At 44.4% G+C, this 51,318-nt stretch overlaps 1 long non-coding RNA gene across 1 annotated transcript; it reads left to right on the top strand.

The window, feature by feature from the left end:
* Window positions 1-635: 635 nt before the first annotated feature.
* Window positions 636-47,798, top strand: LOC144685816 (uncharacterized). Its single transcript, XR_013577785.1, has 3 exons — window positions 636-708; window positions 42,441-42,585; window positions 43,788-47,798. It is a non-coding gene; the product is annotated as an uncharacterized LOC144685816 (long non-coding RNA).
* Window positions 47,799-51,318: the final 3,520 nt, after the last annotated feature.

Here is a 51,318-nt window from a genome sequence, read left to right as displayed (position 1 = left end):
GTGAAGGTGGGACATAATCTCTACAAGGATTGTGCAATTGTCGCTCCTACCAATACTGTCATGGGCAGATGCATCTGCGACATGTAGATTGGTGAGGATGGAGGTCAAGTAGATTTTTCCCTCTTGTTGGTTCCTTCACCACCTACTGCAGACCCAATCTAGCAGCCACGTCCTTTAGGACTCAGCCAGTCCGGTCAGCAGTGGTGTTACCGAGTCACTCTTTGTGATGGACATTGAAGTCGCCCACCAGGAGTACATTCTGTGCCCTTGCCACTCTCAGTGTTTTTTCCAATTGATGTTCCATATGGAGGAATACAGATTCAACTTGTGGCATTAGGGATTTGCAGAAACAAGTCAGGGCATGGCAGGAACAAATGCAAGTAGGAGGAGAGGGTTCAGACAGAACAATTGCTAACTAATGTAGTGGAAAGCAGTCAGCATATAAATGATAGGTGGAAGACAGCCCAACTTAATAACTTGCAGATATAAAAACAAAAAACTGCGGATGCTGGAAATCCAAAACAAAAACAGAATTACCTGGAAAAACTCAGCAGGTCTGGCAGCATCGGCGGAGAAGAAAAGAGTTGACGTTTCGAGTCCTCATGACCCTTCAACAGAACTGGTTGTTCTGTTGAAGGGTCATGAGGACTCGAAACGTCAACTCTTTTCTTCTCCGCCGATGCTGCCAGACCTGCTGAGTTTTTCCAGGTAATTCTGTTTTTGTTTTCAATAACTTGCATGTTGTTGGAGCAGCAGCCTTAGTGTAAAACTCAAGATCATAAATCATACATACATAGAACAGAATCTTATTGTTTTAGTTTTTACAAGCAGGGCAGGACTTCTATGTCCCGACCCCAATGTTTTCTGAAGTCTTCCCACCTGCAGGATCTGCCCAGGAGCAGCTAATTAACAGGCCACCTCCGGGAGCCCTGTCCAAATAAAGATAGTGCAGGTGGGAGGGACAATGGAGCATCCAAGTTTCTGGGCAGCTTGCAGCTCCAATGGATAAGATTGACACTCCATTGTAGGTGATGGACCGTGACTAATGACTTTCAAATGCTTAAAAATAAACTGTGGGCCATCAAGCCATCAGGCCATCAGTTTGGAGGGGGGACCCCTCCGTAGGATGGCCTGTGGCTGCAACTGTGGCCCTCTGACACCTGCCGTTCTGGGGAGAGGGTTAATTAAAGGACGCCTCATTTGGCACAGCCGTAACCCCCACCCCCACCCACCCACTCCCTGCCGGGAGTCCACCTCCAAATCCCAACCGGGCTTTGGCCTCAGCAGGGGGCCCATCTGCTGCTGGTAACATCATGGGGCATCCCCAATTTACCCCCAAGTGGGCCATTAATTGCTGATAATCAGCTACCTGCTGTAGCCGGGCGGCTAGACAACACGCAGATTTCAAAACTCCCCCACAGTCCAACCTCCAAAGCTCCTTCCACATGGCTGAAAAGATTTCATCTATTTTGACCGTATTGCACATTGATTTTAGTTTTATACATTCTTTAGACAAAATGGAAAAGATTAATGCCTATGTCAAAGGTAGACTGCACTTTACTTTTAGTATCACTCCAATTACTGTAAATTGTATTAATGGAAATATTCAGCCAATAGCATTCATGGTATGCCTTTACATTCCCAGGAGTAGCATGAATAAAAGCCATTGAATTCATTCATCATCAAGAACTGTGGAAATAAGACACTTTTCTTATTCATCCAACACCTGTCAAATCGAGGACTGATGTATTTCTTACTCTCCATTCTATCCCAATAAGGAAACTATCACTAAGAAAGCTGTACTATAATAGCTACTAACCAGCTGTTGCTCCAAGTAGTTACTAATTTTAGTAGAAAAGTTTAAGTGGGGGCTTTCTATTATTAACAGTGGCTAAATGTAAAGCTTCAAACAGAGACTCACAATTAATTGCTGGTGTAACTTTATTCTATGCAAAAGAAAAGGTTATGTATTTTAATTTTGCATTATCACTATTATTTACATAACCAAATAAATAATTAATTGGAATGATAAGTGATTGCTAAAAATATGAGCAGCCACCATCTGAAGGTGAAAAACCCAGGCTATCTTTGGCTTTGTTAAATAGCAGCAGTCAGAGACCTGTACAGAAACAACAATGCAAAACTTTTAAACAAAAACAAAACTACCTGGAAAAACTCAGCAGGTCTGACAGCATCTGCGGAGAGGGACACAGTTAACGTTTCAAGTCTGTATGACTCTTCAACAGAACTAAGGAAAAATAGAAGAGAGGTGAAATATAAGCTGGTTTAAAGGGGGGTGGGCCAGGTAGAGCTGGATAGAGGGCCAGTGATAGGTGGAGATAACCAAAAGACGTCATAGACAAAAGGACAAAGAGGTGTTGACGATGGTGATATTATCTAAGGAATGTGATAATAAAGGTACAGATAGCCCTAGTGGGGGTGGGGTGGGGGGAAGGGATGGAAATAGGCTAAAAGGTAGAGATAAAACAATGGATGGAAATACATTTAAAAATAATGGAAATAGGTGGGAAAAGAAAAATCTATATAAATTATTGGAAAAAAGGGGGATCGGAAAGGGGTGGGGATGGAGGAGAGAGTTCATGATCTAAATTGTTGAACTCAATATTCAGTCCGGAAGGCTGTAAAGTGCCTAGTCGGAAGATGAGGTGCTGTTCCTCCAGTTTGCGTTGAGCTTCACTGGAACAATGCAGCAGGCCAAGGATGGACGTATGGGCATGAGAGCAGGGTGGAGTGTTGAAATGGCAAGCGACAGGGAGGTCTGGGTAATGCTTGCAGACAGACCGAAGGTGTTCTGCAAAGTGGTTACCCAGTCTGTGTTTGGTCTCTCCAATGTAGAGGAAACCGCATTGGGAGCAACGAATGCAGTAGACTAAATTGAGGGAAGTGCAAGTGAAATGCTGCTTCACTTGAAAGGAGTGTTTGGGCCCTTGGACAGTGAGGAGAGGGGAAGGGAAGGGGCAGATGTTACACCTTCTGCGGTTGCATGGGAAGGTGCCGTGGGAGGGGGTTGAGGTGTTGGGGGTGATGGAGGAGTGGACCAGGGTATCCCGGAGGGAACGATCCCTGCGGAATGCCACCAGCGGGGTGAAGGGAAGATGTGTTTGGTGGTGGCATCATGTTGGAGTTGGCGGAAATGGCGGAGGATGATCCTTTGAATGCGGAGGCTGGTGGGGTGATAAGTGAGGACAAGAGGGACCCTATCATGGTTCTGGGAGAGAGAGGAAGGTGTGAGGGCGGATGCTCGGGAGATGGGCTGGACACGGTTGAGGGCCCTGTCAACCACCGTGGGTGGAAAACCTTGGTCAAGGAAGAAGGAAGACATGTCAGAGGAACTGCTTTTGAAAGTGGCAATATCAGAACAGATGCGATGGAGGTGAAGGAACTGAGAGACTGGGATGGACTCCTGGAAGAGGGGTGTGAGGAGCTGTAGTCAATGCAAAACTCTTTCTCCCCAGAAGTAAATAACAATTAAATTACTTCTAATGCCCATAGGAAATCATAGGATGTTCATTTAAGACTTAGATTCAGCAGCTTTTGCATTAAACCAAGATGGCAAGAGGTGAAGCAAACTACTGAAATTGTTACATTAGTGAGAGCCATGCCCTTAGGAAATAGTAAATAGTGCAACTAAACAAATCATATATATACTAACACACCTATGCTTAGTCAACCTGACTTCATGCTTCCCACATCATTCATTATTGTTGAGATTAAATGGCTCTCTGGTGATTAAAGTTAATTCAATGGCTAGTAACGAGTTTCAGCATAAGTTTAGGAATATTGTGCGGTATACATTGTAAAGGCGTGTCCAAGTAAGGGCCACAGATCAGACATATGCGCAGTACTTCTAGTAGCCAGTGAGAAGCTCATAGACATGAAAAATAATAAATGAATATCAATCAGTTTTTTTATTATTTACACAAGGAGAGAAAGTGCATAAAATTCCATATAAAACTTCTCGGTATCATTAAGACCTGTTGATTTGTGAATCACAATTCCTCCAATATAACAAGCTTATTTTCATCCACTTAGGAGGAGCTAAGGTGCTGTACACATTTAATCTGCTTATTCAAATTTTGTTGCATAAATAAAACATGAACAAGCCTGCTCCACTTGCTCCTCCCCACTTTTTCAACAGCATAAAACCCATCACATCCCTACCTCTTTCCAGTTCTGAGGAAGAATTTTATTGGACTCAAAACGTTAACTCTGTTTCTCTCTCCACAGATGCTGCCAGACCTGATGATTTTTTTCTCGCCTACTGTTTTTATTTCAGAGCATCAGCATCCGCAGTATTTTGCTTTTATGAACAAATTTAAGGTTCGCTCATAGCAGCCCCTGTTCAAATGTGCTTTCAGCAGTTAGTGTAGCAATGTGTTGACATCAGAAAGAAAACAGGAACTGGCATGCTGTGCTTCTGTTTGCTAAGACAATTATTAAAGCGGCTATAATTTGCATTCATTAATTGCCTAACATATAGGCAAGAATTTTCCCGTTGGCGAGTGGGGGCGGGGCCCGCTCATCAACGTGTAAAATGACGTGGAATGACGTTGGGCAGAACTCCCGACGTCATCCCGCGTCATTTGCATTTTCAGGTCGGCGAGGGCGCAGCCGAGTCAGATGTGCACCAGCTGACCTGTCAACAGCCTATTGAGGTCATTCAAAAAGCAATTATTGCAATTAGTGGACCTGCCCGTCCAACCTTAAGGTTGGCGAGCAGGGCGGGAGTGCTGGCAGCCACCTGAAAAAGCATAAAACCTCATCCACGGGCGGGATGAGGTTTCATGACGGAATTTAAGAATTAAGATTAACTTTTACTTAAAGTTATGTTCATGTCCCAACTCATGTGACATTGTCACATGAGGGGACATGGATGGTAAATGAAATTTTTGAAAAATAACTTTTTCACTTTGGGAACCAATCTCCCTGAGGCAGCCTTAGTCTCAGGGAGATTGGAGCGCGCTTCCGCATTTGCCATTCCCCCCACCCACACAGGGAGCGCATAGCGCTTCCGTGCGGACATCATACTGGGTGGGCCAATGAAAAATATTGGCGCGCCCCCAGTTGGGGACACTGATCGGAGGGCCACTCGCCCACACCCGCTCCCGCACTTTCCACCCCGATGAGGGGAAAATTTTGCCCATAAACTGTGTTTGATAGGGATTTATGATTCCTTTTGCCATCGCTGCCAAATAATCAATAAACTGGTGATCACACATATTAACTTATTGCTTATGACACTGTTCAGTGAGGGGGATTGGCTGAGCAATCATTCTAATAATTAAAAAATGTTAGGTTACAAGGGTAGGGACATGGCCCAAGTGTGTGGGCAGATTTCATGATATAACAATTCTCTGCTTCCGATGCTATATTACCTACCTTCTTACAATATAGAATCCTATGTTTTGTAAGGCAACTGCATCCCTTAAAATTAAATCTTGAATAAAGATTTCCTTGTGAAATACAGTAACTTTTAAAATGCTATCTTTATCTAAATCTGTAGTTCGTCTAATGTTATTGCGGTTATTCTATGAATCATCATTTTGTTGATGCCATTTCAACCTTTGCTTATACCTGAATATATGGTTGGCTGTGTCTCACACAGATACTAGATCAAATAAGGTTGATTTGGATTTGCACAACTAATTTCTATTGTGAAAATAAAATGGATATCAAAATTGTAAAATTATAATGAGGACTAATTTAAACCTAACTCACCAGATAGTAAACTGACAAGATTGGATCAAGCACCCATTTTATACACCACCTAATATTAATTTCCAATGAAATTGGAACATAGGAAGAGTAGGCCATTTAGCCTCTGGAGCCTAGTCCACCATTCAGTTAGATCATGATTGGATCTGCATCTGAACTTCATTACCCCTCCTTGGCTCCATATTCCTTAGAACCCCTACCTAAATAAAAAACAATTCTGCAATCTGCAATTTTCAATTGACCTAACCTCAACAATGTTTTGGGGGAAGAGTGTTTCAGATTTCTGTTTCCCTTTATGTGAAGAAGTATTTCCTAACACCAACCCCTAAAAGGCCTAACTCTAATTTTAAGGTTATGCCTTCATGTTCCGGATTCCCCCACGGCAGAAAATAGTTTCTCTCTATCTACCCTATTAAATCCTTTAATCGTTTTGAACACATCAATTAGATCACCACTTAAGCTGGATTGCACTGAGCCACTTCCTCTTCCTGGATCTTCTAACTGAGCAAGTGAGACAGGAAGCACCATGGTCAATGATGCTTGCAGATGACACTGAGCTATGTAGTGGGATGATGTGAACGTGACTGAATGTCTGAAGCACTGGAGAAAAGCACTGGCAGATAAGGATATGAAGATCAGTGGACCAAAAACTCAACACATGGCCTGTCAGTTGAGCCTAGGGAAGAGGTTCGGAGTAAAGATTGTGGGTGAAAGACCTGGAGAAAGTGAATAGCTTCAAGTACCTGGGGGTCAGTGATGGCAGAAGATGGAAGCATGGTACTGGAAAGTAAGAAACGGATCAGCTCTAGTTGGAGTAATTGTAAGAAGTGCAGTGGAGTGTTTTGTGATAGAAAAGTATCGCTGATACTGAAAGGAAGAATCTACAAGACAGTTGTGAGACCAGTCTTGTTATATAGTGCAGAAACTTGGGCAACACCAAGAAGAAAGGAACAATGACCAGATGCTGAGATGGAGTGATGAGAAAGGACAAGATCAGGAACCAGTTCATCAGGGGATCAATGAAGATTGGTGAAGCATTGAAGAAAGTAGCTGAGAAGAGATTGAAGTGGCATGGTCATCTGTTGTGGAGAGAGGATATGTGAGTGATGGAGACTGCCAGGAAGAAGGAGAACATGAAGGCCAAAGACCAGATGGAAAGATGTGATGGTGAGAGATTTAAACACAGCGGGATTGGAAGAAGAATGAATGACTGACAGGACGATATGGAGAAGGGTGATCACCAAGCATTATGGCGACCCCAAGGAAAATGGAAGAAGTTGAAAGAGGAAGCGAATTAGATTACCACTTAATCTTCTACACTCAAGTGAATACAAATCTAGTCGATACAACCTGTCCTCATAATTTAACCCTTTGAGCTCCTGTATTGTTGTTATTGTAAAATGAGCAGTTGGTATGATCTTGTCAGTTTCTGCCTGACCTGAGTTGGTTAAAATTACCCCTTTCTGGTATGCAATGAAAAAAAATAGCTGGGAACTTTCATTACTTAAAAAAATGCTTCCTGTGAAGGATTCAAGTGCATACAGAATGCTGACTTTTAGCTCACCTAACACTACATAAGAAATTAAAGTGGATTTTTTTTCCCCCTAACAATGGCCTCAATTTTAACTGCCAGCAGGTTAATGATGGGAAACCATGCCAGCGAGTTAGCTTTCTGCCCACCCATCACAATGTGAAACACGGCCAATTTTAACAGCTGGGTCTTATTTAAATCTTGTAAGCTAATTCCTCACTCATTCCAAGCAGGAAGAGGAAAAACAAAACACAGTTTGGAGACAGCTCACTGACACCAAGTGAGTGATAGTACGTTACCAGGGACATCTTACAATCGGGAAGGTATAGGAAGGAAAAGAAGCCGTGTCTTGGGAGGCCTAAGCTTTCTTTGTGGGGCCTGAAGATGTTCCATTTGGAACTTATTTGGTCTTGGCTGTCTTTATCTTATGGTGTTCAGACTGTGCAGTTAAAACTATAATTGGATGTCAATGACGCCATTAGGATCTGACATGCATGTGTGAAGAAAGTATCCTGCTTTGGTGAAGCATCATTGCCATCTGCTTAGTAGAGCAGTTAGTATCCACTGGCTCTAGAACAGATGAGTAACTTGGGCAATTTGAAATGAGCTGCCTGTCATCTCTGCGGGCTCCTCTCAGGGCGCTTTGGATGAAGGCAGCAGCTCCTCCGCCCCTCTGCCAGTGACCGTGGCATCTGATGAGGCTGCGGCAACTGGGGAGGTGCCAGCCATGCCACTGGCCACTCCCTTCCAGTCAGGGCCAGCACAGGCTCCACTGGCCCGCCAAAGTCATCAAGGCCAACAGGACAGTAGAGTGAGCAGGCTGTCTCCAATGCCGGTGCCAGCAAAGAGGGAGCACCTAGACCTGACACCCGCAAGCGTAAACGTAAAGCACCTTAAGCACAACACAGGCTTATCACTGGTGGTTTTCTTTTGCCTCACTTTTACGTTACTTTTAAGTTGGTGTGCTGTTCAACGCTTTTAATGTACTTTGATTTCTGTATGCAAGTTGGCAGGAGGTTGCGTGTCTTGGGCTACAGGAAGATATAGACAGGATAGTCAAACGGCAGATAAGTGGCAGATGGAATTTAACCCTGAAAAGTGTGAGGTGATACACTTTGGAAGGAGTAATTTGACAAGGAAGTATTCAATGAACGGCATGACACTAGGAAGTTCTGAGGAACAAAGGGGCCTCGGCATGTGTGTCCATAGATCTCTGAAGGCGGAGGGGCATGTTAGTGGGGTGGTGAAAAAGGCATATGGGACACCTTTATCAATCGAGGCATAGATTACAAAAGTAGGGAGGTCATGTTGGAGTTGTATAGAAGCTTAGTGAGGCCACAGCTGGAGTACTGCGTGCAGTTCTAGTCACCACATTATAGGAAGGATGTGATTGCACTGGAGAGGATGCAGAGGAGATTCACCAGGATGTTACCTGGGATGAAACATTTAAGTTATGAAGAGAGATTGGATAGACTTGGGTTGTTTTCGTTGGAGCAGAGAAGACTGAGAGGCGACCTGATCGAGGTGTACAAGATTGAGGGGCATGGACAGGGTGGATAGGGAGCAGCTGTTCCCCTTAGTTGAAGGGTCAGTCACAAGGGGGCATAAGTTCAAGATGAGGGGCAGGAGATTTAGGGGGGATGTGAGGAAAAACTTTTTTACCCAGAGGATGGTGAAGGTCTGGAATGTACTGCCTGGGAGGGTGGTGGAGGCGGGTTGCCTCACATCCTTTAAAAAGTACTTGGCACGTCATAACATTCAAGGCTATGGGCCAAGTGCTGGTAAATGGGGTTAGGTAGGTAGGTCAGGTGTTTCTCACGTGTCGGTGCAGACTCGATGGGCTGAAGGGCCTCTTCTGCACTGTGATTCTGTGAAATGTTTTGGTTCTCAACAAGCCTCTGGGTGCTTCATTAGTTCTGCAGGTGAAGGGGAACCCATGATGTTCTGAGTGACTTGTTTGCCTTTGAGCTTTATTGACAAGGCACATAGTTTATGTTGCTGACCAAGCAAATGTTGCTCTCAGGTATCGAGTATGGAACCTGCAGCCCTGGCGTGTGTTGGTGGTTCATCTTTGGTAGGCCAGCTGAAGGAGCTTTGGATCAAAGCCTCCCAGGTGTCCCTGCCTCCCTGGAGGTTGCCCAGGTCAGCGTCTATCCCCTCAGCGTTCTCCTAACCGTGCTCATCCTCGGACTCACTACTGGACTCATCGTCTGCTGCCAGAGCAGCTGACTCCACTGTGTTCCCCCCTTTCCAGCGCCAGATTGTGGAGAGCGCAGCATGCAACCAGTATCAGTGACACACAATCTGGGGGGTATTGCAGTGCACCCCCGAACGGCTCAGGCATCAGAAGCACATCTTGAGAAGACCGATGGCTCTCTCCACCACATCCCTTGTGGTGCCATAGCTCCTGTTGTACCGCTGCTCGGCCTCTGTTCTTGGATGGCAGAGAGGCGTCATGAGCCACCTTTTGAGGGCTAGCCCTTCTCACCCAGCAGCCATCCATCCAGCCAGGCTGGAGCACTGAAGAGCCCCGGCACTTGGGAGTGTCTCAGGAAGTATGTGTCATGGGAGCTGCGTGGGTACCTTGCACAGACTTGCAGAATCTGCATCCTGTGATCACATACTATCTGCACGTTCATGGAGTGGAAGCCTTTCATGTTGATGAAGGCTCCCAGCTGACCTGCTGGTGCCTTGATGGCCACATGTGTGCAGTCTATTGCACCCTGGATGCGGGGAAAGCCAGCAATCGCTACAAAGCCTCTGGCTCGTTCCGCCTGGCTGGCCTCCATCCAAGCAGTAGTGAATGAAAATCAATGCACTCCTGAACAGAGCGTCTGTCACCAGCTTGACACAACTGTGGACAGCTGATTGGGAGACTCCACAAAGATCACCCACTGACCACTGGAAAGAGCCGGAAACATAGAAGTTGAGGGCAACTGTGACCTTCGGCACCTCAGGTTGGGGTGTCCACCCACACAGTTGGAACTGATCTCAGTGCCAAACATCTGACAGATGGAGGGCACTATATCCCATGAGAGACGGAGCCTCCTTCGGCACTGCATCTTAGACATTTTGAGGTAGCTGTATCGCCACCTGTAAACCCTGGCAGCAGGATAGTGGCATCTTCTGCAGCCCCTTCCATCTTGGACTTCCTGTTGGCCCTGTGCACCTTGTGCCTGCTTCTCTCCTCTCAGAGGTGGCTTCCCTGGAGGCTGAATGTGGACTCCTGGCCTCCTTCCCCTTCTGGCCCTCTCTTCCTCCTCAGAGAGGTGCCTCCAGCAGAGACCAAAGACCCCATTCCCAGGGTAAGAGAAGGCTGTCTGATACCTGGAAGGCCCCAAGTGTTATGATTCCTCCAGAGTCCTGAACTGAAGCCTGTTATTTCTGTCAAAGCAGCTCTGAAGCGAAATGAAGTTGTCCTGTTCACACACGTAAGTAGCAATAATAAACCAAAGTTCCAACAACTCACATTAGTGAGCCCACTCACCCCTCTTATCCCGCACGTGGATGAGGTTTTTGAAAATGTGGCCTACCCGCCTGCCCATTGCGCCTGCGCGACGCCCTGAAAATCCCACGGGCTGCGAAAAATCATCTTCAATTGCTGCCTCAAGGGCTTTAACTAGCCCGTTAATTAATGGCAGGCACGCCTCGGAACTCATAGCGCACCCGCCTACCGAAATATCGCGATGGCGCGCGGTAACGTCAGGACGCACGCCCATGACTTTACACGTCGCGTGTTGGGCTCGCCCCCGTATGCTGACTGGAAAATTCTCCCCTATGCTTTTAAACTTAAATAAGGGCAATTATAAGGGCATGAAAGCAGAGCTGGCTAAAGTGATTTGGCAAATTCGGTTAAGGGATAGGTCAACAGAGATGCTGTGACAAACATTTAAAGGAATATTTCAGAATACACAGAGGAGATACCTTCCAACAAGTGAGAAAAAGTCTAAGAGACGGACACAGTATCCGTGGTTAACTAGAAAGGTTAAAGATAGCATCAAACTTAAAGAAAAGGTATATAATTATGCAAAGATAGGTGGAAGGCCAGAAGATTGGACGGAATATAAGGAACAGCAACGGATGAATATAAGACTAATAAGGAGAGAAAAATTAGAGTATGAGAGAAAGCTAGCCAGTAATATAAAAACAGAAAGTAAGAGTTTCTATAAATGTGTAAAAAAGAAACGGGATAACAAAGTGAGCGTTGGTCCAAGAGAAAGTGAGTCTGGAAAATTGATAATGGAAGACAAGGAAATGGCAGATGAATTGAACAAGTAATTTGCATCAGTCTTCACTGTAGAGGATACAAGTAGCATCCCAGAAACAGCTATAAATCAGGAAATGGAAGAGAGGGAGGAACTCGGGAAAATTACAATCACCAGAGAAGTGGCACTGAGTAAATTGTTGGAGCTGCGGGCTGACAAGTGGCCAGGTCCTGATGGACTTCATCCTAGGGTCTTAAAAGAAGTGGCAATTGAGATAGTTGATGCATTGGTTTTAATTTTCTGGAACTCCCTATATTTGGAGAAAGTCCCATTAGATTGGAAGATGACAAATGTAACTTCATTATTCGAAAAGGGAGATAGAAAACGGAAAACTACAGGCCAGTTAGCTTAACACCTGTCATAGGAAAAAATGTTAGAAGCTATTATTAAAGAAGCAGAGCACTTGGAAAAGTTCAAGGTAATCAAGCAGAGTCAACATGGTTTTGTGAAAGGGAAATCATGCTTAACCAATTTTTTGGAGTAAAGTGCATAATCATGTTTACTTTTAACAATCCCAAAAGATGCTTTATCTCTCTCAAAGGTGTCCTGGGACCATATCCAAAGGGGTACCTTATCTCACCTTCACTATACAAACGAGTCCACTAAGTTCAGATCTCCTCTTGCTTGTTCTAATCTGCACACTCTGGGTTTCACACTGCTGGCCTACCAAAATCACATTCCATGGAGGCAGCTGATGATTTAAATGACCATTGTGCATGCACAAACCCCGGCCCAACTCTACTCCTGCCCCCACAAAAACGGAACATGTTGTGATCGAGGGCGGGACTTAGAATCTTTGGCCAATTCTGTGTTTTTTGCAATGACCAAGAGCCTCTCCATTGTGGTGAAAATCTGGGCCATAGGGTTAGTAATAGACCAATCGGTATGAGTACAAGTGCTATTATCAATAATGGACAGTTCAGTGACCATGTTAATATAGATTTATTGATATCTTACTTTCACTGGCTCTCTGGTACTCTGTAAATGCACACTCATTTTATGTTAGATGTCTTCACTCTAGAATACAACACAGAAATTGTGGTTGCATAAAGAGGCATTATGTTTTGTTGAACACTTGGAGGGAGAGACAAAGAATAGGTACAGGCTGCAGCAATGTGGACCCTGCCACTATTATTATATGGATAAACGGTAATACTGAGGGATACCAGAGAGAATGCACACCAGAGCAAATGAAATCAGTAGGAGTAAATTGGCTAATGCCCCGTGTTCCACTCATGGTATCCAAAGATGTCCAAATATAACTCCTGAAAATATTCATGTGTTGTATCCAGTAATTTCCAGTTCTTTATATAAAGTGGTCTTGAAAATCATAATAGAAAGGAATAATAACACGTTTGAAGCAGAAATTGGTCAAACGCAGTCTGGATTTAGACCTGGGATAGGATTTTTCAGAAGGTGGCATTCCCACCACTTGAAGAGTCAGCGGAGAGCTCATCCCTACCAATACTGGCAGCTCTACAGCCATTTAATGCTTCAAGGAGCATTAATTGGCTGTAGACAGGACTTCTGCACCTCACTCAGGAGCATGTCCCGCCTCTGACAGCTGCCAGTTAATCTTATTAGTCGACAGCTCTGTAGTCGCAGCAGTGCCAGTAGCAACAGTGACCAGGATTGGGACTACAAGCAGTGCCCAGGTTCTAAGTCCTTAAACCTGTGGGTGGAGCTAGAGATTTAAGTAACTGACACCTTACAGGGGGTTCTGGAAAGATCTGGGTTGTGGCTGAGACCATGGCCAGAATTTTACGTGGCCCGATTGAGCGCGCGGCTGACCCGAATTCATGTAAATTGGAAGACAAAACGTGGGCCGGGTGTCCCGACATCATCGTGCTGCCGCACCATATTATGGTCGGCGGGTGCACACGGGAGTCGGAAGCCCAGCTGCTGACAATTAAAAGCGGAATTAAGGCCATTAAAAAGCCAACTGTTTAGAATTTTATGTGGCCTGTGCAATTTTGCGGTCAGCGCACGGGCCATACAGGCAGCAGCCATCCTGTTTTTCACGCAAGCTCAATCCAGGGCAGGATAACGGGCGATCCGAGCCGTGGCTCTGTGAGTAGGTCGGAGTTTAGGTGAGAGTTGGTTGCAGGTGCTTTTCTGACAGTTCATTGCATTTTCTGTGTTTTTTGAAGGACTCTTTGGTGCACTAGCTTTCTTATAGGCTTTCTGCTGTACATTCTTCAGGATATTATCCTGCGTCATCAGAGGTGGAGGAGAGGTACAATGGCAGTCATGCCTCTACAAGGGCAGAAATTGAGAGGACTATTGGCCTGCTCAAGATGAGGTTCTGCTGCCTGGACTGATCAGGGGGAGCACTGTAATATCCTCCAGAGCGCGTCTCACTTATTGTCGCTGTGTGCTGCACTCTGCACAGTCTGGCTTTCTCAAAGGGGGACCTATTGGAGGATGAAGAGAGCGAGGCAGCTCCCCAGGCCAAAGAGGCCAACTCAACTGATGGGTCTGAAGGGGAGCTGGTGGAGGCCCAGGGTGAGGACGTGGCTGCAGAAGTGATGAACCTTGTGGGAGGCAGGAAGACCAGGGAGGCCTTGATTCTCTGTTCATTCAACTAGGCATCCAAGGCTTGGCATGAAAGTGAGAGCAAGGGTGACACCTCCTTGCTGAACATTCCTGATGAGACTATCCTGTGACCCAAATGTCAACTAACTACCTCTGAAATAATGTCACAAGCCACTCCCATGCCCATCACCTATGAGAAACATGAAACACAATCAGGCCATGAAATATCATAACATCTTTAACTGGTGGTCATATTTACACACTTTGAACATAGAACGTTTCAGCTGAGGTTATATCAGCCGTGACAGCCCCTTTTGTGTTTATAGTGCCTTAAACTTCCGTTTGCAAGTGCTACGTCTGGGTGCCCCCCCCCATCGCTCGCAGCGGCATTGGAGGCAACCTGCTGAGTGTTATGTCCTGTCTGCCCTGATGACCTTGGTGGACACCTTTGTCCAGCGGAACCTGTGCAGACCCCGCCTGGGATAGAGCATCTAGTGCCACGTCTCAGCACTCCTCATGCATTGTGGCCTCATTAGATGCCATGGACACTAGCAGAGGGGTGGAGGAGCTGTTGCCTTTGTCTGGAGCTCCCTGAGAGGAGCCCGCAAATAAAATATGCTGCTCGTCCACCAGCATGGAATTGCTTTGAACCTTCCTGCTGACTATTGATGGACGGACAGCTAGCACCTAGTGACTAGGTGCCTCATCCATCTCTCACACTGGTAGCGTGTTGGCTTATAGGTCCGAGCGCAGCCCCAGAAACCTCTAATTGAGTTCTTGGAGCTGTCTCTCCATGAGAATCATCATTCTCTCAATGGAGGAGGCTGTGTGCTAGGAGCTCCAGGTCAATGCACTGCTCATGCTCTACATGGGCTCCTCCAGGACAGAGGCCATGGAATGCCGAACTCCAGGGATCTCTGCCAGATCTTCACGTGCAACCCACTGCACAGTCAGCACCTGCCACTTGATGGACAACTCCAGAGGTTCATCATCTGCCTTGGACTCAGTATGGTCCTGGTCTCCAGCAGTCCTACGACTGCCGGCACCCTGGGCACTCTCTGCCTCCGCCAGATCCTCTTGTGAGTGTGATGTGCCCTCACCACAGTGCACTACAAATTGAGCCAGTGCACCACTACCAACCAACGTGCCTGTATCTGAGTTGGTGCTTGATGCAGAGAGCGGGTGTGATGCAGGTGCATCGGTCAGCTGTTCCTCCTTGGGTGTCATGGAGGTCCTCGGGGTCAGCCTCAGCCTTGTGAAGATGACATTTCTGAAGGTGGAACAGAATAAGTCAGTTGGGAACATCATAACAAAGTGTCTGTGCAAGGAAATGGTTGTTTGCCACAACGGACAACTGAGGCACTGTGATTGGACAAGCAATGGGTACTCTGGATTTGAATTTTTCATTGGACGTCCAGGGCGTCCATCTCAAACCTGGAGAGAATCAGGATGTTGGGCACCCCACCACCCGTTCGTGCACGCTCCAGCGCTTTATAGCTTCTCTTCTCCTGCACAGTCACAAGTGAATTCATTAGAACACCCTTTACCTGCATCACAATTCCAGCCTCGCAACCCACCCCCCAGGAGAGCCAACTTGAGGTGCCTGGCACACTGGCACACTTCAATCTTCCATATACTCAAAGTAAGTAGACACATCTGCCACCCTTGGCAGGCGCAGGGATATGTGCTATTTGGCACTATGCATCCCACCCCTGTGTGCCACGAATAATGGTCACCCTCCAAGACATCTATACTCAGTTCCATACCATGTTGGTACTCATCTTTGTGCAGCGCAGAAGATCATTGAACCGTTTCCAGTTCTGGATCCATGTGCGGCACACAACATCATGCCTGCTCACCTGGGCAGCCACCTCCATCCAGTCCTTCTTCGTCAGGTGGGGTGGCCCCCCTCTTGCCATCCCACGACATGTGTATTTCACACCAGGCACACACTGCCTCCACTAGAGTGTGCAGGCACTCAACTGAAAATCATGCGGCAGAGTGCCCACTGGCATTGCCCACCCACCTACCATGCCCACCAATTGCTGAGGCCATCACTGCTGCCAAATATTTGAGTCCCTTGTGGACAGCTCCTTGAGGCTCCTCCACAACTCCTGGCAGCCTTCAGGGCGCTGCCTGGGCTCTTTTTATACGCCCCTCCAGGTCAACATTTGACCTGGCACCCGCCATGCTCCCACCCCCACCAGCAGCACTGTGCTAATGTCCGGGCGTGTTTCATGCTGGCTGGCTCGAAATTGGCCAGTCAGCAGGAAATCACGTGTCAAATGTGATCCCGGTCGGAAGTGGATATCATGTCCGCTTCTGATCCTGCTGAGTGCACACGCACAATGTGTGCAAAATTCATGCCTGTGTGCGTAGAAATCTTGTGAGTTCTAAGGTATTTGTAAATATGTAAGTGAACCTGTTGTAGCTTCAGAACTAGTTCCATTGCTTTAAAATGATCAGTTATATAAGATATACAGCAAACCAGAGAATACATAATAGGGGAGAGAGAGGTGGGGGTCTTAATGGAGAAGCCAGTGGGGGGAGGAAGAACCCAGGAGGCAGACCTTGGGGGGGGAGGGTGTGTGCCAGAGGTGGAAAGGATGCCGTTGAGTGAGGCAAACCCCCTTCCTGCCTGAGGCCCGAGTAGAGTGGCTTGGTAGGCTTCCCCCTGGCCCACGAACTACTCCTGTCAGCCTCAAAATTGAGGCCAGGTGGGAAACTGACCTTAAATTGTCATTAACTGCCCACTTGGGAGGCAAGGATAGGCATCCTAGGCCTCACCCATCCCACTGTAAGATTGTGAACCAGTTAGGGGGGCAGGAGGGTGGTGTGGAGAGCAGGAGGGTGTTGGGAAGGCCATCGGAGGAATTTTATGGGCACCTCCCACTGACAAGCCTGCCAGCAAGAGATCATAAAATTATGCTCCTGGAGTAGAAACAAGAGCGGGAATTTTAACCCACAATCTTTGATAAATATTTAGAAGTAAACAAGGACATATGCTTCCTAGTCTATGAAAAAGCGTTTGATCGTGTTTATTACCAAAAACTAATAGATGTGCTATTGAAATGTGACGTTGACTGTAAAGATGTGAGATTTATCCAGACCCTGTATTGGCACCAAACAGCAAGCGTCAGACTAGAAGATGAACAATCAGATGTGTTTCAAGTGAAGATAGGAGTATGACAAGGCTGTGTACTGTCACCAAAATAATTCAGTTTGTATACAGAACAACTATTCATTGTCAGATGTACTTCCAGATGTAAATATTGGAGGCAAGAAAATAACAAACTTGCACTTCATGCAGAATCAGGAGGCCCTACAAAATATCGTAGATCAAGTAAAATACAGAATCTTAGAATATGGATTGAGTATGAACACTGCTGCTATCTCAGTAGAGGCCCAGTGGCCTGAATTTTTAAGGCGGCGGGCAGGTTTGGCGGGAGCGGGCGGAGGCGGTCGTGGAGCTGATCGCCACCCGCAATAAGCTCCGCGCCGCCATTTTACTCAGGTGGGCCAATTAAGGCCCACCCAGCGTAATACGTGAGCGGTAGCTCAGTGCTACCTGTGTGGTGGGGGGAGGAGGGAGAGTTGGGGCCAGCGCTCTTTCACACATGAGCGCGAAAGAACCCTTCTATCTCCCTGAGGCACGGAGCTACCTCAGGGAGATTGAATTGATGTTCAAAAACTTAAATAAAATGTTTAAAAATTTATTTAAACATGTCCCCTAATCTGACTGTGTCACATGAGGTGGGATGTGTTTTTATATGATTAAAATTTTAAAAATTTATTTAATGAAAGCTTTAGGAAACCTCATACCACTTGTGGATGAGGTTTCCTAAAAACACAAAAGCCTCTTGGGCTTTTCGCCTGCCCGCCAAACTTAAGGTTGGATGGGCAGCGTTAACAATGACGATAATTGTTTTGTTAATGGCCTTAATAGGCCGTTTACATTTCAGCGGGTGCACAGCAGACTCCGGTGTGCGCCCGCCGAATGAAATATCGCGCGTCGTTGTACACGTCAGTGTGTCAGGCCCACCCCCGCATGCCAACTGAAAATCTTGCCCATTGCATATATCTAGTTCATGGCTCATGTTAATACTTTCGAGGTAATTTTTAGTTCTGAATTAAAGTTGTAAAGGTAAGAAAAATAAAATTCTGGGCTTTAGAGATTGCCAGAATAAGTCAAGAAATGACAGTTCAAAAGGACCTCATATTTGTTTAATAAAGTCAGAAGAGTTAAGACAGCAGGCGGACTTACTTAGCTAAAGAACTGGAGACATGACGTGCAATCCTTGCATAATGCTATTTTCCTGATAGGCTGTAAAACCTATTTACTTCATCAGATCAAAGATTAAATTGTAAGTGAGGGATAATTAACCTAAGGGACAGTTTGAGTGCAGCCCAGAGCAGGCTATGTTGTCATGGAGATGTCTCTTTTAATTGAACCAATTAAACTAAATTAACATAATGAGGGACAAAGTAAAAGGCAGCCCCATAAAGCGATGTTGCAAAAAGAAAATCAAAATCTTAAAGAAAACTTGCAAACATCAAATTAAAATGTGTTTAAAGGGATCGATAAAACACCCCAGTCCCCAGCGAGCGCAGAAAGCTTCAATCGTTCCAGTGGACACCGTGTGCTCCCTCTCCAAGGACACCTGTCCGCGAACATAGCTGTGGAAGAGAGGCAGACAGTCGGTCTGGATGACCCTCTCGATCACCCATTGCCTGGACCTGCTAATGGCCAACTTGGCCGGGCCCAGGAGCAGGTTCAAAAAGTGGTCCTCCTCCCTCCCTACCCGAAGATCAGGGGTGTGGAACTGAAGAGCAAAAAAGACAAAAGTAACAGGTTTTTGAAGTAACTAAAAAGGGGATGCTGCCTACAGCAACTAACATATGCGTGGTCCATGGACTCCACAAGGCCACAAAACACACAGGCATCTTGGGAGTCCATGAACCAACACATCCTACGATTGTATGGGACTGCTGCGTGCAACACCCTCCACCCCAGGTCCCCAATGGCAAGGGGGAGGACTCCCGAGTAGAGAGCCCTCCACTGGGGACCTCCGCCATCAGACGGCAACAGGGCATGTCCAGGCTGCGGGCGAAGGTAAGGAGATGAAGGGTGTGCAGCAGCAGCCAATACAGGAAATCCCTCCGTGCTGAGCTAAAGGGCACAAAGGGCGAATCCTCAAGGCGACTCAGGTTGTGGGGCTCCGGCTCCCGAGGGAGGGTTCAGGGCTGGGGGCACATGTAAATTCTATCTGAGCAGGGGTTCATTCAGATGGGAGTCCACCACAGACCTGAGCCTCCTCGAGACCAAGTATGGCATCGGTGCCAAGCACGACCATTCTAAGGTCATGGATGGCATTGGCCACAAGCTGGATGTCCACCGACGCATGATGCACCAACTCCTGTGGTATCATCCATCTCACTCCTCCAGCACCCAGCACATCCCCAATTCTGGTCACCCAAGCTGCTGCAGCACTCCCCTCTACCAGCTACCTGAAATGGTGCAGCTGCACATTATTGTCATGGAGATGGGTGGAGCTTAGGAAGGTTCTCTAGTTTCAATTTATCTTAGTGTTTGCTGAGATTTTTTAGTTGCAGTTTGGACCTCATGTTGTTTGCAGCTCACTGAGAGAAGCTAGCCAAAATAAATGGCAGTTATATAGGCCTGCACTCCAAGTAGAGTAAAACCTAACTTCATCATTCACCACATTGAATGTGAGTGAGGCTTAATCTCAGTTTGAATTTTGTGAGGGAACAGAAGCTGGAAGATTGCCTAGTTTGAAACTAGTGGAAGATTCTACAGTGATCCCCCACAGGGAGTTGTGCCAATGAAAACAACAAGCAGATTAGCTAGGATGTATTAGAAAAGTATCCAGAACAAGAAACTGAGCATCCACAGTCAAGAAAATTAAAGTTTTACCTTTGAGAATAGCTGGTGCTGAGGAGAATTCTCCAGAGAACTATGACATATTTATGGGAGGTCCCTACAGAAGTAAATACTTTTAAGACTGAGGTGTTTTATCAGAGAATTCTGAGTACATAACATGCATAGTTATAAACTGTATTGTTAAATTAATAGTGGTTGTTTCATTTAATTATTTTATGTACAATGAAATTTGTTTTGTTAAAAAAAAAGCGAACTCTTGTGGTGTAGTTCTAGTGATTAAAACAAGATGTTCATACTTCTCTTTAAATGCTAATGGTCCCTAACAGGATTGAAACAGAGCAGTAGCATTCTTTTGAAGGAAGACAAAATTCAAAATGCCAGTTATTTATTAAAATAATGAAACCATAAGATTCTACGGTTTAAAACATGAGAATTTTTACTATACAAGAGTCAACAAAGCAAATACTAAATACTATCTATCCTATGCTCTAATATCCAGGATTAACATGAGTTAAGCACGAATTAACAAGCAAAACTGTATTCAAATATAAACAATAAATTGCACCTATTTGGCAGATACAACTCAGACAGATCATACAAATTGGCTCAGCTGTTCACTCAGATTTTGGTGATCGCACTCAGTCACAAAGTTCGTTAAACTATGTCTTCCTCCAAAGGAAGTTCAGCCTCTCTCCTTCGAAGAGCTGATTTAATCCCCAGCCAACAGCAGTGCACAACCAACCCGAGTTCCATGGGCACAGTCTTCACCATAAATGTCTCACATCTGCAAAACCTGCTCAGCTTGGTCTGGATAGGCTAGACCCATCAATGTTGTCTTCAAGAAACAGAAACAGCTGCAGAAACTTATTCTCAGCTTCTGAATCTGGACACTGACTTCCTCAGTCTTCTTCAGCTTGCCTATGCTGCACCAATGGACACATCAACTGCTACTGCCCAGATTGGACTGATCTGTGTCCTTTCATATCTTTCAAACATGTTTAGTTTGACAGAAGTTTTGATTTCCAAACCTCAGTTTGTTTTTGTTTCCTTTCCATATTTACCTGTTCTGTTTCCCTTTCTATTCCCTTTTAAGTTCAGTTTTCATTTTAGTTAGGCTCTGCCTCAAAAATTACAAATTAAATTTAAAAACACAGATGCCTGAGTGAGAAGAATGATGGAGATAGACAGAAGTAACATCATGAAGATATAGAATGTGTTAACAACAAGAAAACACAAGCCTGTAACAAGGAAAAAAGTCATAAAATGCTACATTCTATCGACTTTCCTCTATGCCACAGAAACCTGAACAATAAATGAAGACCTGTACAAGAAAATAGAAGCCTTTGAAATATTGTTGCTAAGATGGATGCTTAAAATTCTATACACAGACCATATGACAAATGAAGAGGTGCTTGGAATTGTATGAACAAAAATAAATCTGAAAAGTAACATACAGAAAAGAAAATGTCAGTATTTTGGCCATTTGATCAAAGCTGAAAAACTAGAGATCTATGCTAGAGGGCAAAGTGGAGAGCAGCAGAGAGGGGCTGACCCAGGAGTGATTGGATGATGGACATCACTAAGTGGTTGCAGACGAGCTACAGTGGATGTGTAAGGATAGTGCAAAATTGAGGAGTGTGACATACCAGGACAACAGATCTCCTGGTAGGAGTAACTACAAGCAGAGAGAGAGAGAGAGAGACAATACAAATATAATTTCAACATTCCTTTAGTGAATATTAGTTATTTTACATTGGCAGCACCATGGGCTATACTGAGTTCAATGTTCATTCTGGAAACCTAGAAAACCATATTAATATAACTATGATAAATAATGTGCTTTTGCATTCCCTAAAATCTAACTTCATTTTTTAATACCTAAAAAAGTTCTAACATGTTATCAATTGTTAAAATATATTTAGTCATTTGGTAGTACAGAACTTGAGAATTTCTAAAAAAAAAGAGACATGTCAAAGCTTTTCATCTCGTACTCATCAGGACATTTTGCGAGAATACCAATATAAGGGGAAAACAACAATTTATACTGTATGAGAAGAGAGGGCTAATTGGTTGGCAAGTGGACTCTGATTGGTTGTCATGGAGAATGCACTATTATCTACCTGTGCTGTCAGCCTCACATCCACCTCTCTCTGCCTCAGCATACCTCCAGCTATTCGGCTATGACAGGCACATTACCCAAACACAGTGCTGTACAATTACTCACATTCTGCACTCTCTTGGCACAAAATAAAAGGGAGCAGAGTGGAACTGGCAGGGGACAAGGATGTCTGAATCTCCTGATCCTTTCAAAAGGAGTTGGTTCTCTGCTTCATGGGGCCAGCTGTGACAGGGCCCATGGCATCCAGTATCACTGAGAATATTAAGAATGATGGTATGCTCTTGCTTTATGTCTTTTTTTAACCTTCAGCTCACCCTCATTCTGCAATCTGGCATCATGTACAACCTGCTCACCATGGACCTTTTTATTCCCACCCCACCCCACTAACATCTTTTCCTTCCGAGTTCTTGCTACCTGTCCAGCAACAGCAGCTCCACGAGGAGGAGAGAGAGCAACAGCACAGCACTGATGAAGAGGCCTCATCAGTTGATTTGATACTTGCAGCCACCAGCTCAGACATTGGAACTACACATACCGTAAAGGCTAGTACAGAGTCAGGATCAGCATGTGATGAGTCACTAAGCATGAGCAGGCTACAGTCACGCCAGGGGTAAAGGATGGTTTGATTGCCAGCTCATCAGGGTGCACAGTTACAGATGAGTTCTGTTACTGAGGACTCAGATGAGGACCTCGATGAAGCAACATATAGGAGAGTACTGATATATATGGACACTGAGATGCTGGGTGAATTGGCTGGCCTGCCAGACAGCCTCCTGTCACTGTCAAGGAACATGGAGAAGTCCGTCTCCAACTTAGCAGAGGACATGGCTTAGAGCTTGCCCCCACCATAGCCTCTGCTCCATTTCCCTGTCCCAATGCTACTGTTGCCCCCATGCATGTTGTAACCTTTGTGTGGAGAGATTACCCTAATGCTCTGGACCCCACTGAAGATGTGGCAGCACTCTTTAGCAAATTAGTAACACATCAAAACACCTCCAGAAATGCACCAGTGTATTTCCATGAGCTTTGCAACAGGAAAAGTTTCCCAAAAAAACACCGAGATGGTTCCTCCAATGAGGAGGGTGTTGAAGGGGATGGAGCTGATAAGGGCCAAATCAGGGCTATGAGGTGGCAATCTGATAACTACCAGATTCCAGACAAAGTAAGCTGTGACACATTTCTTTAACTTTTTGTTTTTCCACCCTCTGCTGGCTGGGAGGCCCCATCACCATTTTGTTTATAGACATTATTTTTCTCTAATATTCCTTAATTTTGAGAACTGAATTAAATTGCACTAGTTACCACTAGTAACTAGTTACCACTTTTGGAAGCAATATCAAATCTAAACTGGCCAGAGATGTACTCATGTCACCCTGACACCTGCTCCCAAAGGGGGGCTGACCTGGCAGAGCGTTCTTTCAGGCAGAACCAGTTAGATAGGTCCACATGGAGGAGCAGCGTGAGAACACCATTTGGCCTCTCGAAATCGCTGCTCCATGCAGATTGATGAGGGATGATCGTGTTCCTACCACCTCCACCCCGCCAACCCTGATCACCACTCACACTTCATAAGCCCATATCCCTTGACACCTTTATCATGCTGAGAAGTTTTGAAATAACTTTGGAGCCCACTCACTGAGAGTGCCTTGCTTGTTCTATGGGTTGCTGAGGTGCAACCACTCCAGACCCCCCAACCACAGAGACCCCTTCAAGTCTCAGTCCTAGATGGCCTTGTCATTAGTGCAAGACTGTGATTCGTCATTGTGGACACTCCAGACAAAGTAAACTTCTTTCCTGCATGGACCCTGCAGAGACCTGCTAGGGCTGCTGATGCTTCTCATGAAAAGCCTCAGGGTCCTCGACATGATCCAGCCCACAGGCCCATTCTACTCCCACTCTCCGCATTGACTGAAACCTCGGTCCTTCAATGATGTCCAATACACTTTGGTTGTTAACCCTTTAGGCGAGGTCTACTGTCACCTTTGATAAAGAGATGAACAGGCCACACAAATCCCCATATGAAGTCTGACAAAGGCTTCAGCCAACTGCACACACACCTCTGAAATCCTACACTCAAATTCCCCTTGCAGTCAAGGCTAATGTGTCCATTGCCTTCTTACTTGCTGCCTTCACCTGTATGTCAGCTCAAAATGACAAATCACCAAGGAAGGCCATTCACGATTGAACATGCCCACCATAGCTTCCTCCAGGCATGTAGGGCAGCCTCTGGTTTTCTACTGTTAATAAAATACTGCGGAGCTTCAGTCTCTCAGCCCTGAAATGACATCTACAGTGTTCCTTGCCACTCACAGCAGATTTTACTCCTCTTGAGTATACGTGCCATCCACTACATCTGACATCAGAGCAACAACAGCAGGAGATGCAATTACCTTGATGAACACATTTTCAGAGGTCAGAACATGGTGAGCTGCAAATAATGGCTTGTGTAAGGCAAGGCCAGGCCACACACACAACTGATGGCCAGTGCTTAATTGTCAATTAAAGACACTGGGCAGAATTTTGCCCTTGGTGGGCGTGCAGGCCCCACTGGCTTAGCAGCGGGCGGACAGCTGACCCCCACCACCAAAACGGGGCCTGCCGCCATTTTGAGTGGGCGGGCCAATTAAAGCCCACCCAGCGGCCTTCCTGTGCAGGGGAGGAAGGGAATTCCCAGCTGTCAAAGTGCACTCTGAGACAAAGTACTATCTCAGGGAGATTACCGACAGTGTACAAAAGTTAAAAAAATAGAGAAATAAAAATATTATTAACATGTCTCCCTCATGTGACAATGTCATACGAGGTGGGACATGTTAATAAATATCACATTACATTTATTAAAGTTTTTAAAAAGGAAAATTAAACCTCATCCCGCCGGTGGATGAGGTTTTGTGTTTTTTCAGGAGCCGACTGGGGCTCCTGGCCTGCCCACAAGTCTTAAGGTTGGCCGGGCAGGGCCTTTAATTACTTTAATTACCCTGTCAATGGCCTCAATTGGCCATTGACAGATCGGCAGGTGGACAGCTGATTTCGCTGTCTGCCCGCCTTCCTGAAAATTTAAAGGGACCGGGATCGGTTTCCTCCCGATGTCATCCCGCGTCATTTTCCCATCGGTGAGCAGGCCCTGCCCCCAAATCGCCGACGGGAAAATTCTGGCCACTAGGTGGGGCCCTGAGTCTGAAATGCCAATAGGAGGCCAACCAGCACCAACAGATCAGCAACCCCATAGGGGTCATAGGTGGGAGCTGCTGAAGTAGGTAGAGAAGTTCAAAGCAACTTTATTCCCAGTAACCAGTCACACATGAGGTAAAAAGGCCAAAAATGTTAGGGGCTTCATATATCAGGGGGCATCCTCCCCACCACCCCACAGTAATGGGCACTGCCATGATTGCGACCAATTTTCAAAGTGGAAAATAAAATTGAGCCTCTAGCTCTGATATCTAACCATTCTGCTGCTGAGAGGCTGCCAAGGTTTCACGGATGACCTCCTGATACGAAGGATACCCCATGCGCTGGATTGAAAATCTGGTCAGGGTTGGGAGAGTGCCATTAATTAGGGGGCTTAATTGGTTACCCACCACGTTCAGGCAGGTGGTTTGTATACAGGGCCCGCTGCCTCTACCAAAATCACTTGAGGCTGGATGGCATCGGAAATCTGGCACGTTGCTTGGGGGTGTCAAATTGCGGCCTCACCCAGCTCCAGACATACAAATATTCAGCCCTCTCTCTCTCTCTCTCCCTCTCATATGAATCAGAAGTAGGAGTAGGCCATTCGACCCCTCCAGCCTGCTCCGCCATTCTATAAGACCTGGCTGATCTGATTGTGACCTCAACTCTGCATTCTGCCTATCCCCAATAACCTTTGACTCCATTGTTAGTCAAAAATCCATCTACTTCTACCTTAAAAATAGTCAATGGCCCTGTCTCCACCACTCTTTGGGGTAGAGAGTTCCACAGACTATGACCCTCTGAGAAAAGACATCGCCTTCTTATATGGGAAACCCCTCATTTTTAGACTGTGTCCCCTAATTCTAGTATCTCCCATAAGGGGAAACATCCTTTCAGCATCCACCCTATCACGTCCCCTTGGGATCTTATATGTTTCAATAAGATCACCTCTCATTCTTGTAAACTCCAGTGGAAACAGGCCTAATCTGTCCAACCTTTTCTCATAAGGTAACTCAGCCCATCCCAGGAATCCTCTCAAATTCCTTTGCACTCTCACACATGTTCCCTCTGCTTAATCTCACCCCTACACTGCTCTCTCTTCATTTACAATGGTGCACAATATCAAAACCACTCTGCTGAAATTAGGAGCGGGATGGGTCGAGACCCGGGGGTGGTGGGGGAACAACCTTGCACTATGTGGGGAACAACGGTGAATTGGCCAATTAATGACCAGAGGACGGGCTTAGTGTCCAATTATCGAATGCGGACAGGTTCTTGTAGCTAGAAAGCCAATAGGTAACTCTCCAGTAATAAGAAGCAGTAACTTGCAGTTCTGATGAGGCTTGTTAACTTATAAATTTAGAAGTGTCTTAAGCAGGTGGGCCACCATTGTGGAGAGGAAACCCCTCTACGTGGTGACCTGTGGACTCAGCTATTGCCAGGCCAGTGATGAGGGCCCGAAAATAAGCCGCTGGGAGGCTGCCACCAGGCAGCAATTGGCTTAGCCCCAACGAAAATTCCAGTCAGCCTCTGACAATAGGCTTTAAGTGGCCTTTAAAGGTTCTTAATTGGCTACCCTCCACTTGCAGCTGGGTAGCACAGCACTCACCCAATCCTGCCTCCAGGAAAATGCTTTGGGGCGGGATGCTGCTGACTCATGGGCACACCAGCCAGCAGCACAGGTTTTCACACTCACCCCCATCGGGGCCTAAAAGTCCTGTCCTAGGATTCCATAGAAACCACTGGGTAACTTTACTGATGGGAGTAGAGTAGAGCAAGTTTCCAAAAACTTTGCTTTTAGCATCGATGAAGCTGGCTGGAGAAACTTGTCTGCTTTTCACTCTCAGGAGAGGGAGATGTTGTTTATTTTCCCTCACTTCACTGTAACTTGTTGCCATCTCCATTAAATTGGGATCTGCAGTCAATTAGTCATCAGCAGTGATGGCACAGAGGACAGTTAAATAAGGGGGTCTTTGGGTTTGATGGCAGCATTTGATTGGATTTAAACTTTTGGTAAGTGGAGCTGCTGCTTACTTTGTTAAGATAATTTAAAATTAAAAGAAAGATTCACAATTAAGAATATTACCAATAAGGCCAATACTGACCATTCATTACAGGAGTAGTGGAGGCACGACAGAAATATGCTGGAATATCCAGTGGTAAATATGTTCAGTCTTTTAACAAAAAAGTTTTGTTTGTTATTACCTGCGATTTTCTCCTCCTTTATAATGCCCTTTCCCCTACCATTCAAGCTGCTAATTTGGATTTATGTATTAGTTTGTTGGGAGGAATTCAAATCATTTTATGTTTGAAAACAATGATTTTACTGAGAAAATCTTGACTTATTTTCTCCAAATTCACAGGCTGACTGATCCAGTTGCTTTGCAAAATTGATGATTTTTAATAGATTAAACTGGTGCGTGTGTCATCTTAGATTTAGGTGATACTGGCCGGAGATGTCTGTTCTGTATCCACCGAAAAGCAAACTGCTGAATCTGCTACACTTTCACAAACTTTTACCCAGTGAAAGAACAGGAGAACGTCCTGAGCATCTCAATGGATGGTGGACTCACAATTGAGCTCCAATAAAAGCATTTGGCTGAGTTTTCAGTCCAAATACACAGAGTTCTTTAAATTGTTAGCCAGGGCTGTCACCATTGTGATTACCATTTGCTACCATTTATCTGTGTGAAAGTCAATTTTCATCACTCAGTGGAATGAAATCAGAGTATCATCAGCATCTTTGTGTAGAAAACAACTCCAAATATTATATACCTATGTTCGGACAAACAACCTTATCTGTCACATTAATAGTGACAAATGCTATTAAGGTAATGTTTAAGTTGTATATGCATTTTATAATCTATAGATTTTGTACAATACCTTGGCAGTAAAGTTCAAATAGCTCAAATATGAAATCTGTATGCTGGAACCAGTACACAGGCAGCTGGTTTATTTGGAAGAGGATACGCAATAAGTTTCTAAATCTTTGTGCTCCAAATCCATGATAGTGGAAATAATGGCCTTGATATTCATCCTCGAGGAAGGCATCAGGAGTTGGGAAAATTCCCGGATCGCCCCCACCCTCCTCTCAAGAAAGTGCCTGCAAAAGCAGGATCTTCATGGCCGGGAGGCAATGACCCAGGAAGAAGTTTGGAGGCAGTCATAGGGGCTGCCGGCTGCCAAGGCGGGCTGTTTAAAAGACCCGCCTCGGTGCTGTGGGACTTTATCCCAGTTAAAATAAAAAGACATAGACCCTCCCACCCTCACTCCTTACATCCCCTTCGCCCTCCATACACTGCCCATGCCCCATCCTTGCCACCTCATGTCCCCCACACACCCTTTATGGCCCCTCATGCCCCCTATGTCAATATCTGCCCTTCCACCCAGCCCCATGGCCCTACACGCAAAGCTTTTCCCTTCCACCCACTCCGTATGGCCTACCCGTGCCATGCTATGGCATGTCCATGCCCATTGACCCATATACACTGTCTAGAACCAATGAACCTTATAGTGACAGTCAGATGTGTAAAAAAAAAACTTTGAAAAAGATTAATCCATTCATAAGTTTCTCCTATGTTGAAAAAAAATTAATTTACTATAAGCTAATAAAAGTGTCAAGCATCCAGGCCCTGAAAAGTATCGATAACAAAAAACACAAACCCTTAATACCACTCAACGTTGCGTAAATAAACATTGCAAAATTGACAGCAGAGACCAGAGAGCCTGGGCTGTCAAACAAACAATGTTTCTCTGGGGCGCAACTTTTTCAACAAGCTTAATGATTCTATGGGCATAGGGGCCATAGGAGATGAGTAGAAAGGCAGAGCTTGGCACAGGGGGCATCAAGGGCCATGAGAGTGGGTGGGTGGAAGGGCAGAGCTTGACCTAGGGGGCATGAGGAGGGCCTTTTAAACTCACCTTTTAAAAGGTCCCCTCATTACTGACTAACATTCATGACTCCTCTGAGGGGCCATAAACCACAACTCTTTAAAAACCCTGGCCCAACTCCATGAAAATTGCGGAGGAGTAGGACATGCCTTTCTCCGCAATGGAGCCAGCCAGGTCAGGAATGCCAGAGGTGAGCTTTTGAAAGGAACCAGCCTGCACCCTTTAAAGGCACTCCTGAAAATCAGGGAGCCTGGGAGTAGGATTGGGAATTCCAGAATTGGAACCTGCCCGCCATTTTTAAAGGGCTCCCGAGTCATCCCAACTCAGTGAAAATCCGGGCCAGTGTTTCAGTTTGGACTCATGCTTGTGGATAAAATGGTAGTAATTTTAATTTATGGCTAAACTAAAACTCGTAAGCAAACAGAGATAAAGATTCTGGGTAAGACCTAAGGTTGGCTTTGTCAGAATGCCAAGTCAAATAGAGTTGGTCAAAAGAAGAAATTAGCAATTCATTAAATCTGCAGGCTGAAACCAGACTAGTAACAGTAAAACCTATGCTCTGATTTTAAATAGTCAGTACTTTAATTTGAGGAGGAGCATATGAAGATCCATATGAAGGTGTAACTGGGCATGATTTTGAAATAAGTTGCATAAAATGAGACACAAAGGAGTGATCTCCTAACTACCTAAATACAAGCAACTGCAAATGTAGAGCTACATTGAACTAAGTTTTAAAATATTGTCCAATAAATGTTGGAGATTCTACAGAAAATGAGTACACTACAAACCAGAAACTTCCACAGGCTCAATAGAATTAGTTGCTCCTGTCAACAAATCTCATGTGTCTTTGCATTGCAGAGTTGCCCACGCTGCCTCATTTCTTATATGATAGTGTAACCTGGGGCATAATGATAGTATCCCATTGTGATCTGATATTCATGTCTCTAGCATGAGCCTGTTCAATAATTGAAACCAGTGAGCCACTGGCGTCTTGCACTGATTGGCACCAGTGACTGCTCAGCAACAATTGAGCAGGTTAGCTTAATTTCTTAGGTTTACCGTGCTGTGGTATTAATGTGGAAGGCAGATTGTAGCTATTCCATCATTACCACTCCCTTTAGCTTTGCTTCATGAGACCTTTTGTCATTTAATCTCTCCTGCCCTCCATCCTATCACTGACCTTCATTTTTGTTCTTCCCACCTACTGCACCCCCACTTTTACTTGCTCAAAACCTATTACATTTTTAACTTTTCCCAGTTCTGATGAAAGGTCACTAACCTGAAACATAGGGCAGAATTTAATGGGTGGCAAGGGATCCCGCCCCGCCACCCAAACAGTCAACGGGGGATGCATCCCCCCAGAGCAGTGGCTACTGCTGGAACTACATGCAATTCCCAGGGTCTAAGTCTCAGAGTCCTGGGCTGGGTAAGTGCAGGGGGTCTTATGTTGGGGAGGGGAGATGAGGCCTGGAGGAGGTGGGAAGAAGGAGATGGTGGGTCTTAATGGAGAGACTGGGGTGGAGAGGGAGCACCTGGGAAGGCAGCAGACGTTGGGGGTGGGGGAATTGCCTGATGCAGAAAGGGAGCCCTTAAAGTAAGCCCCCCAACCGCACCCCCCCCCACAACAACTTTCCTCCCAAGACCCAAGCAGGGTATCCTGCTGGGCTCCCTCCCCACCCGTGACTTCCTCTCATCTACCTCAAAATTGAGGCCGGGCAGGAAGTGGCCCTTAAGTGGCCATTTATTACTGGAGGCGAGGCAGGCCCAAGGCCTCAACCAGTCCCCATAAAATTGGGGAGAGTTCAGAAGTGGGCAGGAGGGCTGCAGGAAGACTACCCAACCAGTTTAATGTCTCCCTCACTTGCAAACCTGCCAACAGGGGAACTCGCTCTCCACAGGTGCCGCCAGACCAGCTACACACTTACAGCATTTTCTGCTTTTAGAATCCCTTATCAAATTGAAGATGATCATTCAAACATAACCAAATTGAGCATTAACAGTCCACTCGCAGCTCCAATTGGTGGTACCTATAGCTGGTGGTGTTTTGTTGTGTGCAACATACCCAAGCAGGCAAATCATTTAAAACAAAAACAGAATTACCTGGAAAAACTCAGCAGGTCTGGCAGCATCGGTGGAGAAAAGAGCTGACGTTTCGGGTCCACATGACCCTTCAACAGAACTGAAGTATAGTTAGGAGAGGGGTGAAATATAAGCTGGTTTAAGGTGGGGGGCGGGGGGAGAGAGAAGTTGAGGGTGGGGTGGTTGTAGGGACAAGCAAGCAGTGATAGGAGCAGATAATCAAAAGATGTCACAGACAAAAGGATCAAAGAGGTGTTGAAGGTGGTGATATTATCTAAGAAAAGTGCTAATTAAGAATGGATGGCAGGATACTCAAGGTACAGCTCTAGTGGGGGTGGGGTGGAAAGACTAACAAGGTATTAGTTGTAGATTTAAAAATAATGGAAATAGGTGGGAAAAGAAGAATCTATATAAATTATTGAAAAAAAAAGGGAGGGGGAAGAAACGGGGTGGGGATGGGGGGAGGGGGAGTTTAAGATCTAAAGTTGTTGAATTCAATATTCAGCCCGGAAGGCTGTAAAGTGCCTAGTCGGAAGATGAGGTGCTGTTCCTCCAGTTTGCGTTGGGCTTCACTGGAACAATGCAGCAAGCCAAGGACAGACATGTGGGCAAGAGAGCAGGGTGGAGTGTTAAAATGACAAGCGACAGGGAGGTTTGGGTCTTTCTTGCGGACAGACCGTAGGTGTTCTGTAAAGCGGTCGCCCAGTTTGCGTTGGGCTTCACTGGAACAATGCAGCAAGCCAAGGACAAACATGTGGGCAAGAGAGCAGGGTGGAGTGTTAAAATGGCAAGCGACAGGGAGGTTTGGGTCTTTCTTGCGGACAGACCGCAGGTGTTCTGCAAAGCGGTCGCCCAGTTTGCGTTTGGTCTCTCCAATGTAGAGGAGACCGCATTGAAAGCAACGAATGCAGTAGACTAAGTTAGGGGAAATGCAAGTGAAATGCTACTTCACTTGAAAGGAGTGTTTGGGCCCTTGGACGGTGAGGAGAGAGGAAGTGAAGGGGCAGGTGTTGCATCTTCTGCGTGGGCATGGGGAGGTGCCATAGGTGGGGGTTGAGGAGTAGGGGGTGATGGAGGAGTGGACCAGGGTGTCCCGGAGGGAACGATCCCTACGGAATGCCGCCAGTGGGGTGAAGGGAAGATGTGTTTGGTGGTGGCATCATGCTGGAGTTGGCGGAAATGGCGGAGGATGATCCTTTGAATGCGGAGGCTGGTGGGGTGATAAGTGAGGACAAGGGGGACCCTATCATGTTTCTGGGAGGGAGGAGAAGGCGTGAGGGCGGATGCGCGGGATATGGGCCGGACATGGTTGAGGGCCCTGTCAATGACCGTGGGTGGAAAACCTCGGTTAAGGAAGAAGGAGGACATGTCAGAGGAGCTGTTTTTGAAGGTAGCGTCATCAGGACAGATGCAACGGAGGCGAGGGAACTTAGAGAATGGGATGGAGTCCTTACAGGAAGCGGGGTGTGAGGAGCTGTAGTCGAGGTCGCTGTGGGAGTCGGTAGGCTTGTAATGGATATTGGTGGACAGTCTATCATCAGAAATTGAGACAGAGAGGTCAAGGAAGGGAAGAGAAGTGTCAGAGATGGACCATGTGAAAATGATGGAGGGGTGGAGATTGGAAGCAAAATTAATAAATTTTTCCAGGTCCCGACGAGAGCATGAAGCAGCACCGAAGTAATCATCGATGTACCGGAGAAACAGTTGTGGGAGGGGGCCGGAGTAGGGCTGGAACAAGGAATGTTCCACATACCCCATAAAGAGACAGGCATAGCTGGGGCCCATGCGGGTACCCATAGCCACATCTTTTATTTGGAGGAAGTGAGAGGAGTTAAAGGAGAAATTGTTCAGTGTGAGAACAAGTTCAGCCAGACGGAGGAGAGTAGTGGTGGATGGGGATTGTTCGGGCCTCTATTCAAGGAAGAAGCTAAGGGATCTCAGACCATCCTGGTGGGGGTTGGAGGTGTAGAGGGATTGGACATCCATGGTGAAGAGGAAGCGGTTGGAGCCAGGGAACTGGAAATTGTTGATGTGACGTAAGGTGTCAGAGGAATCACGGATGTAGGTGGGAAGGGACTGGACAAGGGGAGAGAGAAGGGAGTCAAGATAACGAGAAATGAGTTCCGTGGGGCAGGAACAGGCTGACACGATCGGTCTGCCAGGACAGTTCTGTTGGGATTTTGGGTAGGAGGTAGAAGCGGGCCGTCCGAGGTTGCGCGACTATCAGGTTGGAAGCTGTGGGAGGAAGATCTCCAGAGGAGATGAGGTCAGTGACAGTCCTGGAAACAATGGCTCGATGTTCTGTGGTGGGGTCATGGTCCAGGGAGAGGTAGGAGGAAGTGTCTGCGAGTTGACAAATCATTTATCTTGTCATCCTCATTCAATGTCTCGACATCTTCTATCTCCCAGCAGCCACTACCTTTTGAAAAGTCTACTCTGAAAAGCCATAGCCTACAAATCACTGAAGGGATTAATAATAAAGAAATAAGGCTCAGACAAACAATGAGACCAAAAAAAAAATCTAGATTTGCCAATGGTTCCCAAATACTCAACTTATTTAGGCTATGAATACCTGAGCCATCCAATCCAGTTGGTCTCAAGTTTGATCTCCAGTCTCTGCTCAGCTACCTGATCTCAGACAGGAAGAAGGTAGCAACTATATAAATGTATTCAATGTCCTTGAGGCACAAGCATCGATACGGTTCATTGCTTCACACCCATAAAATCAGGCATGCAAAGCAATCACCCTGCCAATTTCCTGATGAACCAAGAGCCTTAACCAATTTCTTCCTGGTTGTGACACAAACAATGATCATTTAAAGAGAAAGTAATGTTTGATCATTCCACTTCCTAAAAATGAGTTTTGACCCTAAAACTACCTGTTCTCCTGAGAGAATCTTAAACTTGCTCAGCCAAGTGATGAATCTCTGAACATTTCGGATATCTCAGAGCCACCATTGCTATTCTTGAAACTTTGGTCACAGCAAACAAAATGCAATGTAAAAGTGCTGGAGCAGGTGCTGAGCATGGTGCTAAGGGCAACACAAGGAAACAAGCCAGTTGCAATATTCAACAAAAGAAAATGGAAAGGATAAGAAGACAAATTAATTTTTTTTTGGTTCTCATTCTGTAGGAGTTGGCTGCTAATTGTGGCTTACTTCGACTGTGGCCCATCACCTTAGCTATTCTTCATGTGCAAACCTAGGCAGCAAATTTTAGCAGCTTATCCAACATGGTGTTCATCACATAATCCCATTCTCACCCGATACCCGCTTATGTACACTTCCAGTTGCGTGCGCTGGGTAGCTATAAGGAACAGAAAACATGGCCAATTTCAACAAAGCACTGGCACTACCTGTGCTATCCTTTGGTAACTTGATTATTTGGGGGAACATGGGAAAGGGGAGGATATCAGGTGTCACTGATACTAAGGCAGTTTGCACTTTGCACTTTTAAAGAAAGTTTGCACTTTGGCTGCATGCAACTTAAAACGGTTTCCAATACTGAAAACGGTAGGAAGAGTTGATGCTGGCTGGATTTCCACCCTCCCCCACCCCCAATCCCCGCCTCAGATTTTTAGCTGCTACTTTGGTGATTCTGGTTGAAGTGACCAGCAGGAGGACACATACTTCCCAACAGAGAGCAGTAGCATCTCTGGACAAGTAGCCTGGCACCAGTGGGGAGAGGTAGCCTGAAAAGGTAAATGAAGTACTTCACAGTACAACTGGATTCACTTAAACTTTAAGCGTTTTAATGATGTTCACATCAAGGGCCTGGTTGCAATGCAGGAAGAGATTTAATGATCTGACCACATTTGCTAAAGGGAGACTCATAATTCTTATCTTTGTTACTCTCTGCTGAGCTCTGCACCACTTACAACCACTTTCCCTTCTCCACCCACCCCCCTCCCCGTGAAAGCAGCACATTATGACCTCAACTAACACACTATTAGAAGAAGGGGCTTGATCAGGATACATGACTCACCAGTTGCACTGCAAAAAAAATTAAACGACATCAGAGAATTATACATTCCAAAAAAAAACCATATATGCACGGCTGGTTAAAATTCACGAATATACCAAAAGATTTTTAAATAATCCAAGATGACAGCATTCAAAAAATGGTACCTTCAGCACAGCTGAAAAAAAAGCCCCGCTTCAGATCAGCATTATCGTAAAACTAACCAAGGCGTTAATGTGTTTCCTTTGCAGAATACAAATTTTCAGGTATTAGACTGACAACACTTACACCTTCAGCCCTCCAGATGGTGCCATTTCTCAGCATTACCAAAAAAAAATGAGCAACACCTCGGGAGAGCGAATATCATTCAATCTTCCCGTGATTTGGAGTTTGCGCTGAAGAGCATTAAAACCTGTATGATTCATATTTAAAATGAAAAAGAATCTCGACCTTGTTTTAACTCAATCAAGTGGAGATTAGCATGCATATTATGTTTATATAGAAATGAGAATATACCCTGTTGCTCAGGAAATGTGTTTTATTGCACAGCGCTAGAACGCAAGTTTAACAAACGCTTCAAAAACTTGTAACATGATCCCCATCCTACTTGCCGTACAAAATAGCTGACAATGCCTGCGCTATCGTGGAAAGCAATCACACATCCTTCAAACGTGACAAAACGCACTTTTATCTCAAACCTACATATAGAGGCGAGCCAGAACGAGCTTTGTTTCGCCTGCGTAGATTTTCCATTACTTTAGTTACTCAATAATTACCAGCACTAGAACTTTTTATTACATGCTAATGACTCAGAACTTATGAATGGTAAAATTAATAGAATTTGTCAACAGGAAGAGACCAATTTATATTTGTATGATGACATTTGTTCCTGTGTGAATGACGTTGAAATGTTTAATGTTTAAGTGAATTCATTTGTGCAGTGAAAAACTCAGCAGTGCGGAGTCCTCCCTATTTTGAAAATGTTTCACCTACACCAATCACAAGACCCTTGTGGGCTAGGGTGGCAAATTGGCTTCATGTCCCACTCCTGGAAATCAAGAACTGTGATTGTACTCAAAAGAGTTGCAATCTGTGACTGTTGATAACTTGAAAGAGTATCATTCATTCAGAGAGGCTTTACAATCTCCCTCATTGCTGAAGATAAGAAAGGACTTGTATTTATACAACCTCTTTCTCAGGAATTCCCAAAGCACTTTACAGCCAATACTTTTGAAGTGCAGTCACATTTTAATATAGGAAATATGGCAGCCAATTTGCAAGCTCCTATAAACAGCCATCTGATAAATCTGTTTTCGTGATGTTAATTGAGGAATAAATATTGGCCAAGATACCAAAGAGAATTCACTTGCTCTTCTTCAAAATAATGCCATGGGATCTTTTGCAACCGTCTGATCTGGCAGAAGGAGCCTTAGTTTAACAATGCATCTGAAGGGTGGCAGTTTAGCACTCCCTCAGTACAGCACTCAAGTGTCAACCTAGCTTCTTTTGCTCAAGCTCCTGGAATGGGGCCCACAACTTCCTGATTCATTTTGAGAGGGCTAACCACTGAACCAAGACTGACCCGCTAATTGTTTCTTAAATTGATGTATCTAATTGTTCCTTAAATGATTGTAGAGCTTTTGCCTCCACCTGCTATATAGAAGTCAATTCAATTCAATTAGTTACCTATTTTGAGAAGAATCATAAAATGGAGGCCATTTAGTCCATCATACCTCTGCTGGTTGTTCGAAAGAACTATTAATTTGGCCCGCAGCCCAGAATTTCTGGATCAACTCCAAAATTACCTTCCACTAGTTTTAGCAAGTCATTTTGTCCTTTGCCCTCTGATTAATTTAAAGTAGTATTACAGATTAACCATATCTTTACTGTATACTATCTAGAACACCTCTACATGTTCATCTCATGGACATATCATTGCCCAGGTGAAAAGTCCAAGTTTCTCCAGTCTTTCCTTATAACTTGATCAACTGGCTGTAGTTGATTGCAAGTGTGAGCAAATCTGTGCTATAGTTTCAGGTTAATTTCCACAAAATTTGTAGTTACATGTTGATCACAGGCACAAAGCAAAATGAGGTAGAGCTTCCACCAGGTATTCAGCTGAAATTGGCTAAACCAGCAGAAAAGATTGAGGGATTCGAGCACAAATTTATATCTGGGCCAAATCAAATTTTCATGATATTTTGCCCTGATTAGACAAAAACATTACACAAAAGTGGCTCTGGCTCCTAGATCGAATTCATCAGCATGGCAGATTTCCAGTACCTGCATCTTTTTGCAGCCCTTCAAGGGAGCTGTTGCAATGGGGCTCGTTTTTGTGGGGGGCAAGGGCAGCAAGTCAGCACCTTTACAAGGTTTTAAATATTAAAATGTTTAATTTATTTTAAAAAACTAGTATATACCAATGAAACGTGTAAATGTTATTTTTAAAATCATTTTCAGTGATTTAAAATCAGGTTTTTCACAGGTGGCGGACTTGACCCTTGTATTAAAAAAGTGCTTATTTTTTATCATAAACCCATCTTCAGCTGTTTTAATAAAACTCTACCAGGTTAACACTCTTAAATATGCCAAGAAATATTTTTAATGCAAGGGAAAAGAATAATTACATACTAAAACGCTGCCCGATTACACTGATGGAAGATTTTAAATTTGTGATTATGCAAATGAGTCCCAGTTGAGTGGAAACTTGAGCAATAAGCTTACTTTGGAAAATCAGCACAACTTTGCACGCAATTTGTGCCCAGATTGCTGATTGTGCCCAGGAGCAAATTCTACCCCTGGCCCCTTCCCACAGTTACCAGTTTTATTGTCACTCTTTAATTCATTTCATCGACTGAATTTTCACAATGCAGTGAGAAACAGGAGCTGGATATGTTTTTGGGTCAGAAACCTGCCTCCAGTGGGAAACTGATCAACTTTCAGATTTTTACATGGGGAAGCCCTTAATTGACATTGGGAGAGGTTTCCTGTCCACTTAGAGCCAGTGGGGAAGAATGGAGGTGGGTCAGATGAAGCGTGGGACACATTTAGACACCCCACAGCAGCCATCACTGAGCCTGAGGGTTGGCCTGAGGGAGAGATCTGCTGTTTGTGCCAAAGCCTTCCTCTGCACTAGAAGGAAGCAAAATGTCACAGGAAAGCCTGAGGCCTGGCACCTGCAGCATGGCATAGCCTCACTTCATCTATGCCAACCTGGATCTAATGTTCGAGGTCTTGAGAGAGTGAAGGGGGGCCCTCTTCCTGAAGGGTGGCAGGAGGAAGCCCACTCATCATTCAGGGGGGCAGCTCTCTGTTCAGCATCATCACCATCTTCCTCCAATTCCTCCCCCCATTTACTTTTTGGTTCTTCCCAATGATCTGTCTCCTTCCAGTGCTGGGCACTGAGTCACCACTCTGTCAGCCACCTGCGCAACATCAAGGGCACCCCTTTATCAAGTGTCCAGACCCCTTTACCCTGCTGATCTTTGTATGGGGCCAGGGTGATGTCCTGAAGTGTGCCCCACCCTCTACCTAATTGGTCAGTTTCTGAATGTGTGGATAAACCTGTCCAGATCCTTTAAAAATTTGAACTTGACCTCATAACAAGCTCTTAATGAGTTTTTTTAACAGTGCTAGTTGGACTCAAGTTGGAGAAAAATAGGGTCCCTGTCCTGCCCTCCTCTCGCCCTGGTGATTGTTGCTGGCACCAGGATCAGTGCCTTGAAATTGACACTAATACTTTTGGGACCCCCACCTACATTCCAGGCTTCAGGGGTGGGCCAAAAATTCAGCCTTATGTGTTTGTCTTTCCCCCATCTTTCTATATGGCTTCCACATTTTATCTCACTGTATATGTACCACATTATGTGTCTTGGACGTTTTCACTCTGTCTCTTTTTGATAGTAAGCACATTGCTATCCTTTCTTTACCATTTTTCGCAAATGTATCTTTTGCTCCTAAAAGCGACAAAAGGTAACGAGATGAATAGAAAAATGTACCTACCCAAAGATTGGGGCTAGGTAAGTAATAAAATATACAGGAATATATATATATATATATATATATAAAACTAACACATGGGACTCAGGGAATGAAAGAGGCTCATATTTAAAGGTATCAATACAACTAGACCTGCAGTCTGTACACCAGACTTCATAACCTTCATGTTGCTAGGGTAGACACTAGCTTTGAGTCCCAACCCTAATCCACAGAAAATAATGTGAAAAGCTGAAGTAGAGAAGGAGCAGGAGCAAAGTAGAACCTGCTGGGTGATCAAAGGCAGACAGGAAGGTGGAGAAAAAAGATGGAAGGGAAATGGGTGACAAGAAAGGAACCTTTAGTGAAGCTGGCCTGTTGGGGGCCAGGCTAACATTCCCAGCATCTGACTGCGATAGCACATATTCTAAGATAACATAAAAGGATGAATTTTACAGCTCCCCCATCAGCGTATTTCAAGGGTGGGGGTGGGGGAGGGGGGTGGTCACGTCAAATAGAGCAGGTGGTCAGCCCACCGCCTTCCCACCCACCCCTGGCTTCATATTATGGGGGGCATGTAAGGTGTCAGGCAGCCCACGCACAAACCTATTGAGGCCCTTAACAAAATTAATGGCCACTTAAGCACCTTACTCCACCTCCACTGCTATAATACATGCAGCTGGAGAGGGTGGAAGTAAGGCGACTAGTCCCGCAGGTTTCACTGCACAGGCTAAAGACAGGAAGGAAGGGGGATACTGCATTTGGGAGGTGCCCTGTGCCCATCAACAGCACATCCCCAAGATGCTACCTCCCTTTTGTGTCTCCTCCCACCCCTTGCTTCCTCCCAGCCTCTAAAACCTCTGATCTCCCTCCCAACCCTTACTGGGATCTCCAATCCCTGCCCAACTAAAATGTCTGGACTTACCTTCCTGGACACTGTGTGTAGTCCCAGCAGTGGCCACTACTTGCTTCTGGTGCTGCTGGGACTACAGAGCTGACTGCCAATCTGATTGGCCGTCAGGGACAGGAAGTCCCACTCTCTCCTCATTAAGGCCGCACCATCCCACCCCCACACTCCAACTTATTATCGCTGTGTGACAGCCAGACTTAAAGTCGGCAAGCTGCTGGGGGCCGGGGGGGGGGGGGGGGGGGGGTGGTGGTGGGGGCGGGGGGGGGTTGGTGATGGGGGGGGCGGCGTGGTTTTGGTGAAGGGGTGAGCAAGGAATATGTCCACCGGTAAAATTCACCCCAAAGGCTCAATGAATGTCAGTGCTTAGTGCTGACTCTGCTTCTTACTTGCCTGAACCAGGAACAGCCTATTCCAAGTCAATGGATTTGTTGTTTCTGAACTTGAGAGATCTTGTGCACTCACTTGGTGAGCAAGGTTGAGAGTGGGGGAGTGTTTGTTAGCCCTATAGGTAGTAAGATGAGTCTAGAAGCAATTGTACTTGTTGGATCAGTGAGGGTGCATTGGAGAGTGGTTTAAGGAGTTAATTGGTAGTGAATGTAAAAAAATGGGAAGTAATCTTTGTTCTCCAGGATGATTCTAGAGCGGTAGAAAGTTTTTAGGTAGAGGAGAGGGAGGCCTGGGGAAGCATGAAGTGCTTCAGCCTGATCTGAAGGCAGCAGTAGCTTGCGTCCCTCACAGCCTTAAACCTGGGGAGCATGGCTTGCAGGTGAAGAACTTTGAAAGACAGATTTGAAGTCACTCAGCAGGAGTATTTTGCTGTGATCGACATTTGAGGAAGAGTGCCGGAATGAAAAGTGGTGAGAAGGAAAATGCTTGGAGCTGAAGACAGTGATAAGCAATTAGGCTACCCCTAAAACCACTCCCAAGGAGGGAAAAAGCAGAGCAATGCAGTGGCTGAAATCTGGCTAAGGTTTGCTAGGGTGCAGAGAGTGGGTGAAGTGGTTTAAATGGTCTTGTGGAAGAAATGGAAACCAGAACCAAAATGCTTTATCTAATAATTTGATTGGTTTATGGAATCAAGCAACAGTTGAGATCAATCATCAATTACAAATGTTACAAATCAGCATACTATTACCAACACAAATGATGAAGTTACAAGGATTAAAACAAAAACAAAATACTGCAGATGCTGGAAACCTGAAATAAAAACAAAAAAAATGCCCTTTGCAAACAGAAAGAACATGTGCATGCATTGCAAGTTTTCAACTAAACAAAAACTTGGAGGACAGCCATTCCCTGGTTCAGTCCCCAAGGCAATGCTTTGATCAGAGTCGACCTGCCTGGTTTGAATTTAAACAAAAGCTTGGCAGTTAACCGTTCCTTGGTGCATTCTCCATGGCAATGTCTCTACCAATGAGGGTCCACTTGCAAACCAATCAGCATCCTCTTCTCATGTAGTATAAATTGCTGTCCCTTTGAAATTTGGTATTCTTGCGAATCTGTCCTGATGAATGCAAGACAAAAAGCTTTAACAGGTTGTCTCTTTTTTTCAGCAATACTCAAGTTCTGTAGTGACTATAAAACAAACAATGCTGGAAATACTCAACAGATCTGACAGTATCTGTGGAAAGAAAAACAGAGCCAGTGCTTCAGGTCAATGACGTTTCCTAACCCAAGAAAGATAATTGACCTGAAAAGTTAACTGTGTTTCCCTCTGACCTACTCTATTTCCAGCATTTTCTGACATCACACCCACAGCTATTGGGATGCTCACTTTATATGAAAAAGGACTTGAATTTCTGTAACATCTTTCACGACCTCAGAACTTCCCAAAGAATGTTACAACAAATGAAGTATTGTTGAAGCAACTGTTGTAAATCAGAAAATACGACAGTCAATTTGTGCACGGTCATCGCCCAGATTGTCAGGTAATTTGCTTTTTCAGTAATGTTGGTTAAGGGATAAATATTTATCCCAGGTCACCTTGCCTTTTGAAATAGAGCCAAATGATCATTTATGTCTGGGCCTCAGTTTAACACCTCATCAGAAAGATGGTACCCCCAACAGCACAGCACATCCTGATCAGTACTACACTGGAGTGTCAGCTTGGACTATTGGCCCAAGTCCCTAGAGCAGGTTTTAAACCCGTGACCGTCTGACTCAGAGGCGAAAACTCCAAGAAGTCAGGCTGCCAAGTTGTTTTCTAACGTTTAAACAGATTAAGGAAACAGAGACTGAGGACCCACATCAACTATGTTTAGCATAGAGAAAATTATGAAAATTGAATGTGATGATTCTGTAGACACATGGCAGGAAGGATTATGAACAGTAGACCAATGTTGCTTTTTGAATGTATTTTGATTATTTTAAAGGGTCTTACTGCAGCATGAGTCATGTAGTATCATAACACTGCAGTTTGAGTCACATGCTGCAATAGCACTGCAGTTGAATTCATGAGATGCAGTTTGCACGTATCTCCTACCAACACATAGCATAAAATCCAAAGATACTAATTTGGTAAGTGGTAAGATTGCTACTTGTATGTTATATAATAAAACATATAGCTGTGTGTAACTGTACATGTGTATAAATTTAGGAGCATATTTTAAACCAGTATCTTTGATAAACTGGTAAGCAAATATATGTTATTGTTTTTAACATGTTCTTCTGTTAATGCCACGTATACCCATTTGCATAGCTGGAAACTACAGCCTGCAAAAACACGTTGAAAAATGAGGCTGGTCTTTTATTCACAGTATAAGACAATTCAAAGTAAATCATAGTTCTATGTAATTTTATGATGAAAACAGAGCTCTATCTTGCTTCAATCTTGCATCCATAAATATCATCACCAAGGAAATTTGATGGTATCACTACAAGCAGTTGGGTTGTCGGAATCAAAGCCAAAGTAACCTTTGAACTTTAGCTGACCAAATGCGATGAATGTTTGATCTAAACCCTCTAAAGACTGTCTGACAATATGAATGGTTAATCTATTGACAACTATAAACATATACAAGCTTGCAAATTGCAGCAGTAGACATCTATCGAACAGCTGCAAGGGATATTTTGAAAGAAATGTAGTTATTGTCCCAAGATTAATACCCATTAAATAAATGCAAGGCTTCTTAATGGCACAAATACAGCCTAGTAAGTCTAGTTCACTTTATGCTGTGTCTAGCGGCAATGGCTGGGCTCAGTGGTAGAAGATAGCAACATCACTGCATGCATTTAAAAACATCAAAAAATCTCCAAATTTGGTATCTTCCAGCTGTTCACTGGACTGCGTGCAAAAATTATGCTTTACTCTTAGCAACTTATTCAGTTGTTGTTGTTGTAAGTACTAATTCCCGAAGCCTTATGCTGTTTTCTTCTGAATGTGTTAAAAATAATGTAATTAACTTGAGCCTGGCGAGGAAGATCCAACAGCATAGTCTGCTGCTTTTCAGAGAGGACAGGAGTATACAGTGGGCTAGTGGTAAACATTGAAGGGCAGTTGATAGTCACAATACACATAACAGCATATATTTCTGATTGAAAGAATAATTTAATCATATTTAATCTGAAAACGAATAGTTGGGAATGATCAATTGTAATAATTTACACTCAATGTAGGCATGTTAATACGTTTTTCAAGTAAAATCATAAGCTTTATAGTTACTTTTTTTCTCTTCTTCCCCAACCTATTCAATGTCAATGTTATATTTTCTCTTTTGAAGGTTTTGATTCCTGGCTAGGTTCCACAGAAGTCAATACCCTTCCAATGTCACACCCAAGTGGCAATTATTCACAAGTGTGCATGAACAGCAAGTGCTGGCAGACTATTTGGCCTCAAGAGAGTATCACAAGAAAATTTATGCCTACTGTTACTTGAAGTCATCCCGACACTCCCACAAAGAGTTAACAGGCAGAAATACTAAGAACCCAATTTTATTTTTCCCTCCCCAGTCCAATGGCACTGATAGCTTTGCCAACAATCACTAGTTCAGGCTAGACCCCATCAATGTCTACCAGGCCTCCCTTTCCCCTACCAAAATCATCTCCTATCCAAGAATCATCCTGGAGAGTAAATGTCATTCCCCATTTTTTAGTTTTACTACAAAATGTCTCCTTAAACTACTCTCCCATGCACCCTCGCTTCCAACAAGTGCAAGAACTCATGGGCTTCTTTGTCACCAATAGCGAGATATCAATTCAGCTACCTCTTTGACTTCTCCCCTTACCCAAGTAAAATGTGTCCCCCCGCCATGGCCTGAACCTCTGCCTCTTTGTAGTCTCTCTCTTTTCCCTCATGCTCATTTCGAGCTCATCTTGTCCATGAGACCTGTCACCCGCCATTTAACTCCATTCCCACCAAACTGCTGATTACACAATTTTTTATCCTGGGTTTTTAATCTGGTTTTTTTGGCCTTCCTCAGAAGATTAAATGGCTTCTCAGTTAGTTAAGGAATGGATGTATTGTGATGCACAGGATATCACAATTTTATGGGGGAGTCTGATTAGACTAAATGGATCTTTCCCTGTCTGTCATTTTTCTTATAATTTGAAATCTCGCTTTACCACAAAGTGAGATCTGCCACAATTTAATCCATGGGAAATTACATGATAGTTTAAGCACCTTAGCTCACCTGATTTGTTTGCCATGTGGTTCTCATCTAGTGCTTTCCATATTTCCCAGCTTCATTTAGTAATAAGGATCTGGCACATATAGGGTTAATGTGGGACTGAGTACAGTACTGCCCACACAGTGATGTAAGAAAGCACACCCACATCCAGGGTCAGCCTAGTGTTGGCCAGAGCCTTGTGCATCAGCAAGCATAGAGACAGCTCCCAGCTTGTACCCTTTACTGTACATTTGTAAATAGTTCAAGGGTCAATAAGACTTGCAGTTAACCTACATATGACTACAAAGACTTCTTCAGACCTACTAAACTGTAACCAACACCCTACAACACATTTCTCCATTGCAAACCATCTTCTCAAACCTCTTTCCCAAACCCCCTTCCCAATCCCCCTACACTCACCTCCAAGAATAAGTGTGAGGAGCTCTTGGAGTTCTTTGTCACTATGATCAGGACAATTAGATCAGCTGCATCTGCCACTTCTCTCCCTTTCCCAAGCACCCTGGGCCAAACCTCCTCTAAAGCTCCCCCCATTTCCTGCTCCCTTGACCTTATTCCCACTAAACTGCTGACCACCCACCTTCCGTTCCTGGTTCACATGTTAGCTGATATTAACAGCTCCCTCACTTCAGGTTCCAACCCTCCTTTAAATCTGCCATCATCACCCCTCTCCTAAAAAAAAACACCCTTGAGCCCACTGTCCTTGCAAACAAAGGTTCCATCTCCAACCTCCCTTTCCTTTCCAAAGTCCTCAAACCTGTTGTCACCTCTCAAATCTCTGCCCAGTTTGCCTGGTATTCCATGTTTGAATCCCTCCAATTGGGTTTCCATCCCTGCCATAGTACTGAAAGGGCTCTTATCAAAGTTACAAATGACTTCTCATGGGTGTGACAAAGGTAAACTTCCCATCCTAGTTGTTCTCAACCTACATGCAGCCTTTGACATAGTTCACCATATATCCTCCTCCATTGCCTCTCCACTGTTATCCAGCTGGGTGAAACCACTCTCACCCGATTCCATTCTTATCTAAGTTTAGCCATTGTATCACTTGCAATGGCGTTTCTTGCTGCTCCTGCTCTGTTACCTCTGGTGTCTCCCAAGGATTCATCCTTGGTCCCCTCCCATTTCACATCAACATGCTTGGCAGCATCATCCAAAAGCACAACATTAGTTTTCACATGTAACCTGACGATACTGAGCTTTACCTCACCACCACCTCTCTTGGCTCCTCCACTGTTGCTAAATTATCAGACTACACCATATGTTTTTGGTTCCCAATCCAAACTCTGCTCCCTAGCTACTGACTCAATCTCTCACCCTAGCAACAGTCTGAGATTAAGCCAACCTATTCGCAATTTTGGTAACATATTTGACCTCATCTACATATTTGCGCCTTCATTAAGACCATCTATTTCCACCTCCGTAACATCACCTGACTTCACCCATCTCAGCTCATCTGCTGCTGAGATCTTCATTGTCATTCTTATCTCTACACTTCACGATTCCAACACACTCTTGGCTGATCTCCCACATGTGCCCTCCATAAACTTGAGGTCATCTGAAACTCTGCTCCCTGTAACTTGCACCAAGTCCCGATCACCTATAACCCTGTACTCACTGACCTACATTCCCCCTGGTCAAGCAATGTCTTGATATTAAAACTCACATCCTTGTTTTCAAATTCCTTCATGGCCCACCCCTGATCCCTATCTGTAAACTCCTTCAATATCTCAAACCTCAGGGATTCTTTCATATTCATTCATGGGGTGTGTATGTTGCTGGCTAGACCAGCATTGATTGCCCATCCCTAATTGCCCTTGAGAAAGGTGGTTGAGAGCCACTTTCTTGAACCACTGCAGTCCACATGTTGTAGGAATACCCACAGTGCGGTAGGAAGGGGTTCCAGAATTTTGATCCAGCAACAGTGAGGGAACGGTGAAATAGTTCCAAATCAGGATGGTGAGCGGTTTGGAGAGAAACTGCAGGTGCTGGTGTTCCCGTGTCTTTCTAGGTGGTAGAGGTTGTGGGTTAGGAAGGTGCTGTCAAAGAAGCCTTGGTGAGTTGCTGCAGTGCATCTTGTAGATGGTACACAGTGCATGGCTGGTGGGAGAAGTGAATGTTTATTGTGATGGATGGGTGCTAATCAAAGGGGTTGCTTTGTCCTTGATGATGTCGAGCTTCTTAAGTGTTGCTGGAGCTTCACCTGTCTAGGCAAATGGAGAGTATTCCATCACACTCCTGACTTGTGCCTTGTAGATGGTGGACAGGCTTTGGAGAGTCAGGGGGTGAGTTATTCTCTGCAGAATTCCCAACCTCTGACCTGCTCTTGTAGCCACAGTATTTATATGGCTGGTCCAGTTCAGTTTCTGGTCAATGATAACCCCAGGATATGGATAGCAGGGGATTCAGAGACGGTAATGCCATTGAATGTCAGGGGGAGATGGTTAGATTCTCTCTTTTGGGATATCTGCGCTCATCTATTTCTGTCCTCTTGAGTATCCCTGATCTTAATTGCTCCACCATTGGCGGCTGCGCCTTCAGTTGCCTTATCCCTAAGATCTGTGACTCCCTCCCTGCACTGCTGCACCTTGCTTTCCTCCTTTAAGACATTCCTTAAAACCCACCTCTTCAATCAAACTTTTGTTCTTTTTTCCTACTATCTCCTAATGTGGATAAATATCATATTTTGTTTAATAATGCTCGTATGAAGCACCTTGGCGTGTTGGTTAAAGGCACTATATAAACATAAGTCCCTGTTTTTGTTTGTCTGAACACATCATAAATATGATAAATGTGACTGAGCTATTCTAATATAACCAATTCAAGCTGCAGGTGTGTTCTGGTTCTAGATTGCTTGGGAAACAGACAGACCAGTTCCAAACAGTTGGTGGTTGAGTAAAGGACAACAGACTATAGGTTACTGTTTAAAAAAACAAGAAATAATCTGAAGCAAAGCTATAAAGCTGTGTAAAATGGTAACATGGAAAATGTTGGCTGAAGAATTAAAGAAAAATTGGTAAGAGCAAAAGTGATGTTTCACTTTATATTATTTTAGAAAATTCTAAATTGTATTCTATCAATTACAGTAATATAATAAAGTGAACTGCTGACATCTCAATCTCATTACCACCATGTTATGCAATTCTTCAGTTTCACTGTGTAAGCTGAAATACATGAACTTGTTGAGTCTGTCAAAGGTGTGGGAACTGCAGTATCGGTAGAAAATGCATCAGACATGACAGGTACAACCGGTTTCTTCACAATAAGCATAATGCATTAATGACCTTTCAACTTTTGGGAGCGATATATGCCACGCTTTTTCATAACCTCTTGTGGAAAAACACAGTTTGGAGTTCCTTGCTTTTGATCCAAACATTCTGCATGATAACATTTGCAACAAAATGGTCCTTGGACCTCACAAAACTTCATTTTGATGTTCTAAAAGCAAACAGAGCAGTGCAACAGAAAACAGAACCTGTACAAAATACTTGCCTAAAACAGCCAGAATGGCATTCCAGTTGAGCTGAACCAGCTCCAACAAGTTCAGTCCAAGCAACTCATTCAAGTGAATTCTGCATCATCTGTTCCAAAAGTAAATTAAATAGGGAGTAACACAAACTCAGAGGTACACCCAAACCAGAGACGTTAAACAGGTGAACACTGTGGTGTGTGAGAGGAGTCAACTTTATATTGTGTACATATATCTATAGATAGGAAGAAGATTCAGAGGTAATTGTAGCTGTAGGGAACTACAATGTGTTGAGATTATTAGAAACATGACTAATCCAGAGAATAAAAATGAACACTATATTAAGGAGTATAAAGTGTATAGAAAAAAGCATGGGCAGAAAAAGGAGGTGGTGTTATCTGTATGTCAGGGGCAGCTGACAGAAAGTCTATCCTGTAAGAGGTGGAAGGCTGCGAAATAAATGACTTTAGTTGGACATTATGCTAAAATAAATCCAAACAAACATTTGGACTGTGCAACAGATCACATGACCAACATAAGGATGACGGTAATTTTCTGCATACAAGAGCAGGAATGTTACTTCAATGAGATTTCAATCAAACATAAATTTGGTGAGTCCATTGAAACTATTGGGGGTCCTGTGCGCAGTGGGTAACGTTCCTGCTTCTGTGTCAGGAGTTCTGGGTTTGAGTTCCACCCCAGGGCTTGATGGCCAAGGAAGGTACATTTGTAATGCAGCCAAAGAGGTTGATTATCAATCTGCAAATCCACCCAACACATGCCAATGACAGGTAATAAGAGTGGGAGAGATTCCTGAGCAGCCATGTGGTGGAAAGAAATTTGCAGCCTCTATCATTACTATCCATAGCTCCAGATTACAAAGTGCATGTTGCTATAGCAACTTGGACTCCGAGTGATCTGTAACATGCCACATCATTAAAAGCATTGTATTAGCTCACGAGTTGTGGTGGGGCAAGATTTCCAGCATTAATGCAGTAAACAAAACCTATTTATGCAGGAAAATCAACTGCTTTAGAGTCAGTTGATAGGTCTGGTGCATCATTACGTTTTGAAGTACTATGAAGTACTTCATAGCCAACAAGATACTTAGAACAGCATAATCATTGTGGTAATATAGGACAGCTACATTAATAAGGTTAAATTAGGTCAAAAATTAATATTCAATATCAGCACAGTGATTTTCATAAGTTTCCAGACTTGGTTGGACCACCTAAAACAATATTGGGTTCTGTTCTCAGTTGCCAAAACTGCTCGCCTTTGCAAGATCACAGTGGAACGTAATGATAATCTGCAGCTTCTTTTTGCCACTGCAAACTATCTTTCTAAACCCCTCTCCCATGTTTCCTTCCCCTCACCGCCAACAAGTGTGAGGTGAAGTGCATTAAGATAGCCATGGCCTGCAGTGCTCAGCTTTATCTGGTATTCGTTAATGACCAAGGATATGGATGTTGTAGCACCTCTTGGGACATTGACCATAGAATGACCAAGAAGCAAAAACACCACAAGATTTCTAAAGTTGGCTTTTAAATTGGATCCCAAAATCAGATGACACACTAGGTTGATTAGTGTCTCTTCAGATTAACTGCTACACACAACCCTCCCCGTCCAGTAAATTCCTATTAAACATACAAGTTAGTTTAGATTACCAGATTTGTTTTGCAAGTTTAGGCTCAACCTTGCCACTGTTCTTGTACTAAATTTTTGATTCAAAAATGATCAGAAACCAGTTGAAGTATTTTCCTTTACTTCAACCAGAGTGTCTGTTGCCATGGATCAGTGAAAAATTCATTTTTGCATTTCACAGGACATTGTGAAAGTGGACCAATTTCCAGTTACCCAGTATGCTGTTTCTAAAGATGATAGAGCTACAAAAATGGTTGCAAATACCAGAGTTCCATTTTGATGCATTATGTTCCTAACAAGACAGGTATAAATAGTGACAAAGACCCACACGCTTATTATTTATAAACCAGCATTAATGCAGAAAGTTAGATTAAAGAATTCTGATTTTTAAACACTTTGGTACATGACATGAAAATCTACATTTCTGTTCTCTTTTAATCATTCTGAATGTTAAAATATATAGTGTGAATACTATTTATTTTTCAACATGTGTGACCTCAATGTCCCAAAGTACTTCATAGCCAACAAGATACTTAAAACAGCATAATCATTGTGGTAATATAGGACAGCTACATTAATAAGGTTAAATTAGGTCAAAAATTAATATTCAATATCAGCACAGTGATTTTCATAAGTTTCCAGACTTGGTTGGACCACCTAAAACAATATTGGGTTCTGTTCTCAGTTGCCAAAACTGCTCGCCATTGCAAGATCATAGTGGAACGTAATGATAATCTGCAGCTTCTTTTTGCCACTGCAAACCATCTTTCTAAACCCCTCTCCCATGTTTCCTTCCCCTCACCCCCAACAAGTGTGAGGTGCTCATGAACTTTTCATTAAGAATGAGGCCATTTGATTAACTGTGTCTATCATTTCCCGCCTTTCCTTTAGTACACCATGCCAAACCTCCTCAAAAGTAACTATCCTAGTCCTGAACTCACATCATTCTCAAGTTTATTTTCTATCTCCATGCCCTCTGAGCTCATTATCTTAATGAGACTCATCTCATGCTCTCTTTACCCAATCCTCACTAAACTGATAATCATCCAACTTCACTTTCTGGCTACCATGTTGGCTGATATTGTAAACCGTTCTCTTTCTTTAGGTACAGTCCTTCTCATTTCTTCCAATCTATAGCCACCACTCCTCTCCACAAAAAAAAACTCTTGCCCCCAACGATCTTGCAAGCTACCATCCCATCTCCAATTTCCTTTTCCTCTCCAAAGTACTTGAACATTTTGTTACCTCCAGATTCTGTGCCCATTTTTCCCAGAGCTACATGCTGAATCTACCCAATCATGTTTACATGGCTGCCACGGTGCCTGGAGTGAAAAAGCTCTGATCAGTTACAAATGACATCTTGTGAGATTGTGACAAAGTGAAACTATCCTTCCTCTCTTCAGTCTTTGACTCACCATCCTTCTCCAAAGTCATCCAGCTGGGTGGGACTGCACTCTCTTGGTTCCATTCTTATCCATCCATCTAAGGGTGTGACGGTAAATACAGGAAGGATAT

The sequence above is a fragment of the Cetorhinus maximus genome, chromosome 10 (assembly GCF_964194155.1).
Source record: "Cetorhinus maximus chromosome 10, sCetMax3.hap1.1, whole genome shotgun sequence".
Taxonomy (NCBI): domain Eukaryota; kingdom Metazoa; phylum Chordata; class Chondrichthyes; order Lamniformes; family Cetorhinidae; genus Cetorhinus; species Cetorhinus maximus.
Note: the sequence above shows the minus strand (reverse complement) of the source record. Positions and strands in the feature narration are given on the sequence as shown.